The sequence below is a fragment of the Silene latifolia genome, chromosome 2 (genome assembly GCF_048544455.1).
Source record: "Silene latifolia isolate original U9 population chromosome 2, ASM4854445v1, whole genome shotgun sequence".
NCBI lineage: Eukaryota > Viridiplantae > Streptophyta > Magnoliopsida > Caryophyllales > Caryophyllaceae > Silene > Silene latifolia.
Genome location: NC_133527.1, coordinates 17,035,671 through 17,107,759, shown reverse-complemented (window position 1 = coordinate 17,107,759; position 72,089 = coordinate 17,035,671). Strand labels below are relative to the sequence as shown.

Sequence of the window (72,089 nt, the reverse complement as noted above, 5' to 3'; positions counted from 1 at the left end):
GGGAGTGACGGGGACACAACGACCGATACGCTAGAAGAAACGTATACTCAGTACAGTTGAGACGCAAATCTGACTGCCTCGGCCAATCCGAGAGTGGCAGAGGAAGCGGTCAATATGTCTACAGATACGAACGCTGTCGAGCCGTAACCCCGATTGCCTCGGCCAAAACCGGGAGTGACGGGGACACAACGACCGATACGCTAGAAGAAACGTATACTCAGTACAGTTGAGACGCAAATCTTACTGCCTCGGCCAATCCGAGAGTGGCAGAGGAAGCGGTCAATATGTCTACAGATACGAACGCTGTCGAGCCGTAACCCCGATTGCCCCGGCCAAAGCCGGGAGTGACGGGGACACAACGACCGATACGCTAGAAGAAACGTATACTCGATGACAGTTGAGACGCAATCCGATCGCCTCGACCAATCCGAGAGTGGCGAGGAAGCGGTCAATATGTCTCTGATCTGAACGCTGTCGAGCCGTAACCCCGATTGCCCCGGCCAAAGCCGGGAGTGACGGGGACACAACGACCGATACGCTAGAAGAAACGTATACTCAGTACAGTTGAGACGCAAATCTGACTGCCTCGGCCAATCCGAGAGTGGCAGAGGAAGCGATCAATATGTCTACAGATACGAACGCTGTCGCGCCGTAACCTCGATTACCCTGGCCAAAGCCGGGAGCGACGGGGACACAACGGTCGATTCGCTAACATGTTCACAACGGCGGTTGGGAAGCGCAAATCGGACGCCTCGGCCAAGACCGAGAGTGAAAGAGGAAGCGACCGACATGCCAACATGTTTAAAAAGACGTTAAACACAGTTGAGATATGCATTCTAACTGCCTCGGTCATGCCGAAGGTAAAAACGAATGCACTCAATTAATAACGCAAGAAGACAAGTGAAGGATTGTGATCAAAGCCCCGGCCAAGCCAAGGGCCAATAAGACAAACTTTATTGAGAACAATTACAAGGAGAATACAGACGACGGCCGTCCCCATAGGGATAAGCCTAAACACAACCTACCAAGAGTTTTACAAACAAAACAAGGAAAAGAAAAGCAAAAGATTACAAACATATCACTTGAAGCGCCAAAAGATGGCAGGGAGGAAAGGCTCAATAGTTGGCCCTCGAACAGCTAAAGCTATCCGAAATGCCGGGTGAGTCTGGTGACGACCGCCCGTCTCCCTATACCTGTTGCTGCCCTCCATCTGAAACAGCAGCATCATCTTTGGTGACCGGCTCCGGAGAAGGCTCGTCATTCCCAGCTGCCTTTAGCCTCTCAGCCTCCCTTTCGGCCTCCTTCACCTTCGCATCATAGGCCGCCTTGGCCTCAGCTATCTGAGCCGCCTTCGCCGCCTCCGCCTTCTCCGCAGCCGCTGTTTCCGCAGCATCGGCCATCTCATCCAGAAGCTGGTCAAATTTATCCCACGGGAAGGATCCTTCGGGGAAGAGCTTCTTGATTGCCTCCCTGGTCGCTTCCTCGGCCTGGTCTCGGAATCGGGCGCACATTTTAGGGATAAGCTCAGTTTGAAGCATCTCAATATCCTTCTCCCTTTGAGCAAGGATAGCCCATGTGTCCCTGTGCGCCTCCGACTGGGAATGGTACAGATCCTTCCATTCGTCCCTTTTGGCAACCACGGCGTCATGAGCGCCCTTATACCTGTCCCGCTCCTCCATCAACCTGGCGGTGGCGGCATCAGCAGCCTCAACTTTGGCCCGCTCGACCAATAGCCGCTTCTCAGCTTCCTCCTCACGCTTTCGAGAAGCAAGGAGGTCCAGCTTAGCCTTCCCGGCTTCCCCCTTTGCAGCGGAGAGATCGAGCTTAAGCTGTTCGATCAATGGCCCAGTTTGGGCCATGACCTTTTCTTGCTCCATAATGTGGGAGCCAGCTAGTTGAGTCCACTTCGCCAGCCTCTTGTAGATTCTCGTACCCTCTGCCACAAGCTCGGTGGGGGGAATCTTCTGAAGCGAGGAGTCAGCGGTGGCACTTCGATCACCCGCCTTCTCAGGCTGCTTCTCTAGCTGCCGCTCAGTGAGAACGGCGACTGCCGACGGCGGATCTACAAAAAATTTACACAGAGCATCCATGTCAACATGCATTGACACGTCAGAGAGTCTGTCATCGGGAATGTCCAACGAACCAGCTAAGTCTGAACCGCAAGTTAGATCCGTACCAGTCTGGACCCTCTTAAATGGAGGGCCGGCTGAGTCATTCTTCTCCCCGGCAACGGTGGAAGCAGACGGTGGCTCTTTTCTCTTCTTTGGAGGAGGAGGGCCCTTCGCAACGGTCACCGCATCCTCGGTAATATCGACGACCTCCACATGCTCCTTCTGGACCGCTGGGGTTGAAGAGGGAGTTGGGATTGACGCCGCCGCAGACCTGGACGCTGCCTTTGGTTTTCTCTTCGGCATGCCTCCGAGAACCCGTGCTTGAGCCACCGCCGGATCCAATGCCTTCAGTTGCTGGTCCATGAGTTCGTTGGGAGCCAGTCTACGATCACAGAAGTCAACCTTAGGACGCCGCTGAATGACCTTCCCGTCCTTGTCAAGCCCCAACCTCTTCAAAGCTTTCTCAGACAAGTCCTGGCCGAACCGGTCTGCAAGAAACCAGACAAGAGTTAAATAAGAGAAGTAAAACAGAGCTCTAAAAACAGGAGCACAACAGGCAAAGATGGGCCTCACACCGACCCTACTCACCCTGGTTGAGGGCCGGTATGAGGCCGACACGGCAAAGCAGCTCATCCTGAAGAATAATCTGAGTCGGGGGCACCCATCCCTTCTCAGCATCAAACAGCTGCATCGCCCGCTCCTCATCCGTATTAAGACAGACCTTCAAAGCGTCCATCTTAACCTTACCCCGGGAGATACATTTCTCATATTCTCCCCGGTTCTCACACCGCAAGTGAACAAGGCTCTGGAAAGACCGAGGCAATGGGTAGTCCTCCGGCACTTGGACGTACACCCACCGCCGTTTCCAGTCCTTGCAAGAAGTAATCTTGTTCACGGAAACGTAGCCTGGCTCCACCTGCACGCTGTACCACCCCGCCTTACCGGGAACCGACGGCCGAAGGGAGTGAAGCCGGCGGAATAAGTTAACTGTTGGGGCCTCCCCTTTAAAGAGACAGAGCCACACGAAGCCAACTATCGTCCTAATGGCCAACGGATGCAGTTGAGCCACAACGACGTTCATAGCTTTGATGATGGCCATAACGTAGTCGTGCAAAGGAAACCGGAGCCCATACTCCAGGTGCCTTATATATACGCCGATATGGCCCGGGGGAGGGCAACAGACCGCCTGACCCTCCTCGGGGATAACAATCTTGTACCCCTCACCGAAGGAGAAGTGACCCTCGAAAAGAGTTCCACCGGAACAACAGGCGAACTTATCGGCCCAGGCACGATCAATACCAGTCGTACAGGCCTCGCCATGATCCAGGAGATGCGGCCTCTCACCATCAGAATGAGCCCTTCTCTCACCATCATCACCACCGTCATCATCAACTTCATCATCATCCTCCCAATCCTCCAAAGCTTTTGGATCAACTTCGGGAGAAGGAGACCTAGGGCCCCCAGACCTTATCGGGATGGCGTCCAGTATCCCCTCCTCATCAAGACGTGACGGGGAACCCCCCGGCGCAGAAGTGCTAGTCCCGGCGTCAGCAGAAGACATGATAGCAACAATTACTTAACAAGATAAAAAGTTGAGAAAAATTTGTTCGTTTACCTTGAAGAAAAGCACTAGCCGAAGTAACAACTCTAAAGATTAGAAGAGAAAGAAGCCCTTGAAAGTTTAGAAAGAAGAAAATTTTGGAGAAAATGAAATTGGTGGCCAATTTCAGGGGCTAACTGCCCTATTTATAGGGGAAAGCCCATGAAGAAGGACCAATCAGGGCACAGCCCATGAAGCGTCAGCCAATCAGCGAACAGACACGTGTCAGACATGCAACCACGGAATGTCAATCGTTGCAACAGTTAAACGTCAATCAACGCAACAGTGACCATGCGTCTTCAACACGCCCATTCATATCTCCTTCCCTATTCATCTTCCTCAGCAAATTCCTAAGTATCTGTTCTCCGCCGGCCACCTGATCAACCAAGCTAGATAGCACCGGCCGGGGGCAATCAAAAACAACCGGCACTCTCAACCATGGTCTCGGCCAGCGTCACTTTATTTTCCACATCGGATGCCCTTTACACATCCATGTGGAGGGGGGATATGGTACGGCCTAGGCAGAACCAAGCCGAGGTAGAAGAAGCCGGGAAAGAAAAATTTTCACTTGCGCAGAATATACGCTCAACATACATCGGAGCCCATACCACGGCATAGACTACGCTGGGGGCAAATTGATGGAGCATATTCTGCACCCGCTGACTGAGTCAACATATTGACCAAGGTCAAAAGACATCCACAACAATTCGACATATCAGACAGCCTAGCCGATGCAGCCCATCGGCCTGTCACTTGGGTCTCCGCCGGGCAACCAGCCAGCCGGGGCACATATCCGCGTACTCATATCCAAGACCCCTCGGCCGGCCTGCCATGGGTCCATCGGCCGAGGGTAGATCGGTCTTTCCGCCTGTTAGCCACTTGGCCACTTGGCCACTACGTGACAAAAGGTGAAAGTCTATAAATACTCCTCAACCCTCATTGAGGAAAGGATCCACAATTTAACCTAAGAATCACTATTCATCTGGTAATATCTTCCTTATCTCTCTACAATATACACTTAGCCAAGTAACAACTTATCTCTCTAAGTTTACTGACTTGAGCGTCGGAGTGAGTACGCTCGGCCAAAGCCGAGCCCTCAGTTTGTTCATTGTTTCAGGAAAGGTCAAAGGAGGACTCGATCAAAGACGTCATTCTGCAAGCTACGAGTGGTAACAATACTTGCTCTGGAATTACACCCGGAACACTTACATTATGTAATGTTAGTTTTAAAGTCTCTTATATAATAAGTATACGTACTACTGATGTATGTTCGTTATTTAAAAATTCAGCTTAAAAATTTAAAAATAAAGAACTTATTGCTAAACTGCTAAATTTGAGTAGAAAAGGAGATGATATAACTATATATAACTATTTAATTATGAAACCACCAAAATCAAAAGTATAACACAAATAAATTTCACTATTGTGGAGGTAATAATACAAACTCCTGTAACCACTATCTAAGACTATTTAAGAGATTCAAAAGATTTTGGGTTGATATTTAAGCTTTAAGGATGACTCATATTTATAATCATAGGATCACCCCACATTATGTTAATATTTCAATGTGGAACAATTCTGCTATTTATAATAATAGGATTAGCATACCTTATGTTAATCTTTCGATGTGAGACAATTCTACTATTTATAATAGGATGATCCCACCTTTTCTACTATTTATACGTATTATGTTCACCACATCTACTGATGCGTGTATTTTATATAAGGTTTTTACCTCATTTTTACACGCATTTCTGTGTTATTTATGTGGCATCTAGCTACAAATGCCCCCGAATAGTCTACTTTGGTTTGTCTTGTGTAAATTGCAGGTACAGACCAGAAAGGAGCAAAATCGAGTCTAAACTTGTCCTATTCGCATGCATTTTGGAGAACAAGGAATCGGAGCCCGAAATCTTTCACTTAGAGATGCGTGAAGTAGCTTTGGAAGGTGCTAATGAGTCCACACGATCGACCGGTTTTGCTACACTATTTGGTCGATCGAATGCTTTATCCATCAAGAATCACTCGATCGAGCTGTTCTGTTACTCGATCGAAAAGGCTACTACAAGGAATACTCGATCGAACCCCATTTCCATTCGATCGAGAGGATTTTCAAGATTTGTTCTCGATCGAGCGGTTTCATTTCACTCGATTGAGAGGCTTTGTGTTTTATGCGAGCTTTAGACTATTTTCGAGTTGGGCTTTGTATTAAGAATATAAGCTAGGTCGGCAGTATCATACGATTAATTCTTCTCCCCCTTACTTCGATACTTTTTCTCCCTACTCTCTATTACTCTTCTCTTAGAACCCTAGCTACGGAATTCGATTGCTTGTATTCGGTACTTTACTCTTTCTTAATCTTAATTCTTCATTGCTTTCTATTACTTTCCCAAATTTAATCCTTAATTGTTGTTATCAATCTCTCTTTATCCTTGTTATCATGTTTACTATTTATTGCTTAAACAAAAGGAAATTGAACTTATCAAAAGATATTGTTTTGACAATGATGATATCTCTATTATGGTTTTTTGAACGCATGGCTCGAGACCAAATTCCGACCAAATTATACTATTAGTACGATCGACATAATAAGCAAACGCAATATTAATATAACAATTAATAATATACACATTAGCATCGCACTTAAAAGTAAAAGAAAATCAATCAAAAAAAGCTAAGAGTATTAAGACGAGGGTAAAAAGCTAGGGTTTCAAGTTTTATGTATGTTGGATATATTCTTTTTATACATATAACGTTCAAACATGTTTTAAGTCAAATAAAACTGCCTTTTTTTTTATTATAAAACAACATTCCATAGGTCTACAAACACAAACACCGGTTTTGTTATCGTATATCTAGTCTCATTATTTAATTAGTAAAAGTTGTTCGTAAAACTTGGACTCTCTGTAATCACTCGAAAAAAGCTTTCTTTAATAACATAGATAGATAGATAGATATAGATATAGATTTGTGTTATGCAAATAACAATATATTTATTTACTTGGAGCCTCAAGGGTCTCCACTGCCTTATCCATGAGTTGCTTCTCAATAAAATCAAGCGTTCACTCGATTCATTTCGTTTCTCACAAATTCTTGTTTAGTAACATAAAAACAGAATGAATATCGTTTTAATATTAAGACGGATACCTCCGTCTTATAGGAGACTGACTCTGTTCAAAAATCTTCCAAGCAGTCAATAATCCGAGATTTGGTATTGAAGAAGAACAAAAAAACATGATTCCAATTGAGTTTTGCTTGCCTACGTACATCTGATGAGGAAAAACACACCCAATTCTGTCAATAATCCACAAGCTCTCTGTCATTTTCATATCATGTTTGTAATCAGCATCTATACACTATTCCGTGTTCAAATTGTTCTTTTTAGGTTCCTGTGCGTATTCCTTGCATCAAATTATGCAAACTTCACTGAACAGCAAACTGGTGAATTGCATCCTGAATCCCTGCAGAAACGACTAAGAACTCGGCTAATTGAGTCGGGTGCAGGATTCCCAAGTAAAACATTACACTGTGACAGTGTCACATTGTCCTATTAGTATCAGTTCAACTGTTGTTAAGATCTAGACGAAGATAATTCATAAAGGTAGAGATTTGTATTATTGATCGATTGATTGAAGTCAATACATGGGCATATATATAATAAACCCTATTATGGTAAACCCTAACCCTAGACAACCTTAATGGGTCTAATACCCTCCCGCAATCGTAAAGACAATACATAGTACGAACTTGACGATTGGAAAAATACAAGATAATCATAATCGAAAAAAAAAAAAACATTTATCTCCCCATCTTGATCTTCCTTCAAGGAATTTCTCATCAATCTTCTTCCTCTTCACAATTTGGTTGGTAATAAGGGTGCGTAGAGGACTCGCCAGACAAATTTTTTGGTGCGTATAGGACTCGCCAGACAATTTTTTTTGATGCGTATGGCACTCGCCAGATAAATTTCTTGCGTAACTCGCCAATTTTTTTTCATTGCGTAACTCGCAAGTAAATTTTTCTTGCGTAACTCGCCAGTAAATTTAGTACCACCTTGATTGAAGAAATAATATTCCTGAGATCTGACAATGAATTGAAGAATAGAGGAAATTGCGTTTTTTTTTTCTGCCGAAAGAAAAAGGATTTGGGTTGGAGTTTTTTAAGGATGATAGAACGCAAAATACTAATAATCAAACAATATTGGCTATGCTTATGATTACCGGATGTAATGCAGGTCCAATAACCAAAAACTGATCATATCAATATGAATTGATTTGAATTTATTCATTCTTATACTTACTTTCTAATTAAAAAAGGGAAAACGGAAAATTTGATTTGAATTTATTCATTCTTATGCTTATGATCGCCTTACACAAGTGTTTTTGTACATCTTAAGGGTGGTTTTGTGCTTTTGCTATTTCCACTGCATTATTCTTGGTACGACAACAAATCTTATTCCTGATGCCTTACAACGTAAGACATACTATATCTTCATCTCAAAGAGCATTGGTATAGACTTTGTGTATATAAGATAGAGTTTCACTTTCTTGACTGTACCTTTCTCATTTTGTAGAATGTCATATGAAGCTGTGTTTGGTTGGGGAAACATATTTTTCATGTTTGTTGGCAGAGAGCTGGTCTCTGATTTCTTAGGCCATACGTGGCTATAATGAATGTGGTTCAACATAGAATACCTGATTCATAATTTCATATGTATCATATGAACTTCAATCCTTGGCAAGTGAAGGTAGTTCGACTAATATTGCAAGGAGTGTGATGTATTGCACTACTGCCCGCATCTAACTCGACTAAAACAGCAGTAGCCTGACATTTGTTTACTTTTTATTTTTTATGAGGGTTACTTTAATCAGAGTTAATCAAATGATCAGTAAGGAGAGAGTGTTTACTTTTGTTTTTGGCATAAAAGACCGACGAGTAATTTACGACGCTAACTAACTTATGTTGGAAACTTGGAGAAAACAGAAATAACGAAAGCAATCAATTGAGGTCTATAGTTTGTATTCTGTCAGTCGAATGCAGTAGTTTATAAAATTATTTTTTAAGATATACTCCCTCTGTCCCGGTCATTTTTTGTCCTTTTCCATTTTGGGGTGTCTCAGTCATTTGTTGTCCTTTCTATTTTAAGAATGAATTTAAGAGTAATTTGGTCATTCACATTCAATTTATTCCACATGTCATTTAGTAATTGGCCCCTTCCCCCTTTCCTTGGTCTTTGTGCCAAAACCAAAGGACAACAAATGACCGGGACGGAGGGAGTACTTTGTATAATTTATGCATTGATTTTGCCTTGTTGGTTCGGTGATCACTATCTCTAAATTGTTGTTTTAGCATATAATGCACCTTTATTGATTTGTCTTAGATGATTATGCATGCTTATGATGCGTGAAACGGAAGATGTTGTAGTCATGAAAATTAGATGTATAAAAATATGCAACCCGCGATAACTCTAATTTTACAGAACTGCAACATATGAGATCATAGATTCCATGCCAAAGTCAACATATGATCTTACTATAAGATTTATGGCCCAATCCTGTAAGATTTATGTCCTGTCGATGCATGTATATCTACTCTTTATAAATGCGCCCAATCATCCTTCGTACTTGATCTGACTTTGTTATCTGTCAAATGATAAATCAAGATTAGTTTGTGTAGAAGTTATAATCTAAACCTACAACAATTGAATTGCTCCAGGGATGGGGAGGATTCTCGAACGATTTGCTGGACACTAAATTTCACACCACCTGAGGACAGGGATGGTGCGGATTTGGACATCCGCTACGGCTAGGTCAGCTGCTCTTCTTGTTGGGTTATGCTGGAGTGTCCGAGTGTGAATTAAATCTTATTTAGAAAACTAACAGATGCTCTTACATTTTATTCTTGTTGATTGAATGCTGATATTTTTATTCTTTATCGCATTTACGAAAATAGCATCTGTGTATGTTATCTGACCTCCGGATGGGGAACTGCATGAGGAAACATCTGTAGTAAGTATAGTAAGTAGTAACTGAATGCTCTGTTTTGCTTTGGATTAAGAAATAATGATTGGATTGACTTTTTAACCCATATTAAGGGATAAAATTTTTCTTTGTTTCAGTTTTATTTGGTTATTTGGCTATATGAGTTGGTATTTTAGATAGTTTGGCTGAGCTCATATAATAATTGTTGAGATGGAATTTTTTTTTGATATATAGATTCGATTTAAACTTTTACAGATCTATGATATTTTCCAACTCTTGTCTCCGAAAATTCAAGTTGGAGGGTTCTCTGCAACTATGCCACCAGAAGCATTGGAAATTACCCGAAAATACATGAACAAGCCTGTTAGAATACTTGTAAAGCGCGATGAACTTACTTTGGAGGGAATCAAACAATTCTATGTGAACGTGGACAAGGAAGAATGGAAGTTTGAAACTCTATGTGATCTGTATGAAACCTTAGCCATCCCTCAATTCATTGTTCTGGTCTTAATTGTTACTCCGTACATGTTATCTTATAAAAAAAGGTAATTTTATTTTATGATGAAAAAGAATAGGGTAAATAGTTGTTTACATATTTTCAGGGAAGAATAATCAACATCACCTTTGTTGTTGGCCTGATTGGCAATGCAGAAGGCCAATTACAGTGCCGCTAAAGCTGGGGTTATTGGCTTCGCTTAAACAGTTGCGAAGGAATATGCAAGCAGAGGAATCAATGTAAGCATCGCAAATATTCTTAACCCTTTAAGCCTGGTGTACATGATATCCTTACCCTTTGAGCAAAAGTTAAGGCATATGGAGTATATCTTCTGGACCATTTAATTTACCCTCATCATTACCGTTACCTGTTATCTGTCGTATTACTCCCCTGCGTCTTGTGCCTAAAGCAAATGTGGAAAAATATTAGAAGGGAGTATCAATGATTCAATGATATCTGAAACTTTCATTTCTCAATTTTATTCAGGTCAACACAGGTGGACCAGGGTTCATTGTCTCAGACATGACTGCAAAACTAGGACAAGACTTTGAGAATAAGCTCTTGGACTCCATGCCCTTAGGTATAGTCAATCTGTGATCTGCCCTCGTGATGAGTGTTGATGAGAGAAAGCTCCTGGATGCATTACTTTTATTACCTCTCAGCCTAGAAATAGCTAAGTTGGATATTCAAAGCAAAGGCTCTTCAAATGTCTGAAATTGATAAGAGTCTGATTGTTTAAGATTAGTACTTCTTTCATGTAGAGTCTCTTCTTTCCATCCGAGCTTCTCTCTTCTTCCAGTGTGGACGTTATTGTCTTTTGTGAGAAGTTCGACTAAGACCACCCCCGAAGTTGTAAACATCGCTTTGTTCAGTAAACAAGAGGCTTGACTGAAAGTACTCGGGATCCAAATACCCAAATGTACCCTTGACCGCCTTGTCCGAGTATTCTATTCACATTGAAATTGTTTGTGGCTCTGTCTAATTCATCAGCACTAAAAAGTCTAATTCTTTGTGCAACTGTTTCGTCGCCTGTCATTTGCTGTTGCAACAATAATTTGCCATTTTGCTCAAATTTTTAACTTTCACCCTGATAATTAGAGCCACCAGTCTACTACCAGCATAAGTATTATTCCGAATGATATTCAAAAATACAAAAAAGGAAATAAGAAATTAGTGCAAATTGTTGTTCTGTACAGAATTTTAGGCTATACTGCAAATTGTTGTTCTGTACAGAATTTTAGGCTATACTTGAATTTGTTGGTTTTGAATGTTTAGATTGGGAGGGTAGAGAGGGGAAGGGAATGGAGAGTGGGAGATAGTGGGATTTGGGACAAAGTATGTGTGTTTGTTAGCTGCTTGTGGATTTCTCTTTATGGAGACATGTGAGCACAAACAATTAATTTAATCTGCTTTTGTAACTAAGATCAATGAGTGACTTTTTGATTTAGCCGTCTATGCTTTTCTTGAATATTGCAATGGCAGGATTTTGTTTATAACTAATGATTAGCATATGCAGGTTTCTTGAACTTTGTATTTTTGTCCTAGATTTATTTGATGTCTGCCATTTTTTGTTAGTCTTTGATTTACCGTAAAGTAGTTAATTAAATCAAGTTTTTATCGTGTTACATGTATTTGAAATTCCTAAGACATTGTTATCTCTTGGAAATTGTATGTGTAATTGCAAGTTAATTATTAATGAAACTTACATTTTAGTAAAAAATAATAATATTAACGGTCGGAAAATGTTATCACCTCGGTATAATGGCGTTTTAATGTAGTGAAAATTACCGTCTTAAATAATAACTTGGTTAAGATTTACGTATAAAATATATTTTTAGAGTTATTCGAGCTCAAGAAGTGCGGTCATATGAGAAATAAGATTTATGTGAAAGTAGAGTTTTACTACAGCGTTTAACATAGCGTAAAAGTGCTTTTAATGTATTCTGAAGAAACTCAATAAGTCCACATGTGAGTTTAAATTGATGGCATTTAATAATTTGGGGTTTTTTTTTTAGGTTTTAATTGATTGCATGTAATAATTTGTGGCTAAAAAAAGCAGCCTTTATTATTCGATTTTATTTTTTGGGTTATTTTTGTGTTTTTTGTTTGTCTTTCTGTTTATATTTTTTAAATCGTCATTTGCCATTTTACCAGATTTGCCCTAAAGAATCTGGTGTTTGTCTTTCAACAACAATGGTGATCAAGAATGGCGATCAATACGTAGCGTGTACATAGATCTCGGTTATCCGGGAAATTACTTTTGCTTATGTCTCTAACAGTGCTACTGTTAGGCAAGATCTTTAGTCCAATCTTCATTTCTTAACTCCTGTTAATCCTTGGCTTATTTTAGGGGATTTTAATGTGGTTATGCATCCGGAGGAAAGGATTAGTAATGTTGATCCTAATTTGAGAGACATTGCGGGTTTTTCAAATTGTATTGCCCAGATATGAGTTGCTGATCCAAACAAACTGTTCTTTTGCTGGAACTTTTATAAAGCGATTGGGGTACATGTCTTCTCTCAAACCAACTGATTTAAAAAAAATGAAAGCACAAATGAGTTTTGATTAGTTCGTCGAGTGAGAGGAGGATGGCGATATTGGAGAGGAGCAAGGAGGTCTAAAGATTTGATTTTGTGGTTGTGCATCCACAGCTTGTCAACTTCTATAGTTTATAAAGAAGTTGAGAAAGACTATTTGTTTCCGAGTTGGTAGGTTCTGACTTCAGGCTTTAGGAAGATTTTTTTGCATAAACTTAAGTATAGCATCTAAGTTTAGCTCTGCTTTTTTAGACCTAGGTAGTTTCAGACTAAAAGAAGAGGCCCCTTTCAGTCTTATTGGAATTCTTTATATTTTGTCAATCATTTGGTTATAGCATTATGGAGATAAAAAGCGTAATCTGATGATGAATTTGCAAGGCTAAGCTTCAACTCATTCGCCCTTGGAGATATCGGTGCTATTTTTTAACAGAAGAAATTTTTTCTATTTCCTTGTTAGGGTAACCCACATTCATATCTGAGCAGACTATCATCAATTGAAAGCTCTTTGAAGTTACAGTGGCTAAGATTGCTACACAACATCAAGCAACATGGTGAGCAGGTAACAATTAATCAAATATGTCATGCTCACTGATGAAAAGACCTACTCTGAGGTGTGCTTCACTTTTAAAACTTTCAATTGTTTTGTAAAACACTCTTACATCTGAGGCCTCTCAGATTCTATTTCAGGTACTTTCTTTTTATCTTCATTATAGACTCTGCTTCAGTAACTTGTTTTTTCGTTTCACCGTAAAAACCATAATAGTACTGATATTGAGTTTTATTGTTAGCTAAACTAATCGAAATTGGCCACGTCTAAATCCTGAATCTTGAATTGAAAATTTTGTTACTCCTAAATCAATAAGCTCGGAGGTAAGATTATGACGGTTGTTTCACTGTCAAGGTTGTAAGGTTTTGGTACTTTTCTTAGCTTTGCTTCATCAGTTTAAGGTTTAGCTATTCAAACACGCACCTCAGATTCTTGGGTTCCTTTCCTGCTTTTTCTATCACAGGCACTTCGCAGTCCAAGTAGTTCACGTGACTGGAACTACGGTGGCCAAGGACCATCTCTTAGATCAGGTAGATGCCAAAAATCTAGGATTGGTGTGTTGTTTCACCGCTTAATTTAGCTATCATGTTTTGATATATTTCTTTATATCATATTGGTTGGGTCATTTTCTGAATTATATGGTGTTTAAGCTTATATAACAGAATATTATTCTCCAAAGGCTTTACTGAAATGCCTCTTCGAGGAGGCAAGAAAAAATTGTTTTGGGCGCCGGACTGTGCTTTTATTATGTAAAAGACTTGAAATAAATTGGACAAATTATTCTATACAACTCTTAAAATAGCCTGGACTTCCTTGCTATAAAAGTATTCCTCATGTTCCTCGCTTGACTTTCTACCGACACTCTACTTTCCGTAGTTCCCTCGCTGTCACAAGTGTTTTGTGATTTGTCCACTTTTGTCTTCTTTTTATTTTCATTTTTTTCATGGTTGATGACTTTAAAGTTATAATCTTGATTAATATAGTTTGGTGGGTAATTTAGATTTTGTGTTCTAATTGGTAGGTCGTTATTGATTTTAGGGTATCCGAAAATGGAGATGATGGTTTTGGCTCTCCTTTGTGGTGAATTAATGTTTTTTTTTTTAAATGTTGCTGGTGCTCTATAAATTACCCGCCTGGCTATATAAATTTTGAATTGTTCATATGTCGTTGGAGTTTATATATTGTCTTATTTAATTTGCTTGGTCTGGAGTAGAGTTGGAAGGTACTAATTTTAGAATAGAGAACTCCTAATGCTGAATCGCTATGATTTAATAATCCAAAATTTACGCGAGAGTGTAATACTCCGTATTTATAAGTCTTGGGGTACTCTATCGAGTAGGCCTTACTCTGTCGAGTAAGGGTAAGTTGCGAAATAAAATAGTTTCTGACCTGTTGGGTACTCGATCGAGTAGCTGTGGCACTCGATCGAGTAGGGGGGTACTCGATCGAGTACCTTAGCTACTCGATCGAGTAGCCGGTTTACGGGGAGTTTTTCTCGGGTTTTGTTAATTATGCGATTAAGATATATAATCTTGCCGTCATCATTCTAAACACTTTTACAAAAACCTAATTTACTGTTAAAGAGAGAAAGCAAGTTCATTCATTATCCTAATCGCATTGTTGACAAATTCCGGAGCTGGAGGTGTCGGATTTCATTGTTCTTTGCATCATAGTGTTCCTTGCGTCAAGGGTAAATCCTACATACCAATTTTATAGCGTTTGGTTGACTTTGTTTAAACCCTAATTTTGGGATTGGGGGTTTTTATGATTTGTTGTGTTGGTAGTGATTATGTGATTATGTGATAGGAGAAGGATTTGTAAAGGAGAGGTTTTGAGACAGCTGCTAGATCGTCTGATGATTGTGTTGCTTTCCAGGTAGGATTTCCTACTCAGTATTAGTCCCATAATGGGATGATTGTTGATGTGTTGAGATTGATTGTTTAATATCGTAATTGTGTTGTGACGGTGGTTGATTGTGATTATTGATTAACATCGTAATTGTGTTGTGACGGTTGTGATTGTGATTGTTGTCTCTGGTTCTCGAGATGCGTTCTCGGCTGAGTGGAGTCACTTGCGGGAGTGGCTTCACGCCCTAGTTTCGCCCTTCGTGGAACCCGCCACGGAAGGGGATGTGCACATTAATGGACAGGGTTATCGCTCACTGTTATGTGGAGCGGGGCTTAGGTGGGAACGGCTGCGGTCCCCCATCGCAGGCGGTGGTCCAAAGTGGACGATCGGTGATTGAGATTGATGGGATTGGAGTAATTGTGTGTATGTGTGACGGTTAAGCTGTCTGTGTATCTTACTGTTGATATATATATAAGTTGTGTGATTAGTACTGACCCCGTTTAAATGTTTTAAAAACTGTGGTGATCCATTCGGGGGTGGTGAGCAGTTGCTTGACAGGTATATCTTGGATACGCGTGGGATCTAGCTAGGATGGAGTCATCACATATCAGAGTCTTTAGTCTTCCGCTGTGTTTATTAGAACAGTTCCTTTCAGTTGGTTTATAGTTTGAGAACAGTTGTATTTTACGTACAGTTGGGTTTGTAATGTAATCACTTAAACTTATTTAATAAAGTATGTTTCTTCATTGTCTTATGATTATCATGCCTCGGGTAACCGAGATGGTGGCATCCTTATACCTGAGCGGTCCTGGTAAGGCACTTGGAGTATGGGGGTGTTACAAATGGTATCAGAGCGACGATCCTGAAACCTGTAACCAATGAACCTAATGAATCTAGGGAGTCAAATTAAAATGAACCCGGGGTAAAGGTTGTAGGAGCTAATGCAAAGGCTTGGGAGACGTCCTAAAGTCGCGAACTCGCCCTACAATTTTGAACCGGTCACCATGGGATATGAGTCGGGATCGCTATGTGTTTATCTTGTGAATTGTGTAACAATATGGTGATGTGTGGCATGAATAAGGGTGATTTTGTATCTTTGTTGAATGAAAGCATGTTGGATGATACTTGGTTTACCATGTTGATTGGAATAGTTAGAAAAGTATGTGAGAATGACGAATGATGTGGTGGAAAAAGAAAATAGTTTATATGTGATGAATAATGATGTGTAAGATGAATGATTTATAATGAGGCAATCCTAATAACATGTGGTTAGGGGGTGTGATAAGATTTGTTTTCATAGTTTTGTTTGCGTAAAGCTATATATTAAGTTCGTATAATTGTCTACTATCGTATCATATGTGCTTGTTAGATGAAGTATGTGATTGAATTAGATGAATTGATTGGAAAAGATGAAGTGGCAATTTCGTAAGGATATGAATTTCTTGATTATGGAAGTGTTTATGTGATAAAGTGGATTTGTAATGTTGTTGTATTAGCAACATGGAAATAGGATTTGTAGTGTATGGGTGTAGTTTGTGTCATGAAAAGTTATGAAAATTTAAAACATGCGGGTAATACATGATTGAAAGTTGAATGTTATATGAGCATGATTAATGTTGTTGCTTGGCTTTTGAAAATAGTAACATATGATTATAAATACTGGTTTTATGAGTTTTGGACTGGTTTTGCTTGATTGGTTGTTGTTTAAGTTGTTTGGAAGTAAAATCAAGTAGTTGTGTTTTTCGATTATAAAGAGGTTGTCTTTAAACTGTTATAACTTGAGATGCATAAATGATTTTGATGTGATTCCAATTGGAGGTGATAGCTTGTTCTTTTACGATTCTAACGATAGGTCACACGCCCAAGGAGACCAAGTAATGAGTGAGTTATGACTGTTTTACGAAAACTGGACAGTGCTGAGAAATGCGTAGGTACTCGATCGAGTAGCCTTGGTACTCGATCGAGTAGGGGGGTACTCGATCGAGTACGTCAGGTACTCGATCGAGTGTCCCTGGTAAATTTTTTTTACGTTCTTCTGATCTTCACCTACTCGATCGAGTAAGTCCCTTACTCGATCGAGTGGCCTGTACTCGATCTAGTGACCCCTGTTTTGGGTCATATGCTTATCTTTTGACTTCGTTGCATATTATGTTTAATTCAAAGGCGTCATTTTGCTTCTTTATGCATTGTTTTACATGTATGTTGGTCTTGACGCGTAAGTTACCCAATTTTGTGGTGTAAAGAGTGGCACCTATGATGAGTATGAGTTCGGTGGGGAGGACATTATTTATATGTGTTGGGATTGGTAAGACTTAATTGAGGCATAGAGCATGTTGTGTGAGACGAGATGAGTGACATGATTGTATGTTGAGTAATGAAAATGTAAGTGAATATGAGCAAGGCATGATGTAAGTTTAAGGAACGTGAGAATGAAAAGAGTGAAAGAAAGGATGTGGATAGTAGCAACCTGAGATGTATAATAAATTATGGAGGGAGATGGTTAGAAATAGTGTTGAGTAAGAATATATGTAATGAAAGGTCGTTTGGAAATAGTGGTATATAGCGAACTTAATGGAGGCATGTCGCGACGTAGATTTGCAGATAGTGAGTGAGATTGGGAGATTTGGTTCATTAAGAAAGGAAACTAATGTGTGACTTCCTTGAGCAAGTAAGTCATGAGAGATCAGGGTGAGTAATAGCATGAGGTGGTCTGGACTGATTTATGTTAAGTATGAGTGATAGCATAATAAGAGAAGATCCGTGGTAAGAAAGAGTGAGATGATGTCGGTAGAAAATAATGGAACTTGAGTTTAGGAGCAACGAAGGGGTAACTGGATTTCTAAAGAGTTAGCTAAAAGGAATAAGGAATTGAACTATTAATTGGTATTATTGAGTGTAAAGAGAAAAGAAGGATAAAAGTAAGTTGAGGAAAATATTCACCGGAGTTATGTGATATAAAGGTAAGGAATCATTGAAATGTGTGATAGTGTCACGAGGATGTTAGCTAAAGGTTATATAAGAGTTTCAGGACAACATGATTGATAATGAGTTTCGAGGAACTAAGGGAGTAAGAAGTTGGTGGAGTATTGGCACGATACGAGATATTTGGTGGAGAGTTGGATGACAATACAAATAAGATAGTATTGGGAATAATGTTGAGGTAATTTTGTTGATGGGTTTGTTGTTCGTTGTTTGGGATGTTAACCAAAGATAGGAAAGAAATCGTGATGTTTAGAGATGAGTGAAAAGGGTTCAATGTCCGGATAGTGGTAGTGTTATGGTTTTTGACTAATGGTTAAGAGTGACGGTATGTTAGAGAGATGGTAATTCTAAAGAGGCTGATTTTGTAGAGACTGAATTGATAAGTATGGTTGTGAGGAAGTATAAGACATAGTCTTGGGAGGCGGTTTCTCATAGTGAGTGTTAGCTATATGGTTATGTATGGCAGAAGGTGTTGGGCATGCGAATGGAAGAATGTGATGAGGGGTATGCGAGTTAAGCTCGGGTGACAGGTAACCTTGGTTGAGTGGTAACTTACGTGATCAGGATTGATTGGTTGGATGTGATTATGGGTCTATGTTATATATAAATGTTTGTGTGAGGTTCTGACCTCACAAGAAGTGGTATGGTGTGATAATTATAAAGTTGTTATATGATTGTTTTGTAATTTATGTTGGGTACGGTATACTAATTGAATGATATCCAAAAGGGTAATAATTTGATTAATTTGACATGGCTAGTTATAATTTTGTGTGTATTAATAACACATGTGTATTCCGTGAAATGGTAGAGATGATGTTCATGAGATGCTTATCTGTTTATCCATATCATATGTTGCGTGGTGATTTAATAAGTGGATTTGAGTAAGTTTTTCTTGTCTGAAAAGTTATGCTGAGTCAGTGTTTATGGGTTGTGATGTCTATCGGTGTGGTTGTGTTGCCTCGGGTGGTGATCCGGGCACGGTACATAGTGTTGTGATGCGGGCATTTTCGCACTACGGTGTGGCTGTTTGTGGCGGTGTTGTGATGCCGTCACCGGTTGTGGTGGAGTAGGCAGGATGATTATGATTCGAGTTTCGAAAGTACATAGCAGTTATACATAGATTGTTGTTTTGTTTGATGTTGTCCCCTGTGAGTTTCAGTTTGTGCAGATAGACAGTTGTCTTGTTTATTAATGTTTTCTTTCCCTGGTTAAGTTGGGAATGAGGGTAGAGTATGATATACATAGAGTTGTATATGTTTTCGTTGTTGTCATAGTATAGTGACATTATGTTAATGGGACACGGTTGTGAGAGGTTGTTACAATAATTATGATCTTGTTCTAGTTAAGGTTTCAGTAGACATGGTAATGGCAAGTGAGTCGTAGAACATGTGTGGTAATGATTCGAAAGATGCAGGTGGTTCATAATCCTTTGTTGAAGACAGTGAGTGTAGGGTGTTGGGGAATTAGTGCCATGTCGAGTTATGTATGAGTTTTGCGGTAATGGAAGAAAGAACTTGAGGATCTAGTGTGAGTGTACGTAACAAGTGTGGATCGTGAGTTATGCTTTTGGCAATGGGAGTTTTATATAGTTTATATAGAGAGGTATGTCGTGTTGCGGTAATGTGGAAGAGTTGAAGTTTTGGGTTAAGCTAAAGATTTTGAGGTATAAGTTAGGTAGTTTGATGAGTGAATTAAAGTATGAGAATTGTTTAAGTAAGAGAGCCTTAGATATATGCATGGTGAGTGTTTGGTTTATAAACGGTTGTCTTGCACATGTGGTGGTAAAGAGGGTAATGAGATGTATCTAGGATTTAGTATTAGTGAGTTACGAGGACGTAACATTTATCTTAAGAGGAGTAGGATGTGATAAAAGAGATTTTGATGGGTGTGCATATGGTAATATATTTGGAAGTTTGAGTCTTTATGTCGAATAAAAGGTTGATTCGTGTTGTGGTTAATTTTGTTAAAGGTCATGACCGGACTGGTAGTAGTTCGATGTTTAGGAGTGTGAGAATATTTGGATAGTGTTGACAGTTGGATGATGATGGTTATGAGTTCGATAGTCTTGGCAGTTGGACGAGGATGTTTATGAGTGTGAGTAAACTTCGAGGACGAAGTTCCTTTTAAGGGTGGTAGAATGTAACATTCCGTTTGATGTTATGAGTATCTTGGTAGGGTATGGAGTTAGTGTTGAGAGAGATATAATGGAGTTGATTCGATATCGTGAGACATGTTGTGGAGGTAGGAATAGTTAGTGGAGTTGGTGTTACGAGTTCATGTTTGGGTTGGAATTTTGTTTTGAGTTCTTAGCCACGTTGTTGTGTCTTGATCGAGTTAGTATGTTTGTTTTTATGTGTGGGTTGAACTTCGGGGACGAAGTTCTTTTTAAGGAGGGAAGACTGTAATACTCCGTATTTATAAGTCTTGGGGTACTCTATCGAGTAGGCCTTACTCTGTCGAGTAAGGGTAAGTTGCGAAATAAAATAGTTTCTGACCTGTTGGGTACTCGATCGAGTAGCTGTGGCACTCGATCGAGTAGGGGGGTACTCGATCGAGTACCTTAGCTACTCGATCGAGTAGCCGGTTTACGGGGAGTTTTTCTCGGGTTTTGTTAATTATGCGATTAAGATATATAATCTTGTCGTCATCATTCTAAACACTTTTACAAAAACCTAATTTACTGTTAAAGAGAGAAAGCAAGTTCATTCATTATCCTAATCGCATTGTTGACAAATTCCGGAGCTGGAGGTGTCGGATTTCATTGTTCTTTGCATCATAGTGTTCCTTGCGTCAAGGGTAAATCCTACATACCAATTTTATAGCGTTTGGTTGACTTTGTTTAAACCCTAATTTTGGGATTGGGGGTTTTTATGATTTGTTGTGTTGGTAGTGATTATGTGATTATGTGATAGGAGAAGGATTTGTAAAGGAGAGGTTTTGAGACAGCTGCTAGATCGTCTGATGATTGTGTTGCTTTCCAGGTAGGATTTCCTACTCAGTATTAGTCCCATAATGGGATGATTGTTGATGTGTTGAGATTGATTGTTTAATATCGTAATTGTGTTGTGACGGTGGTTGATTGTGATTATTGATTAACATCGTAATTGTGTTGTGACGGTTGTGATTGTGATTGTTGTCTCTGGTTCTCGAGATGCGTTCTCGGCTGAGTGGAGTCACTTGCGGGAGTGGCTTCACGCCCTAGTTTCGCCCTTCGTGGAACCCGCCACGGAAGGGGATGTGCACATTAATGGACAGGGTTATCGCTCACTGTTATGTGGAGCGGGGCTTAGGTGGGAACGGTTGCGGTCCCCCACTGGCAGGGCTGGTCCAGTGGACAGTCGGTGATTGAGATTGATGGGATTGGAGTAATTGTGTGTATGTGTGACGGTTAAGGCTGTCGCATGTGTATCTTCTTGTTGATATATATATAAGTTGTGTGATTAGTACTGACCCGTTTAAATGTTTTAAAAACTGTGGTGATCCATTCGGGGTGGTGAGCATTTTGCTTGACAGTATATCTTGGATACGCGTGGGATCTAGCTGGGATGGAGTCATCACATATCAGAATCTTTAGTCTTCCGCTGTGTTTATTAGAACAGTTCCTTTCAGTTGGTTTATAGTTTGAGAACAGTTGTATTTTACGTACAGTTGGGTTTGTAATGTAATCACTTAAACTTATTTAATAAAGTATGTTTCTTCATTGTCTTATGATTATCATGCCTCGGGTAACCGAGATGGTGGCATCCTTATACCTGAGCGGTCCTGGTAAGGCACTTGGAGTATGGGGGTGTTACAGAGAGGGTCTTACACTCCTACATGTGAGACCACCTCATTAATCCTATAGCTGAATAAGGTACATACATAAGGATTAGTTGATCTCACGTGCGAGACTGTCTCACACAGCCCGGGCCAAACTGCAGGAAAAACATCAAACCAGTTGGACCCAAGTCAACCTGACTAGAGAGTCATGCCAACTAATAGACCCAGTCCCAATCCTGATCTGAATTACCTGATCAAGACCTCTACATTAGAGGACAATATAACTTTACAATAGTTCACACGTACTTCAACGCTGCATTCACAAAGATCTAAATAGGAATACATATAGGTGAACGTTTGAATGGCATAAGAGATGGCACATGCATTTTCTTTCGATTTTCTGCAGCAAGGGCAATACCATTGTACACGCCGATTCATTCTCCGAATCGCCTCAATAATCTCTTCATTAGAATGGTTTCTAAACAATATGTCCAACTCCTCCATATTGGCAGGAGCATTAATTGTAAATGGAAGCTTCTGTTTAGAACAAGAAGACTGTTTCGTAACTACCATTGCGTTTACTGAATCGGACTAGATATACTTTTTCGCCATCCTCTTAGAACTCTCAGATTTAGACGATAATTGGCATGTGTAGGTTGTTTTAACTCTTTTTTTTGTTCTTATATATCAAATCTGAGTTATATATCAGAAAAGGGGTGTTGATGAGAATGGTCATGTTGCCAATCACGTGGAGATAGAACAGCTTACCTCTGAGTAAATATGTGGTGAAGGCCCATTTTACCCCCTTTCATTCTTGCCTTCTCTGTATCCTCATATCCCCTTTCTTTCTGTTTCCCCCTTTCTTTGTTTTCTTTTCTCCTCTCCTTTCCTAACCAAAACAATAACCATAATTCCTTTTTTTTTTCGAGGAAGCAGCTCACCTATCAGATTGGCAACAATGGCGTTAAATACTAAGGTGGATTGTTGATAAGGACACCAATGGCGATCACGAATTGAATTCGTCTGATACGAACATGTAGCAGGTAAGTTGTCTTGTTCATTCTTGTGATTTTTTTTCCTATATTTTTACTACTGAGCTGGATTGTTGATTGTGAGTTAAGGACAACAATGACGATCACGAATTGAATCCGTTGGGTTATTGATTGTGAGTTAAATTAAATAATTTAGGGTTTAGTTTTTAGGTTTAAATTGATTGCATGCAATAATTTGGGGTTTTTCTTGTTTAAAGTGATTGCATGCAATAATTTGGGGCAATTTTATTTTCTGGGTTAAGGATGAATCCGTTGAATCTGTTATTGACCAGAAAAATTGCACGGAATTGAATCCTCTTTATTAAACAAACAACCACAGAGCTGATGTGTCAGCCTGTGGTTGAAAGTCAAATTTTCAAAGGAGTAGTTATTTTTGCTGAATTTAAGGATCCCATGTTTTCTGAAGGATTTAATTACATCATTGGTGAGGAGTAGATGATTGACGATGATTGAAGAAAACAAAAGATTAAGAATTGCAAATCATTAATTAATGGCCATTAAATTACGGAATTTATTTTCGCAGTACACATTTTACTCATCTTAGTACATTTTGCACCAAACTTTCCACTTCTCTACCCTTAACTAAAAAATATCAACCTAATTCTCTCTACCTTCTCTCTATTGTTACATACTCGAGTTTCTTCAACCTTCGTCAAATTATTCAATAATCCATTATTAATAATTAAATTGACACATTGACTCTTTATTATAGTTTTGTATTTTTTTTAATTAGGGGTTTATGTTCAAATTAATTATTGTCAATTGATTTGGGATGGCGGGGATATTGGTGTATTCGAATATCAACGGCGATAAGGACTACCGGTGGACGGTGGTCGCCGGATTCCTTTCATCAGGCAGACATATGTAGTACATCTATAAAAAAAGGTCAAAGTAGTAAAGAAATAATGTACAGGGCGGCAATCACATATAGTGCATTTGTGCAAGTGTACAGTGTAATACATAAATTAAACAAATTACAAAAATCCGTCGATCTAGTCGGTCAGGGAATTCCTTTACCCAATGTCGACAACAACCATTTGAATAGTGGGTTTGTAAAACTAGACGGGGATGAAGGTTTGAAATTAGAGGAAGTTTTGAAATTAGAGAGAATATATTAGAGAGAAGCTAGAGAGGGAAAATGAAAGGAGAAATGAAAGGGGTATAATTGTCAATATTGTACTGAGATGAGTAAAATGTGTACTGCGAAAATCAGGACCCTTAAATTATAATCATCATAATAACATTAAATATTTATCACACCTTTGAAGACCAAACTGCTATAAGGCCACAAACACCCATTCACAGTAGAAAATATTAATAAATCAAATTTAATTAATCAAGCGGAAAATAAATGATGAAAAATCTATGAAAATTAAAATAATGATTCTTAATAATACTCCGTATTGAATAAAAATGATATCCAGTAGTTTCAAAATCCAAAACCATTGCTAGAAAATACTAATTCCGAAAATAAAAGCAATGTTCGAAAAAAAAAAAAAACTGAACACCTATCACCATATTAGTAGTACTCTAAAAATCGAGTCAAAATAATATCGAAGCTTAAATAATCCTCTTTATTAAACAAACAATCACAGAGCTGATGTGTCAGCCTGTGGTTGAAAGTCAAATTTTCAAAGGAGTAGTTATTTTTGCTGAATTTAAGGATCCCATGTTTTCTGAAGGATTTAATTACATCATTGGTGAGGAGTAGATGATTGACGATGATTGAAGAAAACAAAAGATTAAGAATTGCAAATCATTAATTAATGGCCATTAAATTATAATCATCATAATAACATTAAATATTTATCACACCTTTGAAGACCAAACTGCTATAAGGCCACAAACACCCATTCACAGTAGAAAATATTAATAAATCAAATTTAATTAATCAAGCGGAAAATAATGATGAAAAATCTATGAAAATTAAAATAATGATTCTTAATAATACTCCGTATTGAATAAAAATGATTTCCAGTAGTTTCAAAATCCAAAACCATTGCTAGAAAATACTAATTCCGAAAATAAAAGCAATGTTCGAAAAAAAAAACTGAACACCTATCACCATATTAGTAGTACTCTAAAAATCGAGTCAAAATAATATCGAAGCTTAAATAATTTATCTGAATAGGAAATACATATTAAGAAATTGCATGTATCAAATATGAATACTATATGAAAAAAAAAGGAATCAGTAATCACCTTTATTATAAAAAAAAATCTCCTTAAATATATTGGTAGGTTATTGGGTAATTAATAATTTAATTGGAATAATAAATATTGGAATAAAGTAGAGAAGGAAGTAGAGAAGGGAGGAAGAGAGAAAGTGATGAAAATATGGAAATTATTGTATAATGGAGATGGAGGTGTAGATGATAGTGAGCGGCCGAAGGTGAAGAGTGAGTCAATATGAGGGTTTATGAATTACGGAGTGGTCGGGTTATACGGGTTGGGTCAGATTACGGGTCGGGTCAGAAATGGGTTAGGTCATACGGATCGCATGTTGGGTTATGGTCAGAATACGGGTCAAGAAATAATTTATAACGTCTTTTTTAAATGATTTTTTTACTTAAAAAAAAGAATTTTTAAAAACGTAAAATATATTTAAAATTAATATTTTAATCATATTCAACGTTTACATTAATTATATTGACATAATTATTAAAATAAATTTTTTGTAATAATTTTTTTATTATTAAGTATTATAAAAGTTATATAAAATTGACTTTTTAGTTGTGTTTGTAATTTTTAATAATAAAAAATAATTTTTTAACTATTTTTTCAAATATAATATATAAATATTAATATTTTAATAAAATTTTTGATTTACCTTTGACCAAAAGGGTTGAGGGAGAAGGAATGGGTATTGGCGTTATATGCAGGGACGAAGAGGGAGTTATCAAGTGGGGATGGGCAGAGAGACGGAGGGGCGAGTTTGAGGCGCATGTTGCAGAAGCAGAGGCCATGCTAATTGGTTTGCAGTGGGCGAAGAGGAGGTTAGTTCAAGAGGTATGCATGGAGGGAGATTGCAAAGTCCTTGTTGAAGCACTCAAACATCGACAAGCTGGGCGAAGCGAGTTCCACGCAATTATAGAAGAAATTTTATCTTTATGTCGCTATTTTAAATCTTGTTCTTGGTCTTTTTGTAGTAGGAAGTCTAATACAGTAGCTCATGAACTAGCACACTTTTGTAAGGTGGGAACTAGTCTGCTCTTCGACGACAACGATTCCGGGTCGTATCGCTGAGCTAGCCGCTACTGATTTATATGAAAGTTGATAAACCCGCTCTGGGTCTTTTCAAAAAAAAAAAAAAAAAAAGGGTTGACCCGTTCGGGTCGGATCTCGATCCTAAATTAACGGGTCATTTCGTATTCGGGTCAAACGGCTCACGGGTCAAAAAAACCGGGTTTGTAACCCTAAAAATCGGGTCGGGCGGGTCGGATTTTCGTCCCGGGTCGAGTTTTGACAGGTCTAAATTTATGAGTATGACATTATGATTTATGAGGGAGTGATTACACATTTATCACAAAATTTATACTCCGTATTTACCTAAAGCGTGAAAAAAAGTTATTGTTGGTATTTTTATTTTGTAGTCAAGTGCAATTTTTAACTTCACTATTTTAGTAATTGTTGTGTGAGACGGTGTCACATATGTATAAAAATCATATATATGGAGATCTTTGAAACCCGTTTCTCAAAGTAATTTCGACCTAATTTACCCGTTTCTCAAAGTAATTGAATTTGAGTACTTAATTTGGCCCACACTTTGATCATTATTTTAAGTGATGTATTTTGCGCCCATTGTATATTTGTATAATTGTATATACAGACTATGTCTTATCTGTGAGCATATAACTATTTCATATAAACCTGTTAAACGGATGCGTTTGGGTCAGAATACGTGTCAGAGAAAAGTTTATGACGTCTTTTGTTTTATCATTTTTCAGCCGAAAAAACTAGGTAAATGACTGAGGGACGATGATCTTGATTAGTATGAGAGAGGCACCGTCACAAGAAGTGATGATTTATTGAATTGATAAACATAGATGTTTGTAGTTGTGAGCGTAGTATGTACCCTCACAGGAAGTGACTTTTTATCATCAACGGTGGAAATTAGTGAGGACTATGGAATAATAGGGTTTTTAAGGGGGGGTGGAGGAAGTGACTTTTTATCATCAACGGTGGAAATTAGTGAGGACTATGGAATAATAGGGTTTTTAAGGGGGGTGGAGGAAGTGACTTTTTATCATCAACGGTGGAAATTAGTGAGGACTATGAAATAATAGGATTTTTAAGGGTGAGGATATGCATATAATTATATGAGGAGATACTGATATTGTATAGCTATTAATGAGTGAGGACTAAAAGTGCTATCTTCTTTTGAAATATACTCCCTCCATTTAACTCCACACTACACATGCATTTCTATTTTGTAGAGTATTCACAAGTGAGGTCAATTTTCTCTCAATACATAAGTGAAAATATACAAGTGAAAATATATTAATGATTTACGGCTTCGTTGCCATAAAAAGCAACTCCAAAAAAAAACTAAATTATGGGCCAAATAAAAATTTAAAATGTTACCATATTTATGAGTATGTGGGAAGTATTTTAGGCAAAATTTTAATATCGTTCGATGTATTTCAAAATGAATATGATCTCGCTTGAAATACATTAACTAAATGAAAAAATAGGTTTAACAATGTACGGGTCTAAGTATTTATTTTAAATGTGCATGGGTTTAAATTTTCATTTTGTCGCGTGCACGGGTTCTACAAAAGTGCATGACTTTGACTAGCTAAATGAAAAACAAGTTAAACATCTGAACGGTCTGATAAACTATTCAAACCCATGCAACGTTACTAATTTTATGTTATTCATATATATGTCGGGTTTTAAAGGCGACCGACTAACAAGACAAATTATAAATCAAATTTAGCTAACAAGAAGACATATTGTACTAAAATAACTACTTACTTTATTGACCTTAATACATCATTTACGCTAATTACAAATATAATTTATCTTCAATATTTACATTATATTATATTAACAAATTTGAAATAGCATCCCGTGCAATTTGCACGGGTTTAAAACTAGTACCATTATAGAATAAAGTATCTACATTCTACAAGATGAATGGTGGCAATCATTTGTAGAAAAAAAGGCATTCTGCAATACATCGACAAGATGAACGATGTTTATGTCGGCAGTATCTTGCTCAAAACCCTTATTTCTCTCCGAAGTCCAAACTTAATTTAGATCGCCTTCGGGAAACGCCTTGACAGTCTTTTTCTTTTGGTTGAACATGATAGTTTGACTATTATTATCACCTATGAGAAGCTGCTGCTGTTTGTCATGGTTCTAAGTTGTACTAGAATAACTGGGTGTAAAACTGTGTAAACTTAGTCTGAGATCTGGGCTGGATGGCTCGAGGTTAGCTTGGACATGGAGCTCGAGCTTGAGCTCGGCAATAATAGAATGGTAGAGCATATTCAACTTAATCCTCAATATGAAACGGTATTGGACTAAGCCCAGTACAATAATAATAATTCGGCTCCTAATAGTATATACTCGCTTATTTTCAGTTGTTTGTTTAGGTTGATGGGGGTATCTTGAAAGGTTGATTAGAGTGTATTGTGATTAGGGTTCATCTATCTTCCATCAACATCCACGGTGCAAGAAAAAAAAAATTAGTTTAGGAGGTTTTACTCAGGGTTACCTAATTCGCTCGCCCCTCTCCGAATTGCGAATTAATTCGCAATTCGTTTTCATCTTAATTCGTCCCAATTCGCTTTTAATTCGCTGAGATGAGCGAATTATATGATTATGCTAAAAACTAAAAAAAATCAGGAAAAATTGAAGTATAGACAAGATACCTGATTATTTTGAAGTTTGAACTTTGAAGCCAAGCACAATGATTTGATTAACTATTGTAGATTTGTAGATTTAGCTTTAATTTGATTTTGATTTCTGACAGGAAGATGATTTTTTTTAGCTTTGTTGATATAAAAGGATAATCCTTTTGCGAATTGGATTCGACGAATTACCGAATTTTAAAATAATGTAATTCGCCAGCGAATTGAATTCGCTAAATTGAGTGAATCGCGAATTAGAATTAAGAAAGCGAATTGAACGAATTGCGAATCCGGTAACCCTGGTTTTACTAATCTTAGTGCAGTCTATTAGAAAGTTCTAAATTATTGGGTGAAATATACTGACTAGCATTCTGAAAGCCATTTTTTTCTTTTAAAACCTTCACAAATCGGCTTTGATATGGTGGCGTGAGTAGCTTAATTTTAATACCCTGAGAGAAACCGCTAAGCTCTTGGCTACCTCGTATAATGATTTATCGCATATGTAAAGTCTCTATAATACTGTATGAAATTTATATTGGCGGTTTAAAAAGCAATCTTATTGTTATTTTGTATTACTGATAGATCACCTTATATGATGATGGATTGTCGAGATTGAGTGGGTTTTGTTGTGTTGAGACAGCCAGACAAGTGATATTTTCGCCACCAGCACCAATTCACCCTCATATAAATTATGTGTTTACCTTTTTCTTTTTTCTTTTTAACTGAGAGGTGTTTTAGTCAAAGGTAAGCAAATTATTGAGACGGAGGGAATATGTGTTAGTTACTCCATATAGGCAAAAAAAAGAAGCAATCTTATTGACATGAGTTTAAGATGCATAAACTGTACAAGTGTATAGGTATGTTTGAGTAGATTCTCTTAGTTGTCTCTTCTTGTAAGTGTAATTCAAGCTGCCAACCTCCCAATCAGCATAGGTTTTAACCTTTGGGGTCTGTTGTTTTTGCTTAATTTTATTTCGTAGTTACATACCCATATGTACTGTGCATTCGGCTAATAAAATTGGTATGCTGACTTAATGAGCAAAGACTGTCTAACTGAAGTCACTGAACTGCACGTAGACTGTTTTAAACTGACAAGCATGCTATATCAACCTGTTCATTTGTACACCTAATCATTTGTATGTGTGTCGAATTAGCATGGCATTTTAAAGAATTGATAGGTTATGAGCTGCAGTTTTTCCAACTGAATTTTAAACTAACGAACATGCTATATTAATTTGTTCATTTGTATGAAGGGTCATATCTATGTGTGGATGTAGCACCAGCATTTTCGAGAACTTTTATAGGTCTAGCATTGTATTTCTTCTGACTGAATTTTTGACTGACGACCATGCTATGTCAAATTGTCAATCTGTTCGTTTGTATTAAGAGTCATTTTTAAGTGATGTAACACATCATTTTTGAGAATTGATGTGTCGAGGGTTGCATTTTTTCTGACTGAATTTTCCATCCATTACTCAGTGTGTGCTAGCAATAGTAGCATAACTTGTTGTACATGCGATCGGAATGCTAAGCGGAAGTAATCGGCAATATACCAATAGAAAGGAGCGCGGTCCATTATATATAAATATATTTATAGATGGTGGAACGAGCACAATTTTTTTTTTACAAAACTGCCTATATTTTTCCATTCTCTTGTAAACCTTTGCATGTCTAGGTGCACAATTACCATCATGCGATTATTCCAATTTTAATCAATTTCTAGGTTATTTTGGTGTTTCTATTATGGGTTGGTATAATTTTTTTTATCAGGGGTTGGTACATGAGTGGAAATTTGTGTTTTTTTTTTTGAAGAAAACCTGAAAGCGGATTTTTTAAGTATTACCATTCAAATTTGTCTCGGCCAAACCAACAAGTATCGTGGTATAAGATATTTGCAATCTTATATTTTTGTTCGGTTTCTGATATTTCCGTTCTCTTGTAAGCCTTTGCATGTCGGTTTCTGATGTTTTAAAGTGAAGTTAGTTCTTGCCTGATCTCATTACAGTTTAGGGATTCGGGCATCTGTGTTATTTTGGAATTAACAACAGTATTGTGACTATACTCACTATAGCTCATACCTCCGTAATAGTACGCGTAACCACCAGCTGGGTAGTACATACTTAGACTGTTGTAATCCTGGAATGGTATTGCACAAACTTAAAAGGTTGGGTACCACGTGCAAAATGGCAAAGTTCGAGGGTACCACGTGAATTTTCCGCTGTTTCTTTCACTTTTATAACTTCTCCGTGCACTTACTCTTTTCTTCTATTTTGGTTTTATGCATGCACATTACATTTACCTTTTGGTACTCTTGTAGCTTTTCTTCTATACCTGCTTTTTTTAACTTTTGTGCATTTGTAGCCATGGTACTAAATGAGGTATTAGTAACAAAATTGTGGGCATTGGTAATTGTTGGGTTCCTTATGTTGATGATAACATGCCCATTTGATTTGTGTCATCTTAGTTTACCTTTTCAGGATATATGATCATATCAATCATGGATTAAGAGGTGTTGAAGTTGTTATTAATCCCATTGTAATAAGTCATGTGTCATCTAATGTACAAGTGAGAAAGTAGAGTATATTAGAGTAATAGAAACAGTCCAGACGACTGTTGCTTTTACAAGTAAACAGCTGCTTGGATTGTTGCCACAACTCGAGAAACTTGAAGTCCCTTTTTATCTTTCAAAAGCCTTTCACGTGACTCATATTTTTCAAAGATAAAAATCAGATTTTTATTAAGGAGGTGGTCTTCAATAAAGAGTGGTTTGAATTATTATTTTCAAAATGTTTCCTCTTTATGCAAATTCAACCCTTTGGTTCTTTAAGAAAACAAAGAATGCTTTTTGGCATTTTAGTGTCAACTTGTCATCATGTGACTTGTCTTTTCTCTCTTTGTTTTCTGAATTTGCAAGAGCTTTTAAGGTTATTTTTCAAACCATCTTTCCCCATTCTTACCTTTGCAAAAGAGCCCTTTTTGGTGCAAGTTTTGGGTGGTTGCTATTGCCCTTCACATGTGAGGTCTTTGACCCTTCAAAACCCTAGCAACCCCTTCACTCACCTCCTCTATATAAACCGAGTCCCTCCTTCATAAATCCTTAAGACTTTTCTGAAATAATTCTTTCATGTTTGCAAATTGTTTTTAAAGCTTAAAAATCGTGTTTATTTGCAAAAACCTTTAAAAGTCTTCAAGTGTCTTCAAGTTACTACAGTCGTTGCTACTGTTGCTTTATAATACTAAACTCTCTTGCTTAAGAATTGTTGATCTTGTAAAAGTTGTCCATCTCTATTCTTTGTTAAGAATATGTTAGTGGAAACTTGATCCTATAACATTCTAAGTGTGTTAGTAGAGTTTAGGACGGAGTAGTCTTTAACTCTTGACAACCGGAGTAGGTTGTGAGTTGGCAACCAGAGTAGGTTGCGAGTTAGCTTGTCATAAGAACGGAGTAGTTCTTGTACTAGCTTTACAACCGGAGTAGGTTGGTGTCTTTTATTACAAGGGTCTTTTAGTTGTCGGAGTAGATCACTAAAGGAAAGTAATAAAAAGGTAGATTGGACGTAGGCACTTGAGTATTTGCCGAACCAATTCAAAAATCTCGTGTTCATTGTTTTACTTTATTTCCGCTGCTTTTTACTTTGTTTGTTTTGCTTTGCTTAACCTTAGAAGTAACAGTTCATCATCTTTTCGCATTTGGTCTGCAGTCATATTCCACAAACGAGACAAATAGATACAAATCGAACGATTGTTGCTTTCATACTTCAAAGAAACATTCATCGTGATACTTGTTCAATCTTTCAATATTATTCAAAGTATCCTCTAATCTCTTTTGTTCTCTTAACTTACTTTAATCCAATAAAGTTGAAGTTAAAATTTTTAAAAGAGTACCTAATTCACCCCCTCCCCTCTTAGGTACTTGAATCCATAAACTCAACAATTGGTATCAGAGCCTCGTGCTCTTGATCGAGGCTAACCGCCTTAGAGTTTGATTCGTGGGTAATGGATTCCGAGAAACACTCCAAGATCCCGGTCTTTACCGGTTCGAATTTTGGATGGTGGAAACTCAAAATGGAACATTACATCAAAAGTATCGATTATCAATGTTGGAACATCATCCAAAATGGACCTCTTGTCATTGAGGAAACCGATATTCTTAACGGTTTCACCAAGACAAAAGAGGAAAGAAATTACAATGAGAACGACTTCAAGCTTGCCGAAAAGAATTCCAAAGCAATGTCGATTCTTCAACGTTGTGTTGGTGAGGGGGAAGTTAGTCGAATCTCCGGGTGTCCTACGGCAAAATCTATTTGGGATTCCCTTGTACTTGCATATGAAGGGACGTCCCAAGTAAGAAAACACCGTATTGACCTTCTCATGCAACAATATGAGATGTTTAGAATGTCAAAGGACGAGTCTTTAAATAGTTTCTCTTCACGTTTTTCTTGTATTATTAATGAGCTTAAAAGTCTAGGAAGGAATTTCGAGTCCGAGGACATCATTCGAAAAATCCTTCGTAGTCTAACCCCTAAATGGCAACCTAAAGTCATCGCCATAGAGGAAGCTAAAGACTTGTCAACCCTATCTCTTCATGAACTAATGAGATCACTAATGGCTCACGAGTTTAACCTCGATAAGCATTCTAGTGAGTCATCAAAAGTACATCAAAGAAATGCTTAAGAAATTTGGGATGACTAATGGTAAGCCTCATGATACACCTATGGTAGCCGGGTCCAAATTGGACAAGGATGAACTCGGTAAGAATGTTAGTGATAAGGTGTATAGAGGTATGAAAGGCTCACTTCTTTACTTAACCGCTAGTCGTCCCGACATTCTCTTTAGCGTTTGTTTATGTGCTAGGTTCCAAGCAAATCCGAAAGAATCACATTTCAAAGCCGTTAAACGAATTCTTCGATATTTGATTGGAACACAAAATCTTTACCTATGGTACTCTTTACATTGTCCTTTTGATCTTATAGGCTTTTCGGACGCGGACTATGCGGGGTGCACGGTGGATAGAAAGAGTACCTCCGGAATTGCAACGTTCTTGGGTCCTTGCTTGACTTCTTGGGCCTCAAAGAAACAAAACACGGTAGCTCTTTCTACGGCCGAAAGTGAGTACGTTAGTGCGGCACATTGTTGTTCTCAACTCCTTTGGGTAAAACAACAACTCTTGGATTTTGGTATTATTTTTGACTCCATTCCTTTAATGTGTGATAATACGAGTGCAATAAATATTTCCAAAAATCCTATTCAACACTCTAAAACCAAACATATTGATATTCGTCACCATTTTATTCGTGATCATGTGGAAAAAGGACATATTAAACTTATCTTTTGCAAGACCGAAAATCAAATTGCCGATATTTTTACTAAGCCACTTGCAAGAGAACATTTTGAGAAATTTAGACTAGAAATTGGGTTAATTAATAGCTTGTGATTGTTAGTGTGAGTTCTACAAATTTCCTTAATTGATTAAATTAAATTTGGATATATGTTATCAAGTGTTCTAAGTGCATTGAAATCATGTTTAGACCAAAAATTGACACCGTACTTGTGAGTCGGTAATCACTCAACCTCATATCTAAATTTACGTTTATTATATGCTACCTTGCGTTTTTATTTCGAGTGATTAAATATGCTTAGTTGGGCCAACCACCTCACTTATCACATTTAATGGGCCATTAACTACCTCAACCCAAAACCTATGCCTACCCGTCCCAAACATCCTAATCCACTAACCTTTCATCTCCAAATCCACAAAACTCCCTCATCTCACCTACCTATTAACCCACCATGGTCAAGACATCTTTCAATACCCACATACCCATCAAACCAACAAACTTGACCTCACCACCTGTCACATCACACCCACCGACATCAACAACTCCAACAATGACCTCAACCAAAACCTCCTACGCATTCCCTCCTCATACCTCAAACACGACTCCTTCAACAAACCCAGATCCACCAAACCCACAACCATCACCGAACCCCACTGACCCTCCATCATCCGACGACATTCCCATCTCCACAATGGTAGGACGGCGCACACGTGGTGGTCGGAAGAAAAGCTCCACTGTTCCGAGCTCTTCCTCTGAACCGGTTACGGTAGTTGTTGAAGATGTTGAAGAAGAAACCGAGTTTGATTTAAATGAGAATCCGACTAAGTCCGTGAGTCGGACCCGACTCCGTGAAAAAGAACCTCAAAAGAAAAGAAAAAGCCTCTTCATCCCAATTACCCCCAATTTCATATCGAGCGAGTAATGTCGATAACCCCATTGTTGATACTCCAATTGAAAATCCTAGTGAACCTCCCCAGAAAAAATCGAAACCTTTGAAGAAAAAGCTTGTATACCTTTCTCCCTCTGATCCGGTCTCCCTAACCTCGAAATGGGACTTGGCCATTGTTTGGGATCACCTTGAGAGTATAGACCTCCCTACCTCCATTTACAAAAATTGTGAGAGGTTGATGAACATCAAAGCAATTCACTCTCCTCGGGTTTATAACCAAACATGGTTCGAGCACCCGCTTTTCACTCAGTCCGTGACATGGTCTTAGCTCAAGGTTGGGAAAAATTATTGGAATTGCGTGAACCGGTCTTTGTGAGCGAGGTAATTCAGTTCTTTGCTACTGTACGTGTTGATAAATCTGGTGAATTTCTTACGGCTAAGGTGAATGGTAAGCCGCTTAAACTGTCTCAATCTAATTTCGCTACCGCACTTGATATTCCTGTCGGAGGTTATGACAAACTCCCCTCCGAAACTTGGGTTGCTTTACCTTATGCCTCACCTCTTAATGTTGCTCAAACCGTGTGTCCCAAAGTTGTTTCTCCTGGTCCAGTAAGCAACACCCAAATACCCCCTCCTCTTCGAATCATCTTCAATATGTTGTGTAGATCTCTTTATCCCTCGGGTGATCGGGGAAAACTCACCATAGCCTCACAATATTTAATCTATCCCATTGCAACCCATAAAAAGGTGAACCTAGTCGGGTTAATGTTTAAACGTTTTCAACTCATTTCGACCAAGCTTCGTCGACCTTCTTCTAGCATGATTCACTTACCCTATGGAATGTGGTTATCGGTTGTGCTCAAGGCACAAGGGGTTTTAGTGAATACTAGCTTGGGTTCTTTGGATATGTGTGATGTTATGAGTGATGGGCAAATGGGGAAAATGCTTATCAAAATTGAGAATGATGAATTAATCTCGGTGAAAATCAAGAAGGACCCGGAGGTTGGGTCGTCTAGTCAAGTGAATACGGGTAGTATGCGGGAAATGCTTAATGTCGTGGCTGAGTTGGGTGCGTGGCTTAAGGAAGATGCTCGTCAAAAGGACTTGGCAATCTCGGCTCTTGCTTCTACTATGGACCTCATCCGTGGTGAGGTGGATATCATTTCCACCCTTGTGTCAACAAAAGAAGTTGGTGATGATGCTCTTGTGGATGATGATCCTTTGGGTAGTGGCTCGGATGGTGAACAAGCCTCCTCCCCTTAGCCTATCCCTTTCCTCTCGGCCCCTTAACTTTTACCCGTGCCTTTTTATTTTGTCCCACCTTGTTTGTGCCCTTCTAAGACTATTCTCTTTACTTGTTATCTTGATGCTTGGTGGTTTGTATTAAACTCTATTTAGCCGTGTTGAACTTTGATTAACTTGTTTAATCTTTGTTTATGTTGACCTTGTTACCTTGTTACAATTACATGTGTCTTTTTGTGTTTTCTTGTGAATTATCTGCACTCTAATGCTTTTGACATCCCTATCCGTTTGATGATGTCAAGAGGGGGAAAAGGTAAACTCATGCTTTGAATATCTTTGCTTATTGATTAAACTAATGGCTTGTCTAACCTTCTTAGCTTGATTCTTGTTTTGGGGCAATGTAAAATTGTCATGGTAATTTGATTCTAACTTTTGCCTTAGGTAAGGTAATATTGTCCCTTCTCTATCATTTGATCTTGCTTGCTTAAAATCTTGAATTAAGGTGTTTACATTGCTTATACATTCGTTTGGGGCTTGTCATCATCAAATGGGGAATTTGTTGGGTTCCTTATGTTGATGATAACATGCCCATTTGATTTGTGTCATCTTAGTTTACCTTTTCAGAATATATGATCATATCAAGCATGGATTAAGAGGTGTTGAAGTTGTTATTAATCCCATTGTAATAAGTCATGTGTCATCTAATGTACAAGTGAGAAAGTAGAGTATATTAGAGTAATAGAAACAGTCCAGACATCGTTGCTTTTACAAGTAAACAAATTTGCTTGGATTGTTGCCACAACTCGAGAAACTTGAAGTCCCTTTTTATCTTTCAAAAGCCTTTCACGTGACTCATATTTTTCAAAGATAAAAATCAGATTTTTATTAAGGAGGTGGTCTTCAATAAAGAGTGGTTTGAATTATTATTTTCAAAATGTTTCCTCTTTATGCAAATTCAACCCTTTGGTTCTTTAAGAAAACAAAGAATGCTTTTTGGCATTTTAGTGTCAACTTGTCATCATGTGACTTGTCTTTTCTCTCTTTGTTTTCTGAATTTGCAAGAGCTTTTAAGGTTATTTTTCAAACCATCTTTCCCCATTCTTACCTTTGCAAAAGAGCCCTTTTTGGTGCAAGTTTTGGGTGGTTGCTATTGCCCTTCACATGTGAGGTCTTTGACCCTTCAAAACCCTAGCAACCCCTTCACTCACCTCCTCTATATAAACCGAGTCCCTCCTTCATAAATCCTTAAGACTTTTCTGAAATAATTCTTTCATGTTTGCAAATTGTTTTTAAAGCTTAAAAATCGTGTTTATTTGCAAAAACCTTTAAAAGTCTTCAAGTGTCTTCAAGTTACTACAGTCGTGGCTACTGTTGCTTTATAATACTAAACTCTCTTGCTTAAGAATTGTTGATCTTGTAAAAGTTTTCCATCTCTATTCTTTGTTAAGAATATGTTAGTGGAAACTTGATCCTATAACATTCTAAGTGTGTTAGTAGAGTTTAGGACGGAGTAGTCTTTAACTCTTGACAACCGGAGTAGGTTGTGAGTTGGCAACCGGAGTAGGTTGCGAGTTAGCTTGTCATAAGAACGGAGTAGTTCTTGTACTAGCTTTACAACCGGAGTAGGTTGGTGTCTTTTATTACAAGGGTCTTTTAGTTGTCGGAGTAGATCACTAAAGGAAAGTAATAAAAAGGTAGATTGGACGTAGGCACTTGAGTATTTGCCGAACCAATTCAAAAATCTCGTGTTCATTGTTTTACTTTATTTCCGCTGCTTTTTACTTTGTTTGTTTTGCTTTGCTTAACCTTAGAAGTAACAGTTCATCATACTGTCGCATTTGGTCTGCAGTCATATTCCACAAACTGAGACAAATAGATACAGTCAGAACGATTGTTGCTTTCATACTTCAAAGAACATTCATCGTGATACTTGTTCAATCTTTCAATATTATTCAAAGTATCCTCTAATCTCTTTTGTTCTCTTAACTTACTTTAATCCAATAAAGTTGAAGTTAAATTTTTTAAAAGAGTACCTAATTCACCCCCTCCCCCTCTTAGGTACTTGAATCCATAAACTCAACAATTGGTATCAGAGCCTCGTGCTCTTGATCGAGGCTAACCGCCTTAGAGTTTGATTCGTGGGTAATGGATTCCGAGAAACACTCCAAGATCCCGGTCTTTACCGGTTCGAATTTTGGATGGTGGAAACTCAAAATGGAACATTACATCAAAAGTATCGATTATCAATGTTGGAACATCATCCAAAATGGACCTCTTGTCATTGAGGAAACCGATATTCTTAACGGTTTCACCAAGACAAAAGAGGAAAGAAATTACAATGAGAACGACTTCAAGCTTGCCGAAAAGAATTCCAAAGCAATGTCGATTCTTCAACGTTGTGTTGGTGAGGGGGAAGTTAGTCGAATCTCCGGGTGTCCTACGGCAAAATCTATTTGGGATTCCCTTGTACTTGCATATGAAGGGACGTCCCAAGTAAGAAAACACCGTATTGACCTTCTCATGCAACAATATGAGATGTTTAGAATGTCAAAGGACGAGTCTTTAAATAGTTTCTCTTCACGTTTTTCTTGTATTATTAATGAGCTTAAAAGTCTAGGAAGGAATTTCGAGTCCGAGGACATCATTCGAAAAATCCTTCGTAGTCTAACCCCTAAATGGCAACCTAAAGTCATCGCCATAGAGGAAGCTAAAGACTTGTCAACCCTATCTCTTCATGAACTAATGAGATCACTAATGGCTCACGAGTTTAACCTCGATAAGCATTCTAGTGAGTCATCAAAGGGAAAGAGTCTCGCCCTCACATCTTCTCCAAGTGATGAAGAAGATGAGGAGGAAGACGAGTTTGCCATGTTCACAAGGAACTTAGCCGGGTTGGTCAATGGACAAGGTAACAAAAGGTTCACTAATAATTACTCGAAAAAACGCTTTCCTAAGAAACGACCTACCTCCACCGTGGGATGCTTTAAATGTGGTGATAAAACTCATCAAATTAAAGAATGTCCCAAGTGGGAAGAAATCAAATCTAAGGAAAGAAGAGAAAAGGTTAAAAAGGACTATAAACATAGAGTCATGAGTGCTATATGGGGAATGTCCGACTCCGAGGAAGATGAGGAACTCATCGAGGAGGAACTTGAGGCTAAAATGTGTCTTGCAAATCATGGTAAAGAAAAAGTCTCAAAAACCTCAAAACTTGAACACTTAAGATGCCTCATGGCTAATCCCGACGATTCCGACTCCGATTCCGACAACGAGGTAAATCATCTAAAGGCCAAGGCTAGAACTTACTCCAAAGAGAAAGTGTGTAAGCTTCTTGACCAACTTTTTGATAAGTGTCGGTCTCAAACTAATAAGCTTGATATAATGCAAAATGAGATTGAGGAAATTGCTCGAGAAACTTTAATCAAAAATGAACTAAAAGCAACAGATCACGTCACTGTCACATCTGAGGCATATAATGAAGTTAAAAGAGTCAACAAGTTAAACAAACATTTGACTAAAGAACTAGAGCGTCTTAGGTCGACACCCACGGACGTCTCTGACCTTGAAAATGTCAACACTACCTTGGTGATGCAAGTTTCCTCACTAACCAAGGAACGTGATGATCTTTTGAAGGTCAAAGATGATCTTGAAAATGAGATCTATGACCTTGTAGTTGAAGTTGTAGACTTAAGAGAAACAGTGTCTAAGACTGTTGCTTCTGACCACGATTTAGACAAGTCTAAAAGAAAGAGTGAATGGTTGGAAAATGAAAACGAGTGTCTTAAGAGTGAGGTTGTTTGTCTCAAAAATGAAATAGAAGATCTCCATGAAAGGCTTACCTTCTTTCAAAAGGGTATGCCCGAATATAGCACTTCTAGCTCTTCTCCTCACCATAGATCCGATGAAGTCGTTGATCTAAACAAAAGACTTGACGAGATGACATCTAAATATGAAGAGTCCAAAGAAAGAATCATATATCTCGTGTCTAAACTCAACAACCACACTCATGACTTCATTGTTGAGAAAAGATTGTCCATTGAAAGTGTCAACAATGATGAACTCAAAAGAGAAAAGGAAAAGAACTTGCATCTCCTCTCACGTGTCAAAGACTTGACCAATGAACTTGTTAATGCTAAGAACATCACTGAAAAATGGGAAGGAAGTCAAACCGTGTTAAATTTCCTCACGAATCAAACCAAGAAATGTGATAAATCTGCTGGTTTGGGGTTCAAATGGAACAGTCAGACTGACTGTTGCATCCAGAAGCCTAAAAACGATTTTAGAGGAAGGAAGTATGTAGGTCTTCCCGAATACATCATTTGCAATTATTGTGGTGACAATGGTCATGTTTTTAATGGATGTACAAAACGATTTGATGACATTGATAAGAACACCAAAACATTAAAAGAAATGAACATTAAGAAAGACACCACAAGTCCTATTGATCACAAAAAGGGACCCAAATTCATTTGGGTTCCTAAACTCAAAAACTAATCTTGTGTAGGGCTTGGTGAGAGGCGGCCGCAATTGGTACTTGGATAGTGGATGCTCTCGTCACATGACGGGTGATAGAAGCCAATTCCTCTCACTTAAAACATATGATGGTGGCACGGTAAGGTTTGGTGACAACAAGAAAGGTGAAGTAATTGGTATTGGAAAAGTTGGTAAGTCATCCTTACTTTGTGTCGACAATGTGCGGCTTGTCAAAGGTTTGAAGCATAATCTCCTTAGCATTTCTCAACTTTGTGATAAGGGTAATTTTGTTGAATTTCGTGCCAATATGTGTCGAATTTTTGATGCCACTACTAATGAACTAATACTCGAAGGAAGACGTGTCAAAGACGTATACTTAACTAATTTGAACACTCTATCCGGTCACACCATGTCTTGCATGAGTGTAATGAACAATGATCCTTGGTTATGGCATAAAAGGTTTGGTCATGTTAGTACAAAGACTCTTAATACCCTTAAAAGACTTGACTTAGTTGAAGGCATTCCTAACATGAAATTTGAATTTGATAAAGTTTGTGATGAGTATGCTAGAGGCAAACATGTTAGAAGTTCCTTTAAATCCAAAAGAATTATGAGTACATCTCAACCCTTGCAACTCTTACATATCGACTTGTGTGGACCAATGAGAACTAGAAGTAGAGGTGGTAGTCGTTATGTGTGTGTCATTGTTGATGATTACTCTAGGTTTGTTTGGGCACTCTTCCTAAGCTCTAAGGATGAGACATTTGATGAGTTTCTAATTTGGTTAAGAAAGATTCAAAATAAACTTGGTTTAAAACTTGTTTCAATGAGAACCGATCATGGAACCGAATTCGAAAACTCATCATTTGGTGCTTATTGTGATGACAATGGTGTAGACCATAACTTCTCGGCTCCTAGAACCCCACAACAAAATGGTGTGGTTGAAAGTATGAATAGAACCCTTGAAGGAATGGCTAGAACAATGTTATTATCTAGTAAGTTGCCTAAGAATTTTTGGGCCGAAGCGGTAAATACCGCTTGCTACATTCATAATCGTGTCATGATAAGGAGTATATTAAATAAAACTCCCTATGAATCGTTACGTGGAAGAAAACCCAACATTTCATATTTTAGATGTTTTGGAAGCAAATGTTTTGTTCACAACAATGGTAAAAACAACTTGGGTAAGTTCGATCCACGTAGTGATGAAGGAGTATTTATTGGGTACTCCGATCATAGCAAGGCCTATAAAATTTACAATAAACGAACCTTGTTAATTGAAGAAAGCATCCATGTCATTTTTGATGAATCTAGTGTGCTTGGACAGGTACAAAACATGGATGATGATGATGAGGATGAGGATGATGAGTTTGAGATTGGTCTTGTTCGAAATGACTTCGTGTTCACGGATGAAGAAGATCCCAAAGACCAATTGCAATGATACGAGACTGTCACCTTCAAAGGAAATCAAGAACTCGGGGGAACACGTAGCACCTCTCTCTCTTTCGTTTCTTCTCTGAAGCAACAGACCAACGATCGTTGCTTCTACCTCCGTAATCAAGAAAACCAAAACAGTGAGGATGAAGAACCTTCCAGGCCAATAGAAACAATCCACCGTGATCGATGCTTTGTTGAGGGGGAACAAGAAACCATTGTTCCAAAGAAGTGGAAACATCAAAGCTCTCATCCACTCACTAATTTCACAAGTGATCTCAACTCGGGAATTCGAACAAGATCATCCCTCAACAATCTCGCTCATCTCAATGAGTATTATGCCCACAATGCGTTCCTTTCTCAAATTGAACCTTCAAATGTAATCGCCTTGACGATGCAGATCAGTTGCTTGCCATGCAAGAAGAACTTAATCAATTCAAAAGGAATGAGGTATGGCACTTAGTCCCTAGACCGCCTAATCGTACCGTCATTGGTACTAGGTGGGTCTTTCGCAATAAGCTTGATGACTCGGGAGAAATCGTAAGGAACAAGGCTAGACTAGTGGTGCAAGGTTACAACCAACAAGAGGGTATTGATTACGATGAAACCTATGCACCGGTAGCTAGACTTGAGGCCATACGATTACTTATAGCTTTTGCGGCTCACAAAGGCATTAAACTCTTCCAAATGGATGTCAAAACCGCTTTCTTAAATGGATATTTGGAAGAAGATGTCTTTGTAGAGCAACCACCGGGTTTTGAGAACAATGACTTGCCTAACCATGTTTTCAAATTAGACAAAGCTCTTTATGGTTTAAAACAAGCACCAAGATGTTGGTATGATAGATTGTCTAAATTTCTTATTGAAAATGGTTTTAAAAGAGGCTCCGTTGACAAAACATTGTTCTTGAAGCAACAGTCCAGTGAACTGTTGGTTGTACAAGTATATGTTGATGACATTATATTTGGTGCAACAAATGAACTCCTTTACTTATATTTTTCGGAACTAATGAAATCGGAGTTTGGAATGAGCATGATGGGTGAGCTAGGATTCTTCCTTGGGCTCCAATTTAAGCAATCAAAGGATGGAATCATGATCCATCAACAAAAGTACATCAAAGAAATGCTTAAGAAATTTGGGATGACTAATGGTAAGCCTCATGATACACCTATGGTAGCCGGGTCCAAATTGGACAAGGATGAACTCGGTAAGAATGTTAGTGATAAGGTGTATAGAGGTATGAAAGGCTCACTTCTTTACTTAACCGCTAGTCGTCCCGACATTCTCTTTAGCGTTTGTTTATGTGCTAGGTTCCAAGCAAATCCGAAAGAATCACATTTCAAAGCCGTTAAACGAATTCTTCGATATTTGATTGGAACACAAAATCTTTACCTATGGTACTCTTTACATTGTCCTTTTGATCTTATAGGCTTTTCGGACGCGGACTATGCGGGGTGCACGGTGGATAGAAAGAGTACCTCCGGAATTGCAACGTTCTTGGGTCCTTGCTTGACTTCTTGGGCCTCAAAGAAACAAAACACGGTAGCTCTTTCTACGGCCGAAAGTGAGTACGTTAGTGCGGCACATTGTTGTTCTCAACTCCTTTGGGTAAAACAACAACTCTTGGATTTTGGTATTATTTTTGACTCCATTCCTTTAATGTGTGATAATACGAGTGCAATAAATATTTCCAAAAATCCTATTCAACACTCTAAAACCAAACATTTTGATATTCGTCACCATTTTATTCGTGATCATGTGGAAAAAGGACATATTAAACTTATCTTTTGCAAGACCGAAAATCAAATTGCCGATATTTTTACTAAGCCACTTGCAAGAGAACATTTTGAGAAATTTAGACTAGAAATTGGGTTAATTAATAGCTTGTGATTGTTAGTGTGAGTTCTACAAATTTCCTTAATTGATTAAATTAAATTTGGATATATGTTATCAAGTGTTCTAAGTGCATTGAAATCATGTTTAGACCAAAAATTGACACCGTACTTGTGAGTCGGTAATCACTCAACCTCATATCTAAATTTACGTTTATTATATGCTACCTTGCGTTTTTATTTCGAGTGATTAAATATGCTTAGTTGGGCCAACCACCTCACTTATCACATTTAATGGGCCATTAACTACCTCAACCCAAAACCTATCCCTACCCGTCCCAAACATCCTAATCCACTAACCTTTCATCTCCAAATCCACAAAACTCCCTCATCTCACCTACCTATTAACCCACCATGGTCAAGACATCTTTCAATACCCACATACCCATCAAACCAACAAACTTGACCTCACCACCTGTCACATCACACCCACCGACATCAACAACTCCAACAATGACCTCAACCAAAACCTCCTACGCATTCCCTCCTCATACCTCAAACACGACTCCTTCAACAAACCCAGATCCACCAAACCCACAACCATCACCGAACCCCACTGACCCTCCATCATCCGACGACATTCCCATCTCCACAATGGTAGGACGGCGCACACGTGGTGGTCGGAAGAAAAGCTCCACTGTTCCGAGCTCTTCCTCTGAACCGGTTACGGTAGTTGTTGAAGATGTTGAAGAAGAAACCGAGTTTGATTTAAATGAGAATCCGACTAAGTCCGGCGAGTCAGACCCGACTCCGGCGAAAAAGAACCTCAAAAGAAAAGAAAAAGCCTCTTCATCCCAATTACCCCCAATTTCAGAAAATATCGAGCAGAGTAATGTCGATAACCCCATTGTTGATACTCCAATTGAAAATCCTAGTGAACCTCCCCAGAAAAAATCGAAACCTTTGAAGAAAAAGCTTGTATACCTTTCTCCCTCTGATCCGGTCTCCCTAACCTCGAAATGGGACTTGGCCATTGTTTGGGATCACCTTGAGAGTATAGACCTCCCTACCTCCATTTACAAAAATTGTGAGAGGTTGATGAACATCAAAGCAATTCACTCTCCTCGGGTTTATAACCAAACATGGTTCGAGCCGCCTGCTTTTCACTCAGTCCGTGACATGGTCTTAGCTCAAGGTTGGGAAAAATTATTGGAATTGCGTGAACCGGTCTTTGTGAGCGAGGTAATTCAGTTCTTTGCTACTGTACATGTTGATAAATCTGGTGAATTTCTTACGGCTAAGGTGAATGGTAAGCCGCTTAAACTGTCTCAATCTAATTTCGCTACCGCACTTGATATTCCTGTCGGAGGTTATGACAAACTCCCCTCCGAAACTTGGGTTGCTTTACCTTATGCCTCACCTCTTAATGTTGCTCAAACCGTGTGTCCCAAAGTTGTTTCTCCTGGTCCAGTAAGCAACACCCAAATACCCCCTCCTCTTCGAATCATCTTCAATATGTTGTGTAGATCTCTTTATCCCTCGGGTGATCGGGGAAAACTCACCATAGCCTCACAATATTTAATCTATCCCATTGCAACCCATAAAAAGGTGAACCTAGTCGGGTTAATGTTTAAACGTTTTCAACTCATTTCGACCAAGCTTCGTCGACCTTCTTCTAGCATGATTCACTTACCCTATGGAATGTGGTTATCGGTTGTGCTCAAGGCACAAGGGGTTTTAGTGAATACTAGCTTGGGTTCTTTGGATATGTGTGATGTTATGAGTGATGGGCAAATGGGGAAAATGCTTATCAAAATTGAGAATGATGAATTAATCTCGGTGAAAATCAAGAAGGACCCGGAGGTTGGGTCGTCTAGTCAAGTGAATACGGGTAGTATGCGGGAAATGCTTAATGTCGTGGCTGAGTTGGGTGCGTGGCTTAAGGAAGATGCTCGTCAAAAGGACTTGGCAATCTCGGCTCTTGCTTCTACTATGGACCTCATCCGTGGTGAGGTGGATATCATTTCCACCCTTGTGTCAACAAAAGAAGTTGGTGATGATGCTCTTGTGGATGATGATCCTTTGGGTAGTGGCTCGGATGGTGAACAAGCCTCCTCCCCTTAGCCTATCCCTTTCCTCTCGGCCCCTTAACTTTTACCCGTGCCTTTTTATTTTGTCCCACCTTGGTTGTGCCCTTCTAAGACTATTCTCTTTACTTGTTATCTTGATGCTTGGTGGTTTGTATTAAACTCTATTTAGCCGTGTTGAACTTTGATTAACTTGTTTAATCTTTGTTTATGTTGACCTTGTTACCTTGTTACAATTACATGTGTCTTTTTGTGTTTTCTTGTGAATTATCTGCACTCTAATGCTTTTGACATCCCTATCCGTTTGATGATGTCAAGAGGGGGAAAAGGTAAACTCATGCTTTGAATATCTTTGCTTATTGATTAAACTAATGGCTTGTCTAACCTTCTTAGCTTGATTCTTGTTTTGGGGCAATGTAAAATTGTCATGGTAATTTGATTCTAACTTTTGCCTTAGGTAAGGTAATATTGTCCCTTCTCTATCATTTGATCTTGCTTGCTTAAAATCTTGAATTAAGGTGTTTACATTGCTTATACATTCGTTTGGGGCTTGTCATCATCAAATGGGGAATTTGTTGGGTTCCTTATGTTGATGATAACATGCCCATTTGATTTGTGTCATCTTAGTTTACCTTTTCAGGATATATGATCATATCAAGCATGGATTAAGAGGTGTTGAAGTTGTTATTAATCCCATTGTAATAAGTCATGTGTCATCTAATGTACAAGTGAGAAAGTAGAGTATATTAGAGTAATAGAAACAGTCCAGACGATCGTTTGCTTTTACAAGTAAACAAACTTGGATTGTTGCCACAACTCGAGAAACTTGAAGTCCCTTTTTATCTTTCAAAAGCCTTTCACGTGACTCATATTTTTCAAAGATAAAAATCAGATTTTTATTAAGGAGGTGGTCTTCAATAAAGAGTGGTTTGAATTATTATTTTCAAAATGTTTCCTCTTTATGCAAATTCAACCCTTTGGTTCTTTAAGAAAACAAAGAATGCTTTTTGGCATTTTAGTGTCAACTTGTCATCATGTGACTTGTCTTTTCTCTCTTTGTTTTCTGAATTTGCAAGAGCTTTTAAGGTTATTTTTCAAACCATCTTTCCCCATTCTTACCTTTGCAAAAGAGCCCTTTTTGGTGCAAGTTTTGGGTGGTTGCTATTGCCCTTCACATGTGAGGTCTTTGACCCTTCAAAACCCTAGCAACCCCTTCACTCACCTCCTCTATATAAACCGAGTCCCTCCTTCATAAATCCTTAAGACTTTTCTGAAATAATTCTTTCATGTTTGCAAATTGTTTTTAAAGCTTAAAAATCGTGTTTATTTGCAAAAACCTTTAAAAGTCTTCAAGTGTCTTCAAGTTACTACAGTCGTGGCTACTGTTGCTTTATAATACTAAACTCTCTTGCTTAAGAATTGTTGATCTTGTAAAAGTTGTCCATCTCTATTCTTTGTTAAGAATATGTTAGTGGAAACTTGATCCTATAACATTCTAAGTGTGTTAGTAGAGTTTAGGACGGAGTAGTCTTTAACTCTTGACAACCGGAGTAGGTTGTGAGTTGGCAACCGGAGTAGGTTGCGAGTTAGCTTGTCATAAGAACGGAGTAGTTCTTGTACTAGCTTTACAACCGGAGTAGGTTGGTGTCTTTTATTACAAGGGTCTTTTAGTTGTCGGAGTAGATCACTAAAGGAAAGTAATAAAAAGGTAGATTGGACGTAGGCACTTGAGTATTTGCCGAACCAATTCAAAAATCTCGTGTTCATTGTTTTACTTTATTTCCGCTGCTTTTTACTTTGTTTGTTTTGCTTTGCTTAACCTTAGAAGTAACAGTTCATCATACTGTCGCATTTGGTCTGCAGTCATATTCCACAAACTGAGACAAATAGATACAGTCAGAACGATTGTTGCTTTCATACTTCAGCAAACATTCATCGTGATACTTGTTCAATCTTTCAATATTATTCAAAGTATCCTCTAATCTCTTTTGTTCTCTTAACTTACTTTAATCCAATAAAGTTGAAGTTAAATTTTTTAAAAGAGTACCTAATTCACCCCCTCCCCCTCTTAGGTACTTGAATCCATAAACTCAACAGTAATTTCATGAGCCATTGTAGTTATCTTAAGTTAAGAAAAAAGCTTCACCAAGCTGCTACTCAGTTCTTGAAATTTGATTTTTTATTTTTAAATGACTGAAAATTTGTGTTTTGCATCGATCTTTGAATTTGGTTCAATTTGTTCTAATTTATGGGCGTACTTTGATTTGTTTCTTTTTTTTGTTATGAACTAATTGATACAATATAACGTTACAGTTGATGACTTATTTGTGTTTTTATGTATCTCAGTATAAGATATTTGCAATCTTGTGCACAATTGCCCTTAATACGGATCGGTAGTTGCCTTCATGAATTGTGAACCGAAAACTCTGGTCTTCCAAGTTACAATCTTACTGATTCAATCTAGGACAGTAAATATCTGAAATTTCTAGCCAGCCATGATGTTTTTTATCCTTGTTCATTCTTCATAATCATCTATTTTCACAGATTGTGTTCTTTTGCCACGTTAGTAACATTTGTGTTTGTTACCTTTGGATTCCTATGACCAGGTAGTGGTCTATGAAGGCGTGGTTAGGGAAAAGCCATCCAGCAAGGAGGAAGCACGGCAGTTCGTGAAAGGTATGAGCTTAGAAGTGCCAGTCTGTCTGATTTTTTAACTATGTTTTGAAATGTTCATTCCATACTGGTGAATCGCGCTATGCAATGTTTTTTTTACGTTTTCTATTTTAGGCCGTTCTATTTGATTCTTTACGCTTCCTTATATGGATATCTTTTGCTCAATTAAAAGACCAACATACCCTTATTTACTTTTGTATATTGTTGTCGTGTTTCTCTCGGAAAGTGTTGTAGCATTGATATGTAGAGTCAGTTTAAGATTTTAACAACACTCATCACAAACATGTTAAAATCAATTAATACTCAAGGAAGAAAAGTTGGATATACTTGAATTTTTGACATCGTATATTATACGAGTTGATGACATTTTGAGGTGTACAACAACTAGCAGAAGATATTCAGAAAGGAGCTGCGTCTATGGAGGGCGTTGGGGCTAAACTCTGGCATGTAAACATTAGCTTTTACCCATACTATTTACTAAAAAATGCTCGTAGCTTTTATTTACTTCTTTTCTTTACGTCCAAGCGGTTACTAATATTTCTGTAAACTTAATTCTTGCAGAAAATGTAATATGATGTATACAGTGCAAATCCCTTTTGTAGTCGTATGAATTTAAACTTATTGAGAGTATGAACCAGGTACCTGAGATTTTGTCGGATGAGGTTATTGTAAAACTACACAAGATGAGTGCACCACCAAAGGGAAATGTCCCCGTCATAACCCCAAATGAGCTCGTCAACGCTGATGGATTTATTTTCGGCTTTCCCACAAGATTCGGATCAGAATGATGGCTGCTCAGTTCAAGGAGGCTTTTCTTGATGCTACTGGTGGACCGTGGAGAACTCAGCAGCTTGCAGGAAAGCCTGTCGGTCTATTCTTTAGCACTGGATCTCAACGTGGCGGACATGAGACCACGGAAGTAATCAATGTTACATGTGCACTATACTTGCGTACTTTTTTTTTCTCGCTACTTTCGGATTTTCATTCCAAGGTACTTATTCTGTATGATGCTCCTTACAGTTGACTGCCGGAACCCAACCGACTCACCATGGTATGATCTTCATTCCAATCGGGTACACATTTGGAGCCGGAATGTTTGAGATGGAGAATGTCAAAGGTGGAAGCCCATATGGTGCTGGAACTTACACAAGAGATAGTTTGAGACAGCCGACTGAGCTGGAGTTGCAGCAGGCTTTCCACCAGGGCAAGTACATTGCCACCATCACAAAGAAGCTTAAAGGAGTTGCTTAACTTATACCAAAGTCATAGATGAATTGTGGAGCATACACATTAGATACACCTAAGATAAATGCCAGCATTCTTATTATAAAACCATTCTTTGCCTTTTCCAAATTTTCCAAAAGCTGGTTTCTTACATTTTGTAGCACTCGTATTTAAACAGTCTAGCCAAATATGCTTTGATGTTTAAAGGAGTAGATGTTGAATGCAAGATAGACACCTGCATCACCGATACAGATGTGAATGCGCTTCAGCTAACATCAACGACGCCTTCCGCGCGGTTTTATTTCTGAACTTTTTCGAAGGTGTGTGTCACTGTGGCATGAGACCTGTATTCGTTCTCAGCGCTTGTGTAGTCTTTTTGTGTTGTATTCTCAGTTTTAAGTTTGTTTGCAAAATAAGTCATAAGCCTTTGTGGCAGTGTAAATCAACCTTCTTTTTATTAAAGTTGGTCGTTCACTTGTGAATCATTATTTTGCATTAGACATATAAAGCATTTACGCGAATTTTGTAATAAATACTATGCTCGTTCTACCATCTTTAAATATAAAATTTCAAGCATATTTTTATTGGTACACTACCGACTTACTTCCACTTAGCATTCCACCAAATTGGGGCACCGCGTGCAACAACTAGTTGCCAAAAAAAAAATATGAAGACAAATCATGGAGTTTAGACATACCCCGATGACACATATGAACAACAAAGTTACATAGTATTTCATTTGTAAGAGTCACATATGAACAACAAAAATATTTCACTATTGCGTACTATATGTACATATTGAAACCAAATCTAAAAAAAACAAAACTACATATTCTATTACCACATAAAAATGACTCTTTAAACTGCTTGTTTAACCAAGGAGAAGTCAAAGCTGGTTTCTTACATTTTGTAGCACTCGTATTTAAACAGTCTAACCAAATATGCTTTGATGTTTAAAGGAGTAGATGTTGAATGCAAGATAGACACCTGCATCACCGATACAGATGTGAATGCGCTTCAGCTAACATCAACGACGCCTTCCGCGCGGTTTTATTTCTGAACTTTTTTCGAAGTTGTTAAAACCTTTTACAACGGACGCATTAACAACGTCTGCTTTTTTATATAACAACGGTTTTTAACCGTTGTTATAGCCTGTATCTGTAGTAGTGATTGCTTCAAAACTTCAATTTAAGTGACTTATTTTGTCTGTTTTTGAACTCTCCCTCCATTTGTTTACATAGCTATACCTTTCAAAGTATAAATTGGCTAAGGCATAAAAGGGAATAAGTTCAAAAACTGACGAAATAGGTCACTTAAATTGGAGTTTTGAAATAATTTTAAGAAAAAATTCAACTTGGAAGTAATTTTAGCAAAAAAATTTAAAAGGGAGTAATTTTAAAAATGTAAATTTCAAAAGGGAGTAAAATTTAATTAACTCGATATAGTACATAAATAATGTTTATATTATAATTAATATACCATATAATTAGTTATATTGTGTATTTTGAGTATCACCTACTTATATTAGAATAATCTGATTAAAATAAATTTAATCTACTTATATTAGAACGCTGACTTTATTAAAATATTAGAAAATCTACTTTTATTAGGATAATTTTATTAAATTTGTTTCGAAATCTAATCTTGTTAGGAATTCTAAAAAAGATGGACTCTCTAATATCGCTCGAAAAGTTCATGCTTTATATATATGTATTGATTGATTGATTCTTCCCCTTTTCTTTTTGCACAAGAAATAAGAAAGTGAATTTGACCCACACAAAACACACTAACCCACATGTCATTAAATTTGGACCACACAAATCAAAATTTACTGCGAGGCTGCGATTCCACTACATAGGATTGAGTCATTGAACTGTTGAAGAGTTTGCATTATATGTACTCTGTGAGATTAACCATTGTAAGACGGAGGTGTTGACAAAATTGATATGTACTTGGGTTTGGCGAGAGAGTGTAGGACTCTTGAGCAAAATATCTGAGGCTATTGTTCACGGCTGCTTGTTCGGGAAGGTTGAGCATTAGTAACACCTTAGATTATTCAAATTAATTGTGATGATTGATAAATGTTCTACGGAGTCATAATTATCCAAAGTCAATAAAATTTACATTTAACTTGCCTCATAACAATAAACGAACTTATTTGTCTGTTTAAATCGTGTAAATATCACATATTGATTGTATGAGGGAGATTTCTTAGGCAAATTACAATCAAAACGTCTAACTTTGATAGACTTGAAAACATCTAATTGCACCATCCTATATAATCAATAATATATTGTCCTAACTAAAAAGAATTGAAATAGGAGTCTGAGCAACTCTTAACCATGGAATAATGCTACTATTGATTATATCAGAGGACTACATCTTACATTATTAGGTCAAATTCGTAGGGAGTGCTCCTCGATCTTTTGGCTTTTAGAATTATCTTTTTTCATTGAATATACGTTTTGACCTGTATAAAATAAGAAACATGGTTAAGAATCATAATAAAGAAAAAGGATAAAATTAAACATCTAATTTACTCATTTGGTGTACACGATAATAGGAGATAGGGGAGGATAAGTTATATATAATGAGTATCCTAATCAACACCATATATACTTGTAAGGTGAAGAATTATAAGGCTCTACAAATTCTAGTTCATGGCATAGAAATACACATACTACAATAGGTCACTTAAATTGGAGTTTTGAAATAATTTTAAGAAAAAATTCAACTTGGAAGTAATTTTAGCAAAAAAATTTGAAAGGGAGTAATTTTAAAAATGTAAATTTCAAAAGGGAGTAAAATTTAATTAACTCGATATAGTACATAAATAATGTTTATATTATAATTAATATACCATATAATTAGTTATATTTTGTATTTTGAGTATCACCTACTTATATTAGAATAATCTGATTAAAATAAATTTAATCTACTTATATTAGGACGCTGACTTTATTAAAATATTAGAAAATCTACTTTTATTAGGATAATTTTATTAAATTTGTTTCGAAATCTAATCTTGTTAGGAATTCTAAAAAAGATGGACTCTCTAATATCGCTCGAAAAGTTCATGCTTTATATATATGTACTAGTTGGAAAGCCCGTACGATGCACGGGGCTCCCATTAGGATTATCTGTAAAAATATATTCTTAAGTTGATAAAAAAGTCCTACTATGTTATCATCGATGGAAAAAAAATCGTGATTGGTATAGATGATAACCGATGAATTATTAGTGCTTTTAGTATAAAAGTTTTGCCATCAATTAGTATAACATCAAGTGACATAGTTATATTATGTCGCTAGCTTTTTCAGTGTTACAGGCACAACCGATTTTTAATTAGATAAAAAACACTTTCTCTATAAACATGGTGGAGTTCACCAATATGAAACCTTAATAACGAAGACATATCTCTATGAGTTTTGCAAATTATTTTACAACTACGTAAAATTGAATGATGTTACAAAAAACAGCATGTATCAGAATTATATATATTTAGTGCGTTGAGAGAAAATGTTAGATCTCTTATAACATAATTTTACCTTGATTATTTACAATTAAGAGTATTTGCTCCTTATAGACATCACGCAATATTTCTGGTTCTATTACATAGAATGCACGGGCACCTAGTAGTATTATATGTGACAACATCAGTTAGTAGTTTATGTCATTTTTTATAATAGTTGGGTTACCAATTTAGTTTAATAATGTCGATTAGTAGTATACTCCTCCTCTTGTCCGGTCATTTGTTGTCCTTTTTTCATTTTGGGGTATCTCAGTCATTTGTTGTCCTTTCTATTTTAAGAATGAATTTGATGAGTAATTTGATAATTCACACTCAATTTATTCTACTTGTCATTTAGTAATTGCCCCCTCCCATTTCCTTGGTCTTTGTGTCAAAACCAAAGGATAACAAATGACCGGGACGGAGGGAGTATATTTTATGGCACAGCTGAAAACGTTATTTTACGTTACCATGATCTGCTAATAGAAAACTATTAAATTTAAAAAAAAGTCAAATTATGCTAAAAATGGAAGCAAACAAAATTTCGGGGGTTGATTTAGATGAGGACAGATTAATCACCAGTTCCTATTACAAAAAAAGCAACGAACGCGTTGTGACATTTGGTATCAGTTGTATACTAACATTCAGAGATATAATTGGATTATAGAGTTACCGTTCTTATTGTCTCAGCACCATCTATTTTTTTACCGAAATAGTCTTTGACTACTTATCCTTAAAAACTCAATGCAAAATATATAATACGACATCTTAATTTGGTAAATTATGAAAACTTCTTTGCGAACAATGTCCTTCTTGTGACCTTGATACATTTGGTCTCTATCATCGATGTAGAACCTTAATCTCTCGAATGACGTTGTTCTTGAAACTACGTAAAGCTGACCATTAATAAAAATTAGTTTCAGCAGGTAAATTTTAACATGATTTAGTGACTGTCCTTAACTCTAGTTTATTGTTATGGCGCAGCATTAGAGTGGACAAACAATGACACGACACGAAAATACGGCATGAATTCGATACGAAATTAACGGGTTTGGGTTGACATTTAACGACCCATTTATGTAAGTGGGTCGACACGAACACGACACGAGATTTAATTGGGCTAGGTTTGGGTTGGGCACTCTACACACGAACCAGACATGAATAACCTATTTACTAAATTAATCACAAATTTTCTTGATACTCACATAAATATACTTACACTTTCCAAATATAACATGACACGAAAACACGACACGAAATTAACGGGTTAGGGTTGAGGTTTGAGATTTGATGACCTATTAATGTAACTGGATCGACACGAACAAGACACGAGATTTAATTGGTCCGGGTTTGGGTTGAAGAGTTCGTGACCTGTTTAAACGTGACACCTGAACCCGACACGACCTGCTCTATTTGTTACGTCTACGTAGCAAGGCCTCTACGTATATTGTCTGTGCTTAAGAACGAAAAAAATCTTTGTATCTGAGGAAGTCATTACTATCCTCGGGTTCAGGACTTTTTGCCGACTTTGGAACCCGTAAGTATCTTCCCTTCTACTATGAATTTTCGAGGGCGATTGATAATAAGACAGGTCCTGTTATACCACAGTTTGTTGAGCATAGTATAATTCATGATGTATACTCTCTCTCCCCTTCTTAAACACTTTCACCTTGCTTCTTAGAGGTCAAGCTTTTATAATTTTGACCATTAATATGTCGAAAATCATGATCAAACTTCCGCATTAACAATTGTGTAGAAGCAATACGGAAGATCATTGCAAAGAGGATGAAATACATTTAGTGTGAAATTCCTAAAAGATAATGAATCTTACTCCCAAAGTCTACACCAACTAAAATACCCGACCAAATCTCACATAATGAAAACAAAAGCAACGCCTAAAATTAAGGATGTCAAATGCGGGATAAGACATGATGAATGTCAGGCCTTCTCATACACGTATTTAATAGAAAAATTACATGCCCTTACTTGTCACAAGTAAAAAATTTTAAAACCATAACCGCTTCAACTTTGGGAGATCTTAAAATAGTTTCGTTCCATTTAAATGTCATATAGACGTCTATTCTATAACTTTCTCAAATAATTCTGATATTAATTTACCCATATATAACACCCATAATTGGAACGATTTAAAATTCAGTTTGAGTCTAAAACTTTATTTATATTCGCTACATCCAAGACAAATGCGATATAGTTGAACACTTGTGATAGATTTTCCTTTTTGATCAAATTAATTTACTTTTTTCTTATTGTAGAGCTAACAATAATTTTTATTCTTATGTAGAAAGCTAACATTTATTTTGAACCAATTACTTATTTATTATGTTCCTCATGATTTTGGAGTATATATGTACCTTGTGTTACAATGTCTAATTGCTAATATTTATTCTGAACCAATAACTATAATGGAAATTATTGGAACTTAAGATCAACTACTAACAATAGGGTCAAAAATACATAAACATTAGCAAAAAAAACATCAAGAAGTAATTAATTAGATATGAGGAAGGTCGGGAGATCACGAAAAATCTCATATTTAGGCTTTATTTCAAAGAAATTAGCTATTGAGCAAAATTTCATTTATCTTAATTTTTTTGTAAATATTTGATAGATAAATTATTTACCAAAATAAAAGTAGCATGTGAGAAATAAGTTCCCCGTTTTTTTTATTCATTCGATTTATAATATTAAATATAGAGAACTTATTATGTTCTTTTATATCATTTTACCAAAAAAAACAACTACCTTTCGGTTAGTTTGCCAAACATTTTTGTCTTAATCAATTAAATTATCACCTCTTAATTTTCAATTACCTTTTAAGCTACATTTTTAGGTTCCAGTCAACTTTTCAGTTAGTATGACAAACGAAATTTAAGATATAATAGAGTTAATTATATTTTACTCCCTTTTGAAATCCACATTTTAAAAATTACTCTCTTTTGATTTTTTTTGCTAATATCACTCCCTTAAGTTGCTTTTTTTCTTCTTCTAAAATTGCTCCAAACTTCAATTTAAGTGACTTATTTTCTCTGTTTTTGAACTCTCCATTCATTTGTCTACATAGTTATACCTTCAAAGTATAGAAATTGGCTAAGGCGCAAACAGAATAAGTTCAAAAACAGACGAAATAGGTCACTTAAATTGGAGTTTTGAAGTAATTTTAGGAAGAAATGCAACTTGTGAGTAATTTAGCAAAAAATATCAAAAGGGAGTAATTTTAAAAGTGTGAATTTCAAAAGGGAGTAAAATCTAATTAACTCGATATAGTATATGAATAATGTTTATATTATAATTAATGCCCTTAGAGCACAATATTAACTAAAAAGGTAAGATATTGTGGATGACATGAAAAAAATTTGGCCTTGAATTTTATTTGGTATCACCTACTCGAATAATCTTAATAAAATAAATTTAATCTACTTATATTAGGATAACTTTATTAAAATATTAAGAAATCTACTTTTATTAGGATAACTTTATTAAAATATTAAGAAATCTACTTTTATTAGGATAATTTTATTAAATTTGTTTCGAAATCTACTCTTGTTAGGAATTTTAAAAAAGTTGGACTCTCTAATATCGCTCGAAAAGTTTCTGCTTTATATATATGTATTGATTGATTGATTGATTGATTGATTCTTCCCCTTTTCTTTTTGCACAAGAAATAAGAAAGTGAATTTGACCCACACAAAACACACTAACCCACATGTCATTAAATTTGGACCACACAAATCAAAATTTACTGCGAGGCTGCGATTCCACTACATAGGATTGAGTCATTGAACTGTTGAAGAGTTTGCATTATATGTACTCTGTGAGATTAACCATTGTAAGACGGAGGTGTTGACAAAATTGATATGTACTTGGGTTTGGCGAGAGAGTGTAGGACTCTTGAGCAAAATATCTGAGGCTATTGTTCACGGCTGCTTGTTCGGGAAGGTTGAGCATTAGTAACACCTTAGATTATTCAAATTAATTGTGATGATTGATAAATGTTCTACGGAGTCATAATTATCCAAAGTCAATAAAATTTACATTTAACTTGCCTCATAACAATAAACGAACTTATTTGTCTGTTTAAATCGTGTAAATATCACATATTGATTGTATGAGGGAGATTTCTTAGGCAAATTACAATCAAAACGTCTAACTTTGATAGACTTGAAAACATCTAATTGCACCATCCTATATAATCAATAATATATTGTCCTTGTTGGGTTTGTGCCTTGATTCTGTTAACCGCCGCTTCGAATAACTTTACAGCCTACAGTTACTTTGTCTACTACTGAAGCAGAGTATATGGCGTTGACCGCAGCAGCTAAAGAGGGAATCTGGTTAAAAGGACTGGTCAGTGATTTGGGTCTACATCAGGAGCAAGCTATTGTGTTCTCAGACTTGATCTTAGTGCAATATGCTTGGCTAAAGATCAAGTCCATCATGAGAGGACTAAGCATATAGATGTGAGATATCACTTTCTGAGAAATGAGAAGAGGATTAAGGTGAACAAAGTGGGTACTGCTGATAACCCAGCTGACATGTTCACTAAGCCAGTTCCGCATAGCAAGTTCCAACATTGTTTGGACTTGCTAAATATCTGCAGTCTGTAATTGCCCTCTTGGGGGCAATATCTGAGGGGGAAGGGAGAAGAGCTTTCTGGTACATCTGGCATTTATGGGAATGCATCTGGTACATCTGTCTGTTTGTGAGAGAATTCAAGTCAAGGTGGAGATTTGTTGGGTTTGTGCCTTGATTACGTTAACCGCCGCTTCGAATAACTATGCGGGGTCTCGCCGCCCGGTCGGCGAGTGCGGGTCCAGGGGCGAAGCGCCCTGGTTTAGGGGTTCGGGGACGCAACGTGGTCCCCGATGGGGTCGGGGCAACGCCCCAACTTAAACGGTATCCGTATCTGTTATTGGGCTAGGTCTGTCTTGGGCCTTTATTAGGTCATTCTGTATTAGGTTTAGAGAGTATTATATAAACTCTCTAATCCTCTACCTAGCATTATGTTTTATCATACCGTCTCGAATCAGTAATCAAAAACTCCTCACATATCAATAAAACTCTCTCCTTCTCGCCTGTGGACGTAGCTAACACACCGTTAGTGAACCACGTAAATCTGTGCGTTTGTCTCTTTATTGTTCTTTATTTGTTCTTTCTTGCTTCTGTTATAACAAACTGGTATCAGAGCCTTCGGGTTCCTGACCAGCGAGAAAGATGTCGGCGATGAACATAAAGATCGATCGCTTTACCGGGAGGAATAGTTTTAGTCTGTGGCAAATCAAGATGCGGGCTCTGTTAAAGCAGCAAGGGTTGTGGGCGCCGCTCTCAGATCAGAAGACGGAAAGCGCAACTGCTGCTACTGCCGCTGCTACCGCTGAGATGGCCAGTCTGGAGGAGAAGGCACATTCAACGATTATGTTGTGTCTTGCTGATGATATCATCACTGAAGTCGCGGAGGAAACTACCGCAGCCGGTCTGTGGAAAAAGCTTGAGAGTCTTTATATGACCAAGTCTTTGACCAATAAGTTGCTTCTGAAGCAACGTCTGTTTAGTCTGAGAATGCAGGAAGGTATGCCTCTTCGAGATCATTTAGATCAGTTAAACACAATTTTACTAGAATTACGTAATATTGATGTTAAGGTAGAAGATGAGGATGCCGCATTAATTCTGTTAGTTTCTTTACCGTTATCGTATGAGAATTTCGTACAGTCTTTTATTGTGGGTAAAGATACTGTTACTCTAGAAGATGTTAGGTCGTCTCTTCATACTAGAGAACTGCGCCATAAGGCGGCTGGTACGATTACTGAGACAATCAGGCTGCAGGGTTAGCAGCCAGTGGGGGTTATGGACAGGGAAATTCGGGGAAGAAAAAGTATAAGAAGCCTTCTTATTCGGGTTCTTCTAATTCTGCTGGTACTTCTGGTACTTCTGGTAATTCTGGTTCTTATGTTTCTAGAGGTCCTAAACCTAGTGATGTCTGTAACTACTGTAAAGGGAAGGGGCATTGGAAATTCGATTGTCCCAAGAAAGATAAACAGAACAAGTCTGGTGCTGCTACTGCTGGTGTAGCAAATGCAGATTCCGAGGAAGATGATTATGCTCTGGTTACGGATAGGGTCACGCATCACACTCGATGTGTGGATTCGGATTCGGAGCATCTTACCATATATGTCCGCGCAGGGAGTGGTTTACAACTTATGAACAGGTAGATGGAGGCACTATTTCTATGGCGAATAGTGCTTTTTTGCGAGATAGTTGGAATCGGCTCGGTCGGGGTAAGGACACATGATGGTAAATTCTGTACATTGAACGAGGTTAGACATGTTCCACTAATGACAAAGAATCGATCTCCTTAAGCACGTTAGACAGTAAGGGTTTCACTTTCAAGGTGTAGGTGGAGTTCGAACGTCCGCAAAGGTTCGAATGTAGTTCTAAGGGGTATCAAGCATGGTACTCTATATTATCTTCTTCAGGATCTACTCTGTCGGGTTCTGTTCTTTTTGCATCCTCGGATGTTGATAAAGAAGATTTGACTAAGTTGTGGCATATGAGACTTGGTCATATGAGTGAAAGGGGGATGCGGACTCTGTCAAAAAAGAAGATCTTCCGTGTGGTCACAAGGTCAAGAATCTGGATTTCTGTGAGCATTGTGTATTTGGGAAGCTACATCGCAGCAAGTTTCCTAAAGCAGTGCATAGGACCAAGGGCACACTTGATTACATCCATTCTGATTGTTGGGGTCCTTCTAAGGTGGAGTCTTTGGGAGGTCACAGGTATTTTGTGTCTATTATTGATGATTATTCCAGGAAGACTTGGATTTATTTGATGAAGCACAAAAACGAAGCCTTTACTCACTTTAAGCGGTGGAAGGCATTAATGGAGAATCAAACTGGAAGAAGGTCAAGAGGTCGCGAATCGATAACGGCCTAGAGTTTTGTTGTTACGAGTTCGACGAGTTCTGCAAGAATGAAGGGATTGCTAGACATCGTACGGTCAGAGATACACCTCGGCAAAATGGTGTAGCGGAGCGAATGAATCGGACACTTCGGAGAGGGCAAGGTGCATGCTCTCTAATGCTTTGGACTAACAAGAAGATTCTCGGGCGAGGAGTTAGTACAGCGTGCTATCTGATAAATCGGGGACCTCACACGAGTCTGAATCTCAAAACTCCATTTGAGATATGGTCTGGTAAGTCTGCTGACTATTCTATTTTAAGGGCTTTTGGTAGTACTGCTTATTATCATGTTAGTGAAGGTAAGCTTGAGCCACGAGCTAAAAAGGGAGTATTCGTGGGCTATGGGGATGGTGTCAAGGGATACCGTATCTGGTCTCCATCTGAGGGTAGGGTTATTTTGAGTAGAAATGTTGTCTTTGATGAAAATTCTATGGTTAATCCTACTGTGAAGTCTTATATGTTGTCAGATAGTAGTAGTAGTAGTGTTGATAAACAGGTGGAGCGAAAGACACTCTTGATGAGAGTGTACCACAGAAGAAGATCAACCACTACGGTCAAATCCGAATCTGTTCCATCGATTCTTCATTACCATTCCGAATCGGCGAGTTTGGCCCGTGAACGGTCAATCGTGCCTAATTTTGGGAAGCCTCCGAATAGACTTGGTTTTGAAGATATGGTGGGTTATGCACTTCAGTTCTTTGAGGAGGTGGATCCCGACTTACATGAGCCATCCACTTTCAAAGAAGCAAAGAACATGTTCTGATCCGCCCGGTGGCTTGTTTGCCATGGGAGATGAGATGGAGTCTCTTCAAAAGAATCGGACACTGGAATTATCCAAGAAGCCTCAAGGAGAAAGATTGTTACTTGTAAATGGGTCTTCAAGAAGAAAGAGGGAGAGACTGCTGCTGAGGGTATAAGGTATAAAGCTCGATTGGTAGCTCGTGGGTTCAGTCAGAAAGAGGGGGTAGACTACAATGAAATATTTTCGCCAGTGGTCAGACATACTTCCATCAGAGTGTTGCTAGCAATAGTTGCACATCAGGATTTAGAACTCGAACAGCTAGATGTGAAGACAGCTTTCCTACATGGAGAGTTGGAAGAAGAGATATACATGACTCGACCAGGACGGTTTCCAGTTCCGGGTAAAGAAGACTATGTTTGCAAGCTGAAGAAGTCCTTATATGGGCTAAAACAGTCTCCGAGGCAGTGGTATAAAAGGTTTGACAGCTACATGTTGGAGATTGGCTACACTAGGAGTCCGTATGATTGTTGTGTTTATTACAACAAGCTGAAGAATGAGTCTCTCATTTATCTGATCCTATATGTAGACGATATGTTGATAGCTGCAGAGAGCAAGTCGATGTTCGAAATTGAAGGGTCTTCTCGGTCTTGAATTTGAGATGAAAGATTTGGGTGCAAAGAAGAAAAATTAAGGAATGGAGATCTACAGGGATAGGAGCAAGAAGAAGCTTTTCTTATCTCGGAAAGGCTATATTCGAAGGTGCTAGCAAGGTTTGGCATGTCTCTTTGCTAAATCCATAGATACTCCTAGTGCATCGAATGCACATCTGTCTGTTGCTTTCTCACCCAAGTCAGCTGAAGAAAGGGAGTACATGTCCCGAGTTCCGTACTCTAGTGCAGTGGGTAGTTTGATGTATGCTATGGTCTGCACTAGACCTGATTTAGCACAGTCAGTCAGTGTGGTGAGCCGGTTTATGGGTGATCCAGGTAAAGAGCATTGGCAAGCTGTGAAGAGAATTTTTCGGTACCTTAAGGGTACATCTGATGTTGGTCTCATTTATGGAGGTGATAGAGAGTGCCTTGTGTCAGGGTACTCGGATTCGATTATGCGGGAGATGTCGACAATGAGACGATCAATGATCGGTTATGTTTTCACTCTTGGTGGTTCATCGTCGGTTGGAAGGCTACTTTACGACCTACGATTACTTTGTCTACTACGAAGCGAGTATATGGCGTTGACCGCAGCAGACTAAAGAGGGAATCGGTTAAAAGGACTGGTCGTGATTTGGGTCTACATCGAGAGCAAGCTATTGTGTTCGTGATGATCTTAGTGCAATATGCTTGGCTAAAGATCAAGTCCATCATGAGAGGACTAAGCATATAGATGTGAGATATCACTTTCTGAGAAATGAGAAGAGGATTAAGGTGAACAAAGTGGGTACTGCGATAACCCACCGACATGTTCACTAAGCCAGTTCCGCATAGCAAGTTCCAACATTGTTTGGACTTGCTAAATATCTGCAGTCTGTAATTGCCCTCTTGGGGGCAATATCTGAGGGGGAAGGGAGAAGAGCTTTCTGGTACATCTGGCATTTATGGGAATGCATCTGGTACATCTGTTTGTGAGAGAATTCAAGTCAAGGTGGAGATTTGTTGGGTTTGTGCCTTGATTCTGTTAACCGCCGCTTCGAATAACTATGCGGGGGTCTCGCTGCCCGGTCAGCGAGTCTGGGTCCAGGGGCGAAGCGCCCTGGTTTAGGGGTTCGGGGACGCAACGTGGTCCCCGATGGGGGTTCGGGGGCAACGCCCCAAACTTAAACGATATCCGTATCTCGTTATTGGGCTAGGTCCGTCTTGGGCCTTTATTAGGTCATTCTCAGATTAGGTTTAGAGAGTATTATATAAACTCTCTAATCCTCTACCTAGCAGATTATGTTTTATCATACCGTCTGAATCAGTAATCAAAAACTCCTCACATATCAATAAAACTCTCTCCCTTCTGCCCTGTGGACGTAGCTAACACACTGTTAGTGAACCACGTAAATCTGTGCGTTTGTCTCTTTATTGTTCTTTATTTGTTCTTTCTTGCTTCTGTTATAACAGTCCTAACTAAAAAGAATTGAAATAGGAGTCTGAGCAACTCTTAACCATGGAATAATGCTACTATTGATTATATCAGAGGACTACATCTTACATTATTAGGTCAAATTCGTAGGGAGTGCTCCTCGATCTTTTGGCTTTTAGTATTATCTTTTTTCATTGAATATACGTTTTGACCTGTATAAAATAAGAAACATGGTTAAGAATCATAATCCTAAATCCTAAACTCTTAAAAAGTTTAAACTTACTACCACTATTCATATGAATAGTGCAAGCTGAGACCTCCTCATCCGTTGGATTCTCTCTATTGATCCTCTCCCTCCATTTCTCTTTAATTCACAGCCACATTCTAAACCCTCACATTCTCATCCACTCTCACAATGCCTCTCTCTCAGCAAACCCTAGAGCTCACCCAAATCGAAAAAATCGAAGATCCTCTTCAAGGTATTTCCTCCAAATTTCATATCAGTTTGATTTAATTATTATTTTTGTAAGGGTGTAATAGTGATTCCGTTTGTTGGATATTGGTTGTTCTTGGTGGTTGTTTGATCTAAACATGCAAATAGTTTAGATTATTATTATTATTGTTATTATTTATTGTTGATCGTCTCAGAGTTCTTGTTCGGAGTTTATTAGTTTCATGCTTTTGCCTTTCATTTTCCTCTACTGTCCTCCAATCAAAATGGCTCTCACAACCTGCCGCTTTGCTACCTGGATCGTCGTCTGCCTAATTCTTACCTTATTTCTTCATTTTCGATTTTGATTCAACTAATTTCACATTGCCTTTGCTAGAGATCCGTTTTCGTTTTTGGCGTGTATGCAACATCGTCGCAGTTCAGCTCGGGATCATCATTCATCATCGCACTTAAGCTCCAGGTTTTATAGTTTTTCATTTAAAATTCTACCTTTAATTTAGCAATGGTGGTATTGATGATGACTGAACTATATCTATGGTTGATTGAAGTATGATCTTTGCTTGATTTTGGTGTGGGGTTTTAATGGGTTTTTTTTATTTAATTAACATTTGTTTGAGTTTATAGTTTAAGGGTTTCAGTTTGGTTTTTTTTAGGGGTATATAGCCTTTCATTCTGTCTTGCTATTGTATTCTTCATATTCTGAGTCACTGCTGCTTGCTGTTTTACGACTGGCTTCTGGTTGCAATTATTAAGATTAACATTCAAACTGAATCAACACTCACAATTTGTGGTTCATAAAGTCATTATGGGTCTACTATCTTGACCTCGTGAGACTGGTTGCATTTGCAGGCGCAGTGATCCTCTATGACATACATAGTTGATGGTTTGACGAATCTGTACAATCAGGAACCAAAGCCTTGGCAGTTAGCTTATAATTTTCATGAGTTTGCATCACTGTCGCCGGTAATGAGGCTATAAATCCTGCTTTTTCGTTAGCTTTTCTTTTGCTTCTTATTAATCCCGTGTGTCTTTTTTGGTTCTGATGGGATTCAAACTGGCAACTTGCTGTCAAGTGTGTATCTTCTAACATGATTATATCTGTTTCGTTATTCTGTGCAGCCATCCAATGTTTTTGGTGCAAAACCAATGGCCATGCTTCGCGTGCAGTATTCTAGCGGAAAACTACATTCCTTAAGCACTTGCTAGAAGTAAATATCTAGGTGATTATATGCTCCCCCGAACCTTTGCAGCGGTGATTATCAAAATTTGTAGCAATTATTTTTAGGAGTATGTTGTACCCAACACCTCACTTCTTACTTAAATACTCTGTGCTTATTTACTAGCCTGCCTTTATTAATATCTTGCTAAACTGCTTTCTTCAGATACAACACCTTCTGCACATATCCACCTGAGATTGTCAAGAAAATGCCTAAGAAGGATCTGGCAGAGGAAGTAAGTCCAACTGTAGTTCTAGCTGTTACCGTATCTAAAACTCTTGCAAGCGATTCCACTGATGAGTCCAAAATCCTTCAAAATACCCTTTTTAGATTATAATCTTGGCGTTTATTTCTCATTTATGTTGGATTTAGGTCTGGAGACTGCAGGCAGCTCTGGGACAGCAAACAGAAATAACCAAAGTTAGCCAGCAGGAGTATGGAAGATAACAAAATGTGAGATTTCCCAACTTCTTTTATCGATAGTTCCTGATTTCCTGCAATGAGATACAGTGGCTGTATTTCCGTTCATCGTGTGCAACTAATTCTTATTAGACATGTAATCCAAATATTCATTGTTGACATCTTTAATACAAAAACAAGAAAAGGGTATCCCGTATCCCAAAATGATTTGGGCTGGCTAAATGAATTGTTCATTTTCGCTATTTTGCTATGTCGCTTTGATGCCTTAGGTATTCGGCCTGTTGAACTACGTTTTCTTATTCGTTTCACATTAGAATAGTGTTAAACCTGTTTTACTCAGCAATGAAAGTGATATTGGTTTATTTGATAACATCTCTTGTTCACAGGATGATGAATAGAGCTTCAAGGTTGGAACTTGGTGTTCATGATCAAACAAGGTTTGATCCTACATTCCTACCTTTCAGTTTTTTCCGCGTTTAGTTCTCCCTTGAAATCCCTGCCTTCCATTCATTCCTCTACCCTCAAAACCCTTTCGTTCCATTCATTCCCCCTTTCAATTTCGAACCCTCATCCTCTTCACCCACATACCACCCGGTGTCAACAATCACGCATTTATGGTGATTTATTTCTCCATCTCCATCCAAATCCAGGTTTGTTACCATTGATTGTTTTCCCTTTTTGGTTTTGTTCGTTTTGTGTTTCTTAGAGGGGATCTATGCAATTGCACTCTAAGTACCACCAAGTTCTCCCCCCCCCCCCCTACCGTTGGATCTCTCACCTTTAAATCTCAATCCTCCATTTTTCATTTATTGACAGCCACATCTTTTCCATTCTTTCTAACGCCTCTCGTCTCACTCTCTAACCTACTTCACGCCTTCACCATCAACAACTCTCTTCTCAATCCTCATCATCTTTGATCCTCAACCCCTGCTTCAATAGTTTACCTGTGCTTTTTGGGTTCCATTCTCCTCATTTTCATCCGTCTGTTGCTTCTCGGCCGGGATCCAGTTCTCTAATCAAGACCTAGGTATTTAATTCTAATCTTGAATCCTATTATTTGTTGATTTTTTCAAACTAATCTGGTTCCTTTCTCGTTTTAACTTATTGTTAAGTAGTCAACATGTTGCTGATTTTTTTGTTTTTTGTTTATGTGGGTTCTTTTTTCAATCCTTATCATAATGATGTTTATGTGGCTGTCAATTTTAACTTAACTATTGTCAACACGAATGACTCAAATCCATTTTTTTATTTTTTGTTTAAGGTTGCTGCCGGATTTAGAGCAACTCAGCCATGTCGTCAATCGATTTGAGTTTATGAGGTATGATCAAATTAGCTTGGTTCATTTTTAGGTAGTTTAATTTAATTTTCGATTTATTTGTTACTATCATATGATTCTTTCACTTATTATATTGATTATATTTTGGGGGTTTGTGGACTGTGGTTGTGATTGCAGGTGTTGTTGGTGTAGTTGTTGAGGGCAACGAAAATCGGCCAAAAGTTCAGGTTCTAGATTCGCCTTTTTTCAGTTTTAAGTGTTGTAGTTGTCAATTGTGTTCTAGGTTCTATGTTTGTTGTAAATATTCGTAGATTTAGGATATGTTAGTGATAGGATTTGTATAGTTGACTTAGTAGATCACATGTAGATAACTTAGGAAACAAATGTTGGCAATGAAGACGTATAATTACCAGGGGTGTTTCAGTGAGATATAGATTCTTGTGATGATTAGACATTAGTATCATCGCCATGGACTCTTGATGGGAGGGAAGGAGGGAGAACGTATTTGCTTGGTTTTGTTCAGATTGTTTTCTCATGTGCGGTGTCCTCGCCGTTGTTTCTTGTTTAAAGAGATGGAGGGGGAGGGGGCACAAAGCATGGGGAAGGGGTATAGAGAGGGGAGAGGCAGGTCATTGGATTCACAAAATACAAATTAGAAGTGGGATTTTGTTTCTTTGATGAAGTTTGGCTCAATAGTTCTGTGTCAGATTGATCACTCAACCCTTAAAATTGTGAAAACGCAGCAGACTTGGAAAGCGGACACTGACAGAACGATCGGCATTCAAGTGCACGATAATCCCAGACTCCTCCAAAAGAGTTTAGATATAGATAGGTTGGAAACTACTTAAAACCTCAAGAAGGCAAGGCAGGGGAAGAGGAAGGTTAATCGCCGGCGAGTAAGGTTTGTTATTGAGTTCTTTGAACTGAAGTTTTAGTCACTACTACTATGTTTCTTCTCACTGTTGTAATTGAGATTGAGAGGTATTGCCTTGTAGACCAATAAGAGAACGAAGAGAGTGAAACCATATGATGTAAAAGTTATTTGTCAACAGGTGTGTCATTCGATAGTAGAAAGCTTTGGACATGGTGGCAGACAAGCATCACAAATCGCCTCTTTTGTGATCTCAATTACAGGTTACATATTTAATCACTTGAAAAGTTAGCTCAAAAAAAAATCTGATCGTTTGAATTAATTTGTGTTAATTTAATAAATGATGGAATTAATTACCTTGCCTTGTTTCTTCATGAACTACGACGTGTTCTTGACCGGTCTTGCACTACTACATTCTTAACGATGTATGACTGGTTGAAGGTCGACACATCTTCCTAGATTTTTTTTTTCACATTTGAACTTCTGTTTTGAGATAGCATCTTCTTTTAGCACAGACAATTAAGTTGTACTTGGGCACTAAACCCCTAAAAACATATCAAATATTAGCTGTAGGCAAGTAGTCAAATTAGGAGTTTATTAGACATCATGCGAAAGTTGGAGAGATTATAAACATGCTTTGACACTTATACTTGATCAAAAAACAAATTTGTTTATCTTATCTTATCGTTCTTATTTGTTTCATAGTGTTGTCTAAGAATTAAAGTACTTCATTATGGGTATAAGTATATAACACGTGTATTTTCAGTTAGAAGATATTCATGCAAGCTTGTTTCTTGGCAAATGCGATGCGAATTTGAATAGAGCAAACCACAAGCAAGGACAGAACCAAACAAAAACAACGAGATTTTGCAATGGTATTGGCTTGTTCCATGTGCTGATTGGTGTTATATGGGCTTATATGCTGGTAAGTGCTCATAATAACATATTTTCATCTAGCAAATCAGTAGCATACTCTTGACTTTCTCCGTGATCGTATCATATTAAAATAATTAAAATTGATAGAGGATATGGTGTTTTACATGGACAATCAGTTAAAAGAGAGCAGGCCAGCAAACTGTACTATTGTTAAAAACTTTAAATAGCTTCTGAAGTAATCTTCAAGACTTGATTAATACAATAGGGATCTGGTTCCATTTCGCAATAGTTTTCTGATGAATTTAACAAAGACGGATAATTTTCTTGGCTTCTAGAGAATAATAGGTTAGAGAATGATAGGTTAAAAACTTGCCAATGATAAGTTTTCCGAGTGTTCTACTTCATGTATTCATGTAATAGGGCTTTGTACACTATAAACTTAATCAGTAATCTATTTCTTCCTCCGTTCCATTGAATTGTTTACGATTTCTATTTTAGGCCGTTCCATTTGATTCTTTATGCTTCCGTATATGGATATCTTTTGCTCAATCAAACGACCAGCATACCCTTATTTACTTTTTTATCTTTTGGTGTCTGCGTGACAAAAGGTGTGAGACTTACATGAGGGTATTTTGGTGACTGAGCATATGTCCACTCTTTTTTTTAAACTAAATTTGTGGTACTTTTAACAAAAAAATGATAGCTTGCTAATATATAGCACTACATGGGAATATTGGGAAGCCTGCATTTTTTTTATTGATCAGCTCTTGGGTCACTTATTTATTCTTTACTTATAATGGTGTGCGAACTTATGTAGGGTGCGAGTATCTTGGCTTGGAAATTCAAGCAGCCATCAATTGTGTTTAGCCAGCTGCATCTCTCACGAGGCATAACCAGCCTGTTGATATGATGTTTGTTGAAGCAATAGTTTTGACTCCGGTGTAATGGACAATTCTATTAGAGTAAGCAATCTGGTGTCATTTATCAGTTCGAGCTTTTTGTTAATTTAGGTCGTACAACTTAAATACTCCTTCCATTTGTCTCCTTTGCTTTTTGCTAATCTGATTTTCTTCAGGTTTGAAATCTTGAAACGCTACAATGCATCAAGACATTGACGGACCATACTTTTGATGCTATGTCTTTTCTCTCTTGGGATCAATTTTTGTTGTCATATTCTCTGGAGTCTAGACCGATCTGTAAAGGTTAGTCCTCTATAAAGTTGAGGAACATGACTTCTTTTTGTACCTAAATTCTATATTTGGTTAACCGGTGATTTGGGATTCCTACCTGGTACAAGGAGCAAGATTAATACTTTTCTTAGCAAATGTATCCCCCCTCCTCCCCTTTGAATGTCTGTAGTGAAAATATTGTTGGTTAAAGAGGTTTAAGTTAGAGATTTTATATGGCTTGGTTATTATACGAGGACTATCGAATGGCAAGTAAATTACCTTTCCACATACTTTTAATTTACATCGCAACTTATCTTAAATCTGGGTAGAAATTCACTATTTCATTTCTTATTTTGTTCATCCTTAATACCGTTGTTAACGCTGCCCTGTCTTTGAATAAACTTCCCTAATGTTTGGTATACTGGGTAGTTCAATTAGAGAACTGTGTTTGGATCGTACGGGGTAGTGTCATATATTGCAAAAAAAGCCACAGCTCTGAGCATTTGGTGTAGGTCTACATAAATAGTCTATATATAAGATGTGTGCCAATGTCGCTTCTCATTACACGTACTTATTTTTTGTTCTCTCTTTATAAGATGTTTACTGACATTGCTTCACATATAGTGTAAGGGAGTTAATAATACATTTTATCCACCGTATTCATGTTCTTTATGTGGTTAGTTAGTTTAAACCGTAGAATTTGCTTTGGTTTGCTGATAGAGCTCTAGGGTTGATCTTTTCCATGTGTTGGGATGTTGTCGCTGCTTTGACCTGCATCATGTTATTATTAGACCTACATTATGTAATTACTGCCCTTGCATTAAAATTCATTGCAGATGGTATCCTAATAATGGAATGCAGTTGCTTCTTTGCGTCTGCTATTTAGCCTGCCTTTATATGCCAGGTTGTATACTTTGCCGTTATGTTTCATTGAGGCTTTTATGGCGGGCCTTTTTTATGTATTTGATATTTACCTTTTCTACAGCTGAAATTCTGTTACTGCCCTTTAGGTTCATAGGTCTGGGCATATGAAGGTGTTTGTGCACCTCCGCTTTCTCAAATGGATAGCTGCAAGCCCCCCACCCACTGATGGAATAAAGGTGATCCTAAATGTCTCTTTTATGTTAAAAAAAAAAAAATGAACGGCGTACCCCCACTACACCTATGTCACACCCCCCCCCCCCCCCTACTTTGACATATACTTCTGTCGTATGTAAACAAATGAGAGCTTGGTGATTGTTTTGTGGGTTAACGAGTATGTGTGGTATCATATATGGCTTTTATACCACACTTATATGATATTAACTCAACTACCAGCGGCATGCAATTTATGTTGCTTAGTAGTACACCAGAATTTTAAGTAAGAGAACATATTAATTGATGGATTGCTTAGCCCTCATTTTTTTCCCATGTCAATAAAGTCCTGAAGCGTGAAGTGTTAGGGAGTATGTAGTTGTCTAATTTTAGGTATTCATGTTTACTGTCAAACATTGAGCATTTCATAATTGATTTCTTTATATTGAGTATTTAATGTTGACCAAGAAAAAGGCTACATACGCAAACATCAGATAGCTATACAACACAACCGAACATTAACAACTTACAGTATATGTACATGTTTCATGGATCTGCAGGAACGGGATAGCTATCTCAAGTACATTGAATCCAAAATTCAGTGAACCAAAGTGTATGTACAGGTCGTACCTACCACAGCTCTTTCCAGGGCACAACAGCTAGAGTGGGTTGTGAAGCAAAACTCTCTAACCTAAACAGCAAGACGGTTTTAAGCTGCCTTAGCAAGTTTTGATCCAGTTTATTAACCGCTGTGCCACGGATAAACAGCGACTGTCTAATGTTAGGGTGTTTTGTAATAAACTGCAAAGGCATATAAAGAACTAGCTCTTGGCAGTTGCGCTTATTTAGTAACAAACGACTAATAGATCCACATTAAATATTGTGTATAAGTAACTATCTTTTCTACAATACTATGTTGTTCACTTTCTATGCACTATTTGCTTTGGCGCATCATAATCTCAAAGGTAAAACTGCAAACAGGCGGGGGATTATAGCTTCAACTTTATTACCCCAGATCGACAGGTTTATACACAAAATGTACTATACACAGAACCGTTAAATATTCGCAAAGTTTCCTCAAAGCTTACTATGCACGGAACCACAAATCGGGGCTCCGCGCCCGGGAGGGCGCGGCGCAACGACTAGTAAAGAAAAAGGATAAAATTAAACATCTAATTTACTCATTAGGTGTACACGATAATAGGAGATAGGGGAGGATAAGTTATATATAATGAGTATCCTAATCAACATCATATATACTTGTAAGGTGAAGAATTATAAGGCTCTACAAATTCTAGTTCATGGCATAGAAATACACATACTACAATTCATTGATTGATTAGGCTTCTATATTAGTACGTAATAATTATTTGTATTATTAATTAATCTCAATTTACTTCAGGTATTCTTAAAAAGTTGGACTCTCTAATATCGCTAGAAAAGTTTCTGCTTTATATATATACTAGTTGGAAAGCCTGTGC

General features: G+C 37.8%; 1 protein-coding gene, 2 long non-coding RNA genes and 1 pseudogene across 4 annotated transcripts; all 4 read left to right on the top strand.

The window, feature by feature from the left end:
• Positions 1-9,413: 9,413 nt before the first annotated feature.
• LOC141628556 (uncharacterized) lies at positions 9,414-10,641 on the top strand. Its single transcript, XR_012537149.1, has 3 exons — positions 9,414-9,520; positions 9,948-10,159; positions 10,295-10,641. It is a non-coding gene; the product is annotated as an uncharacterized LOC141628556 (long non-coding RNA).
• Positions 10,642-12,461: 1,820 nt separating this feature from the next.
• On the top strand, positions 12,462-50,446 carry LOC141642363 (putative NAD(P)H dehydrogenase (quinone) FQR1-like 1; annotated as a pseudogene).
• Positions 50,447-61,884: 11,438 nt separating this feature from the next.
• LOC141635067 (secreted RxLR effector protein 161-like) lies at positions 61,885-62,442 on the top strand. Its single transcript, XM_074446696.1, has 2 exons — positions 61,885-61,949; positions 62,001-62,442. Exons 1-2 carry the CDS (start codon positions 61,885-61,887, stop codon positions 62,440-62,442), a joined length of 507 nt encoding a protein of 168 aa, XP_074302797.1.
• A 1,068-nt stretch (positions 62,443-63,510) lies between these two features.
• LOC141642362 (uncharacterized) lies at positions 63,511-71,542 on the top strand. 2 transcript variants are annotated; one of them, XR_012543253.1, is made up of 17 exons: positions 63,511-63,733; positions 64,082-64,165; positions 64,555-64,668; positions 64,825-64,925; positions 65,088-65,157; positions 65,295-65,375; positions 65,729-65,779; positions 66,604-66,660; positions 66,796-66,845; positions 67,362-67,519; positions 67,671-67,752; positions 68,256-68,414; positions 69,183-69,327; positions 69,441-69,567; positions 70,371-70,438; positions 70,545-70,634; positions 71,169-71,542. It is a non-coding gene; the product is annotated as an uncharacterized LOC141642362 (long non-coding RNA). The 2 variants fall into 2 exon arrangements; XR_012543252.1 differs by having other exon boundaries at positions 63,619-63,733; positions 67,365-67,519.
• Positions 71,543-72,089: the final 547 nt, after the last annotated feature.

Bases quoted from the DNA above. Each gene is read 5' to 3' on its own strand.
- LOC141635067 (XM_074446696.1), top strand. From the start codon at position 61,885: ATGGAGATCTACAGGGATAGGAGCAAGAAGAAGCTTTTCTTATCTCGG. The intron at 61,950-62,000 runs GTGCTAGCAAGG...AGATACTCCTAG, and splicing joins CGGAAAGGCTATATTCGAAG to TGCATCGAATGCACATCTGT.